Source organism: Periplaneta americana, chromosome 2, assembly GCF_040183065.1.
Source record: "Periplaneta americana isolate PAMFEO1 chromosome 2, P.americana_PAMFEO1_priV1, whole genome shotgun sequence".
Taxonomy (NCBI): Eukaryota; Metazoa; Arthropoda; class Insecta; order Blattodea; family Blattidae; genus Periplaneta; species Periplaneta americana.
The window spans coordinates 21,233,455-21,305,543 of NC_091118.1; the positions used below are offsets into that span (position 1 = coordinate 21,233,455).

General features: G+C 35.7%; 3 protein-coding genes and 1 non-coding gene across 7 annotated transcripts in view; 1 reads left to right on the top strand and 3 right to left on the bottom strand.

Moving 5' to 3' along the window:
- LOC138716152 (hemolymph lipopolysaccharide-binding protein-like) overlaps window positions 1-3,707 on the bottom strand; it is a 22,896-nt gene extending 19,189 nt beyond the window's left edge. The window contains exons 1-2 of one of the 3 annotated variants that reach the window (XM_069848988.1): window positions 3,292-3,707; window positions 1,227-1,378 (exon numbers count right to left, since the gene is read on the bottom strand). In XM_069848988.1, the coding sequence (XP_069705089.1) occupies window positions 1,227-1,370 (144 nt within the window). In that variant the 5' untranslated portion in view covers window positions 1,371-1,378; window positions 3,292-3,707. Of the gene's footprint in view, window positions 1-1,226; window positions 1,379-3,160; window positions 3,260-3,291 lie in introns of those variants that run through there. The other 2 variants (XM_069848996.1, XM_069848980.1) reach the window with 2 other exon arrangements.
- A 9,144-nt stretch (window positions 3,708-12,851) lies between these two features.
- Window positions 12,852-25,877, bottom strand: LOC138716120 (hemolymph lipopolysaccharide-binding protein-like). Of its 2 annotated transcripts, none has more exons than XM_069848959.1 (5): window positions 25,771-25,877; window positions 18,580-18,731; window positions 18,352-18,487; window positions 14,946-15,206; window positions 12,852-13,304 (listed from the first exon to the last, which is right to left on the bottom strand). In XM_069848959.1, the coding sequence occupies exons 2-5, from the start codon at window positions 18,721-18,723 to the stop codon at window positions 13,147-13,149; spliced, it is 699 nt and encodes a 232-aa protein (XP_069705060.1). In that variant the 5' UTR covers window positions 18,724-18,731; window positions 25,771-25,877; the 3' UTR covers window positions 12,852-13,146. The 2 variants fall into 2 exon arrangements, with proteins under 2 accessions (XP_069705060.1, XP_069705058.1); XM_069848957.1 differs by having other exon boundaries at window positions 18,280-18,487.
- Window positions 25,878-34,432: 8,555 nt separating this feature from the next.
- TRNAS-GGA (transfer RNA serine (anticodon GGA)) lies at window positions 34,433-34,504 on the top strand. Its single transcript has one exon. It is a non-coding gene; the product is annotated as a tRNA-Ser (tRNA).
- Window positions 34,453-53,122, bottom strand: LOC138695357 (hemolymph lipopolysaccharide-binding protein-like). Its single transcript, XM_069819777.1, has 5 exons — window positions 53,092-53,122; window positions 51,133-51,287; window positions 49,823-49,931; window positions 41,468-41,728; window positions 34,453-37,287 (listed from the first exon to the last, which is right to left on the bottom strand). The coding sequence occupies exons 1-5, from the start codon at window positions 53,120-53,122 to the stop codon at window positions 37,130-37,132; spliced, it is 714 nt and encodes a 237-aa protein (XP_069675878.1). The 3' UTR covers window positions 34,453-37,129.
- Window positions 53,123-72,089: the final 18,967 nt, after the last annotated feature.

Genomic DNA, 72,089 nt, shown 5'->3' on the forward strand with positions numbered 1-72,089 from the left:
GAAAATTGAAGATTTGATTATATATTTTTTTTATAAAATTTGACTCTTCAATTTAGAATAGCCTACATTTGAAATTTTTGCATATTTCTATCTACTGTAATGTCAATTGTAGTCTAAATTGAATACTCAAACTTCGTAAATAGAATTAATCATAAAAATCGTCAATTTTGTTAATAATTTGTCCACGTCTGTATTTATTATGAGGTTTATAATTTGTTGTATCAATTTCTCTGGGAAATTTTGAGACAAACATAAATAACAAAAAGTATATGAAGACTCACCTAGTTAATACTGCTTCATCCATGGTTTTAAACATGTGAGTGCATTCACATGCTCCGAATTAGGGCCTACGTGTCGCTCTACATTTAGTAACAATGTTTCCTGCATCACTAAACAGGAAAAAAACTTTTTTTCTGTCAAGCACTTCTCCACGATCGTTCGATTTAAATCCAAACGTTTCACAGACTTTACCTCTCAAATTCTCATATGACATAATGGAGTTTACATTTTTTACACACCACAGAAAACTGAATTTTTTTCTTCATCAAACTAAACATACAACCTTCATATACAAACTCAGTACAGAAACTGGAACTGCAAAACTACAGCGGTCGAAACAGAAGACTGGCCCCTATTGTAATCGAATTACCAGATTTTAGAAAGAGAAGAAGGTAGTTACGCTCTCACTTGCATACAGTGCAGACATGGCTATTTTAAAAGGGATGAGGGAGACGAATCCCAGAAAAGTATACATTTCATATGCTAGGAAGATGAGCTGAAACAAGGTGATATTTTTCTTAGAAAACCAAAAAAAAACTTAAATAAAACTTAATAAGGGTTTCGCATTGTGTTGCAACTTTCAATAGAGGTAGACTAGGTCACTGTCCTCATATCTCCATCTCTTTCTGAAGCATTTGTGCAAAGATTTTCCCTACTCTACCTGGTTTATAGTTAGAAAATAACAGTACTCTTGTGGTTTTAAGTAAGCAATTTCCGAGAGAGAAATATTGTCGGAATTTTTAGTATGAGTTTGTATTAACAAAATAATAATTAATATCAACTACAACCGATTAATTTTAATCGACTCGATTGTTCGATTAAATATTTTTGATTGATTAATCTTACAACAGAAGTTGATCGATTAATCGATTAAATCCCACAACACTAATTAATTAGTAGGGGTAGTAAGAGTGAAGGACATCACTGGATCACTCTCCACATGTTACCTGGGCAACCAGATGTCCTGTCTCGTTCAGTCGGCTCTTGATGGAGAGCTTGAGGTCCACGGCTCTGGAGGGGTCGCACTCTGAGGCACTTCCCCCCACAGCATACATCACCACAGACAGAAGGAGGTACCACAGGCACGCCATGCCTTTGCCTAGATTGAAGAAACAGATATTCACTCTACGGGCCACCACCTAACTTGACCACGTGGTGTGGGTCATTCGTTGTTTGTGGTAGTGCTAAGCATCGTGAGTTCTCCACTGGACTTGCGGTAACTCGTGGGATCGGTGTTGAGGAACCGCGGTGAGGCCTATGCGGAAAGGTAAATTAATAATGTAGGCTGTAGGGGAGTTCGGAGGCGGTTCATAAGGGGGGCCTTAGGGCATGCACACCAATCCATCTGGGTAGTACAATGGACCTACCCGAGCGGCCTGTGTGCTAGGACAGTCCCAGTCCGTGCCCTCCCCTGAAGGAAGACAACTCTCAAATCAGGGACGAGAGAATTTATAATTCCACCGTGTTTCAGAAGCGTAGGCCTACTTCTCAGGCATTTTATCTAGTAGTGTCTAGTAAAATAATCTTTATTAGGATATAAAGATTATGTTTTTCCATTATAGGCTACGTATAACGCATTAGAAGGAGTTCATTTGACTTTTTCTTATTACAAGTAGCATTCTATGGTCAAGAACAGCAAATTAAAGAAATAAATATTTCAATGTTTAAGCTAAAAATTAGTAAGAATTTTATAACAAACAAACGAATAAAATAAATAAATTAATAAAGTAACTAAGTAAATAAATAACAAAAGTAACTAAATAAATAAACAAATAAATAAAATAACTAAGTAAATAAATAACAAAAGTAACTACATAAATAAACAAATAAATAAAAACAAACAAAAAATAAATAAAATATATAAAGTAACTAAGTAAATGAATAACAAAAGTAAGTAACTGAATAAATAAATAAACGAAGAAATAAAAGACAAATAAAAAATAAATAAAATAAATAAAGTAACTAAGTAAATAAATAACAAAAGTAGGTAACTAAATAAATAAACAAATAAATAAAAAACAAATAAATATAAATTCAATAAATAAAGTAACTAAGTAAATAAATAACAAAAGTAAGCAACTAAATAAATAAAAACAAATAAAAAATAAATAAATAAAATAAATAAATAAAGTAAATAAATAAAGTAAATAAGTAAAGTAAATAAGTAAGTAAATAAAGAAACAAATAAATAAATAAACTAATAAATTAACAAATGGACAAATAAGAAATAAAGTGCATAACTACTGTAAGTAAACAAATAAATAAACAAATAAAATAAATAAAGTTAATAATTGCGTAAATAAGTAAACAAATAAATAAACAAATTAAATAATTAAAGAAATGAAATAAATACCTAAGAAAATAAGTAAACAAATAAATAAAGAAATAAATTAAATAAATATATAAAGTAAATAAACTAACTAAATAAACAAATAAATAAACAAATAAATAAACAAATAAAATAAATTAATAAATGAACAATGTAAATAACTAAGTAAATAAATAAATAAATAAATAAACAAACAACAAATGAATGAATGAATGAATGAATGAATACGTAAATAAGTAAATAAAATTGATAAATATATAACAGATAAATCAATAAATTTATATATAAATAGATACATAAATATACACTTCGCTGAAGTTTCCAACAGAAAAAAGTAGGAGAAACGATACGTGATAGTGGGAAACTGAACACAGTTTCGGATTCAACACACCAAAGAACAGTGAATTTAGAATGTAAACATTTTTTAAGTTTTTATAAACCTTATTTCGTAATTCTGTATAATGCAATGCCAAAGCAGGGGTTAACAAAAGCAGACTAAGAAATCTCATCTCACTGGATATTTTTCCACCGCATATTTCACAAGATACAAACTCAGTTTGTTTTTGTTGAGAATTTGTCAGGCGACTGAATTACTGCTAAGCCACAGAGACTGAAGCTCGTTATGTTGCCATCTACAACCTAAACTGATACTTAAGACTACCTTGCAAAGTAAGCTACCGTACTTGCCTAACAGTTGACGGTCCAGTCCGCGCAGCCAATCTGTTACGCGGTCTTAATTGCCGCATTTCAAATACGATTTCTTATCTGTAACAGGATACGACAATAATACAGTTCCTGGTGCAAGTATTCGTTAACGTCTAACAAGGAAGAAACCGTGAGAAACGTCTGTGATTGGAGTTAATTAACGAAATTTAGTGTAAGATATTTAAGATAACAAAGTGGAAACGACGAAGATGAGAGGAAAAAGGAAGAATTAGGCCTATAAGTACAAAGAAAACAAGAGAAACTGAACACACAGAGAAACGACGTAAAAAGTAATGTAAAAGCGAGATTGAGGAAGAAAGAATGTTAAGGCTAAGGACAGGAAGAAAGAAGTACGAGTATTATAATAATGTATTTATGCTCGACCATGCCGAAATGTAGTAATTATACACCTGGTAGTAGACCTTTAATGCATGTCATTAAAGTACACCTACTCATTAAAGGTCAGGTCTTTCAGCCAATGACGACTCAGGTTACAACTGTTCAGCCAATGACAGGTCAGCTTTCTACCGTTATAAAACCGCAAGTATAGATTATTCTCGGATATGCAATCGAAAGAGAATTAGCGAAAAGTCACGGAGGCTGGAAATCCAATACTGTCGCAGAAGGTTATGTTCTGTTACTATAATAATTAGCGTTAATTGTAAATAATATTCAAATAAATTCAATTTGTCATCTCGTTTTTCAATGTCTAATTTAATTTCAATGTTATCTCTGTAGGTTCTTATGGCCTAGCAAGGTCAATGTGAACATCTGTTCCTCGGAAAAAATCAATACTTTCGCGTCTGCCAACATCTCACAACATACGGGACATTGGTCAAGGTCAGATACAAAGCAAATTAATAATATCAAGTTAGAAATATGGTCGAGCATAAAAAGTCGTATGAAACTAGCCTATAATGGTAATTAAGAAGCTCGTATGAAAATTATGAAACTCGCTTGCGCTCGTTTCATAAATATCCATACTCGCTTCTTAATTACCTTCATTATAAGCTCGTTGCATAATATACTATTATTTAATGTGGCAGAGCTAAGGCCAGTAGGCCTTCTCTTCCGCCCAGCCAGACTCTAATTCTAATTGAATACAATTGGTTACATAGTTATTACATTAATATCTAGACCATAAAACAACATGAAAGTAAATAATGAAAGTTGGATAAGTAATGTTAGTGTGACAATTTATTTTATTGGGTTATTTTTCGACGCTATATCAACATCTTGGTTATTTAGCGTCTGAATGACATGAAGGTGATAATGCCGGTGAAATGAGTCCGGGGTCCAGCACCTAAAGTTACCCACCATTTGCTCGCATTGGGTTGAGGAAAAACCCCGGAAAAAACCTCAACCAGGTAACTTACCCCAACCGGGAATCGAACCCGGGCCACCTGGTTTCGCAGCCAGACGCGCTGACCGTTACTCCACAGGTGTGGACTAGTGTGACAATAATAAACATCGGTAAGAAATAGTTATAATAATAATAATAATAATAATAATAATAATAATAATAATAATAATAATAATAATAATAAGATAATTTAGATATTTATCTGTGATATGTCATATAACCATTAAACATTGAGAAACCTGAAACAGCTATTATTGTTAACAAGAATTGTTAGAAAAATATTTCGTTAGCCTATTCTTAAATTGGTTTGATGTCTGACAGTCCCTGACATTACTCGGTAGGGAATTCTAAAGTCAAGGAACAGCCACAATGAAAGAAGATGAATATGAGGATGTTCGGTGGGAGGGAATGGATAATATTGAGGAGTGTTGTGATCGTGTGTCTAGGTTATAATGGGTGGGTAAATTTTGAAAACGAGACGCAAGATAGACAGGAGTGGAGAAATGCAATATGTGAAAGAGAAGGGAAAGACGGTGGATTTTCGTACGATCTTCTAGACGGAGCCAGGACAACATTTCGAGGGATGGTGTTACGTGATCAGCCCGGCGAATGTTGCAGACGAAACGGACGCACATATTATGAACACGTTGTAGTCTCTGCGCCGAAGTAACGCTTAGGTCAGTAAGCAGAATATCACAGTAATCGAAGTGGGGCATCACGAGTGTTTGCACTAACATTTTTTTCATGGAAAAGGGTAGAAAATTCTTCAATCGTCTAAACGAGTGGATTAATGAGAATACTTTTTTGCAGGTTTCTGCAAATTGAATGTTCCAATTTAAACTTTTATCCATATAAATACCTAGATTCCTTACTGATTCACTGAACGGAATTTCGGTGCCGTATATTTTAATCGGGGACAAATTTGGTATGGTAATAGTGCTTAACAAACGTGAATGGCCAACAATGATTGACTGTGATTTTTCTGGATTTAGTTTAAGTCGGAATTTCCGTGTCCATGTCCAGATTGAGTCCAGATCGTCATTAATTTTAGGGCCTAGGAACAAGAAAGATAAAAGACAATGAAAATATAGATGGAAAATATAATAATAATAATAATAATAATAATAATAATAATAATAATAATAATAATAATAATAACGTTGCTGAGAATACCAAAGAAAAAGTTATTAGTGTCCAAACACAGATGTTATTATGCGCATTATGGAATAAAGAATGCGTCGTGTACTACAAATTGCTTGCTAGCAATGTAACCATAATTGCTGGCATTTGTTCCTAACAACTCAGACGCCTTGTGGCCGCAATTGAAGAAATACGACTGGGAAGACTGTATCAAGCTCTGCTGGATCACGTCCTCTCCGTTAACATGACGAAAGCAGCTATCCAGGAGCTTGATTGGAAGGTGATTACACATTCCCCGTATTTTTCTGATCTTGCGCTTTCAGATTTCCACGTTTTCCGTTCTCTAACCAACACTCTTCAAGGGAACTTCTTTGCTAACGAAGATACTTTACAAACTTGGCTTGAGGAATTCTTTAACTACATACAAGCAGATTTCTTCAGACGCGGAATTGAAAAACTACCTCAGCGTTGGCAAAGAGTTACAGATAATGTAGGAGAATATATTACTGATTAATTTCTGTGTTCTATTCATCTCAAATAAAAACTTTCGTCTCAGTGAAAAACCTCTACGAATTTTTGCATCTAGCCAATATGACCTCAACTTGTCCTTGCTTAGTTAATAAATGAAATTAGTAACAGGTGAGATGTTGGGTTCGGCTATATCCTCCGGACGTGGTAAGGGGACTATGTTATCAGACAATACAACGAGAACAGAAACCACAATATACAACGGAAACGTCTGGCTGGATCTGAAACTTATTAACTTCATTCGATAACAAAGTCAATACTGAAGAAGACCAAACATGCAGTGGTGACAGCAGTAGTAGCAGCAGCAGCAGTAGTAGATAGTAAGATGTGTAAAAGTAGTAATAGTAGTAGTAGTAGTTCGTCTAGTATTTCCTTGTTCTACTTCTATTCCCCTTGTTCTCCTTCTATTCCGCTTCTTGTATTCTCCTTGTTCTCCTTGTATTCCTTTGTTATCTTTGTCGTTCACTTGTTCTTCTTATCGTTCCCTTGGTCTCCTTGTATTCCCCTTGTTCTCCTTCTATTCCGCTTCTTGTATTCTCCTTGTTCTCCTTGTATTCCTTTGTTATCTTTGTCGTTCACTTGTTCTTCTTATCGTTCCCTTGGTCTCCTTGTATTCCCCTTGTTATCCTTTTATTCCGCTTCTTGTATTCTCCTTGTTCTCCTTGTATTCCTTTGTTATCTTTGTCGTTCACTTGTTCTTCTTATCGTTCCCTTGGTCTCCTTGTATTCCCCTTGTTCTCCTTTTATTCCGCTTCTTGTATTCTCCTTGTTCTCCTTGTATTCCTTTGTTATCTTTGTCGTTCACTTGTTCTTCTTATCGTTCCCTTGGTCTCCTTGTATTCCCCTTGTTCTCCTTTTATTCCGCTTCTTGTATTCTCCTTGTTATCCTTGTATTCCTTTGTTATCTTTGTCGTTCACTTGTTCTTCTTATCGTTCCCTTGGTCTCCTTGTATTCCCCTTGTTCTCCTTTTATTCCGCTTCTTGTATTCTCCTTGTTCTCCTTGTATTCCTTTGTTATCTTTGTCGTTCACTTGTTCTTCTTATCGTTCCCTTGGTCTCCTTGTATTCCCCTTGTTCTCCTTTTATTCCGCTTCTTGTATTCTCCTAGTTCTCCTTGTATTCCTTTGTTATCTTTGTCGTTCACTTGTTCTTCTTATCGTTCCCTTGGTCTCCTTGTATTCCCCTTGTTCTCCTTTTATTCCGCTTCTTGTATTCTCCTTGTTCTCCTTGTATTCCTCTATTATCTTTGTCGTTCACTTGTTCTTCTTATCGTTCCCTTGGTCTCCTTGTATTCCCCTTGTTCTCCTTTTATTCCGCTTCTTGTATTCTCCTTGTTCTCCTTGTATTCCTTTATCTTTGTCGTTCACTTGTTCTTCTTATCGTTCCCTTGTTCTACTTGTATTCCCCTTGTTCTCCTTTTATTCCGCTTCTTGTATTCTCCTTGTATTCCTTTGTTATCTTTGTCGTTCACTTGTTCTTCTTATCGTTCCCTTGGTCTCCTTGTATTCCCCTTGTTCTCCTTGTCGTCTTCTTGCTCTGCTTATATTTCCCTTGTTCTCTTTATCGTCCATTAATTGTTCTCCTTGCATTCCCCTAGTCATCCTTGTATTCCCATTCTTCTTGTATTTCCCTTGTCGTCCTTGTATCTCCCTTGTTCTCCTTACGTTAGTCCAGTTATCCTTGCTGTCCACTTATTCTCCTTGTCGACCTCTTGAGTTCCTTATATTCCTCTTGTTCTCCTTCTCGTTCACCAATTTTTCTCCTTGTCGTCTCCTTTCATTCTCCTTGTTATTCTCGTTCACTAAGTTCTCCGTGTATTTCCCTAGTAATCCTTCTATTAGCCTTTTATCTTAGTTGTCTTGTATTTGTCCCGGTATTTCCCTTTTTCTACTATTAACTTCTTTTTCCCTGTCGTTCATTTATTCTCCTTGTATTCCCCTTGTTCTTCTTGTATTAGCCTTGTTCTACCTATCGTTAACTTGTCCTCTTTGTATTACCCTTATTTTCCTTGTATTTCCCTTGCTCTTCATGTCGTTCCCTTGATCTCCTTGTATTTCCCTTGTTCTTCTACTTGCCGACCAACTTTTCTCCTTTCATTCCCCTTGTTCTCCTTGTCGTCCCTTTGTTTTCCTTATATTTCCCTTGTTCTCTTTATCGTCCACTAATTGCTCTCCTTGTATTCCCCTTGTCATCCATGTGTTCCCCTTGTTCTTGTATTTCCCTTGTTCTCCTTTTATTAGGCCAGTTATTCTTGTTGTCCACTTGTTCTCCTTGTCCACCTCTCGATTTCCTTATATTCCTCTTGTTCTCCTTCTCGTTCACCAATTTTTCTCCTTGTCGTCTCCTTTTATTCTCCTTGTTCTCCTCGTTCACTAAGTTCTCCGTGTATTTCCCTAGTAATCCTTCTATTAGCCTTGTTCTCTTTGTCGTCTACTATTTGTCCCGATATTTCCCTTGTTCTTCTTGTATTAACCTCGTTCTCCCTATCGTTCACTTGTTCAAACGAATTGCGTATCACACTATAGCTGAAAATATCAGAATCTGGAAATGACACATGGCAATCACCTTTCACTTTTTCTCCCAGTACTGATATTTTATGAAACTTCTTACCCTACCCGTCTACCCACATCCCACTCTATTCTCAGCAACAAAAGAGGGATTTAAAGCACTATGAACTATGAACGTGGAGTTTTCCCTGCATATCTGGGGCAGAGCCTGTAACCTAGCCAGGGACCACCCGAATTCATAACAGAGAACCAAAGTACCGAACCTTTTCACGTATTGAATAATTTCTGGGAAAAATTGTTCCGGGACCGGGTATCTATCCCGGGAACCTTCGCTTAGCGCGCGAACGCTCTTCCGACTGAGCTACCCCAGGAACTATACACGACACCGTCACAATTTTTCCTTTGTATCCACACGACTCAAATGAGCTGACAAGACGACAGAACTCAACTGTGAGTGCACACAATACTGTGTGACTTAAATTGTGGTTTCCTGTTAACGTACCTCCAGTGTGCACCTCTCGCCATCTTTTTCCTGCATATCTGGCGCCGAGCCTGTAACCCAGCCAGGAACCACCCGAATTCATAACAGAGGACCAAAGTACCGAACCTTTTCATGTATTGATGACTTTCTTAATAGTTTTGCCGACACTCAGTCTGCACATTGAAATGGACGCGTACTGTACGTCGTACACCTATAATAGAACGAGCCAAATTGCATCTTTACTTGTTGAAAATCGGGCAAGTTTCTTCATTATTTTTTTATTTGTTTTTCCAAATGACGATATAAGAAATATTAGACTCCGTCTATTTTAAAATCCAACAGGCTTACTTTTTACACTTGGGTGTTTCGTCTCTTAAGAGCCGTTTCGTCCACACCTGTGGAGTAACGGTTAGAGCGTCTAGCCGCGAAACCGGGTGGCCGGGGTTCGATTCCCGGTCGGGGCAAGTTACCTGGTTGAGGTTTTTTCCGGGGTTTTCCCTCAGCCCAATATGAGCAAATGCTGGGTAACTTTCGGTGCTGGACCCCGGACTCATTTCACCGGCATTATCACCTTCATCTCATTCAGACGCTAAATAACCAAAGATGTTGATAAAGCGTCGTAAAATAACCTACTAAAAAAAAAGCCGTTTCAATTTCGCGGGTTTCATACACTCGTTTGAAAGCACTTCTTAACAAACAACGCACCGAGGTTTTGGTTCACTCTCACTGCCACACCAAGTAAATCCAAGTTCCAAATAACTCTTGTCACGGAAGTATTTTTTTAATAGCTACCACTAGGACTAGATATTTCTTTAATGGCACTATAATTAATATTTCTTCACACACAGCTTCGGAACTATTAGCACTGGCTAAATGAAGCGTATCTTCATGTTCCTTTCTTTTCAAAGATCCGGATCGAAGCCAGTTTTCCATTATTTACAACGGACACTATTTAACAGAGACATGGACAACTACTAGCGTGTACCACATAAGAAGGATTTCAAACAACTAACTGCTAACAGGCAAGCGATGAATCAACAATGCACAGAATTTGTTATACGTTACTTGTGATTCCCTACAAAAAATATAATTAGAAAAATATTATAATTAATTAATTCTGCTAAAAAAATAATATATGTTGTTGTTATTGTTTTCTAATGCCAGGCGTTTGACAATAAAGTCATTTGACCTCTTGCACTCCAATATTTTTCAAAGATATTATCATGGCCAGCCACTGAAGCACAGATTTTGAGGTGTTCCGAATCCATTTCTTGGTTTGAGTTGCACAATGGGCAGTTAGGGGACTGATATATTCCAATTCTATGCAGGTGTTTGGCCAAACAATCATGGCCTGTTGCCAATCTAAATGCAGCTACAGACGATTTGCGTGCTATTTTAAAATGTAAGTATACTAGTATTAAAATATGCTACAAAAATGATAAATTTGCTTTCGAAGGAAACAAAAGTAAGGTGGTCCGCGGAACTGTTCTGACTTAAAAAAGTGGTCCCCACTTCATAAAAGTTTGATAAACGCTGATGTAAGGGACTTCGATGTAGCAAGTCTCACTACAGCTCTTAACCTACAATCCGTGATACTTAACTCTTAATCTCAACTTCATTATTTCATTGTCAATATTATGGTTCAGGATCGAACTTTAGATCTGTAAAACAAATAGAAATAAATTAAAATATTATCACTTACCTTCACGTCCTCACTTAGGACGTTTCTTCACCAGCGATGTCTTTATATATTTTTTCGACATGGAACCCATCGTAATGCCGTTCTGAATTATATTTTCTGCACCTGAGTTGTATTTTTACAAATAAGACACTGTACATATCCCTATTTTGATTATGTAAAAAAGAATAATAGTTTCCCGTCGTTTTTAAACTCATTTCCAAGTGTCCGCTTTGAAGATACGTACTCACCCCCCGATCACTACGACACGAAATGCTGCTCATCCCTTCTCCGCTACCTTCAAGAGGGGAGGCAGTTCTGCCTGCGAGGGAACAAACGTGATTATTTTATTTGCCTCGCGGGTGAAACGCTCATACGAGAGGCCAGGCATGCCAGAAATCGACTCTAAGGCCCGATTGTATAAACCACTTAATCTTAGATCAGAGGTTAAATTGATCCTTGTTCTAGCTGAACTTGGAATTTTGTGTTGTATAAAGTCTAATCTGAGATTAATTTGTCTCAAACTAAAGTCAACTTTGACTGAAGAAATTTCTCCGATTTAGTTAGATGATCCAAGTTCAGTTATTTCTTTTCTGTTTGAAATATACGAGTGACAGATTGTGCAAATAAAATATCCATTATTATTAATATTAATAGATATGATAGGTACATTTATATATATTTCTTTCAATTTCTTGCCTTAATACACAAACAATCTTATATTTTATAAGACTCTATCGTGTACAGCAGTATCAAATAACATAACCTATAATTATATTATGTTTATAACAACCATTAATTATTAATGATTGTGATAGGTACATTCATTCAATTTGTCGTTTTATAAAGCTTTATTATGTTAATGTTATGTTTTGTTTAACGACGCTCGCAACTGCAGAGGTTACATCAGCGTCGCCGGATGTGCCGGAATTTTGTCCCGCAGGAGTTCTTTTACATGCCAGTAAATCTACTGACATGAGCCTGTCGCATTTAAGCACACTTAAATGCCATCGACTTAGCCCGGGATCGAACCCGCAACCTTGGGCACAGAAGGCCAGCGCTATACCAACTCGCCAACCAGGTCGACACTTTATTATGTTTAGCAGTATCAAACACCATAACATGATAACAATTTGGAGAACAGTCAACCTTCCTCTTATTGTCCGCCATTATTTACATTGCACAAATAAACCAGTGTCTCCAACAGTGTGTACGGAAAGTCGCCAAAAAGTAGTTGTAAAGTCGCTAGATTTCTCATTATCAACAAAGAAAGATTAAATTGTGTCACTATGGGGTGCTAAAAAGTTCGCTAAACCCCTATTTAAGCAATACAAAAGTTAAAAGAAATTGTTATTGAAAAAAAGTTAAAGTCGCTAGATTGGCAACACTGAACAAACTTGTACAACATGGTCGGCGCATCACATACTTCACCTGTTTATGCGATGTTGCCAAATCCTTTTCACGTGAACTTAGATTGCATTTGAACCAAGGTAATTTGATCGCAGAAAAGTTTTATACAATAGAAGAAGAATCTGAACTCGGTTCACTTTTCGATCTTCGATCAAAGTTGATCTTTAGTCAGGGAGTTTTATACAATTGGGCCTAAATGTGCAGTTTTGTGCGCGGATCGCCAGTTTGTGCAGACTGCATCATTCGAGCGTTGCTCTTTCCCTTTCTTAGCTGGAGGGGTGTACAATAATCTATTCTGCGCTTCTAGGGTTGGATTAAATACGCATTTGAACATTATAAACACACTTAGCAGAAGGAAAAAAAAACACGGTTATTATCAGTGTCTATACTTGACAGGAAACTTTAGGCTTACTCAGTTATACTTCACAAAGTAGTGGTTTGTAAAGCATAATTTATTAATATGATTTTTATATAGTATTTGAAGAAAAAAATATTGCAGTAATTTCGAAACAACAAAAACGAACAAGTATTTCATTTTACGTAGTAGGTACTAATAATTATTTCAAAGTAATAGACCCTACTCTTTCATTGTTCGTTGAGCATTATTATTTATTGGGACCATCGGTAAAAGTGATAAGAAAACTCATAGGGAATCATTTAACTTCCAAAAGCTCTTCTTTTCAGACATATCAATAGGTATAATCACAACGAACTTCAACGAAATCCTCACAATGTGTTCTCACAGAAGAATGCATATTCTTGTTCACAACTTGTGTCAACCAAGTTGCCGTTGTCCAAGTACACAGCCATGCAGTTCTCCCTAGTACCCCCATCAGGTTCGTTGCGTCCCCACTGGTAATACCCCGCCTTGTCGAAAGGCTCGTCTGGAAAAAATAATAAGTCCTCTGGTTATGAGTAGAAACCGGCAAAATACAGGGTGTTTCCGAGGTGGTGTTACAAACTTTCAGGGATGATGGCGAAAGGCACATGTATCAATTTGAGATAAGGAACCCTGGTCCGGAAATGAGCGGGTCGAAAGTTACAAGCAAAAATAGTTGTGTGGAAATGGAATAATTTTATTCCTCTGTACACCTTATTTATGTGTATTTATGTGTACATCTTACACAGTCTGTATTCATCTGACGTTGTTTACATTGTCTACTTACAGTATTCCATTCAGTGCGCTGTCTGAGGGGTGGGGACAGGAAACTACACTAAAGCAATGCAGATAGCGTAATGTGTAACGGACATTGTCGGTCCTGATATGCACGTCTGTAGACAGCAGTGTATGTGTACAAGTTACAGTGTCCAGTCGATCAGTCCTAGTGAAATGGAGGAGTACACGAGAGCGGAATAAGCAGACATGATTTTCGAATAAGGATGAGCCAATGGGAACAGTAGACAAGCTCACAGATTGTATCGGGCCAAGTATCCACGTAGGAGAAATCCAGCCCATACCATTTTACCACGACTGTTCCAAAGGTTAAGAGAAGGAAGGCACGTAGTGCCAAATTACAATTCCATTTCCACACAACTATTTTTGCTTGTAACTTTCGACTCAGTCATTTCCGGACTATGGTTCCTGATTTCAAATTGATACATGTGCCCTTCGCCATCATCTCTGAAAGATTGTAACACCACCTCGGAAACACCCTGTATAAAGAAAATTTTTCCAAAATATGAAATAAACATTTCAACGCTGAAATATCTTTGTTCCTAAACAATTTTGAGTAGGTTTACGTCATTATTAAGGAAGGGATTGTAGATTTTAAAGTGGAGAAGTTTAAAAAAAAATATACCTGTACCGATTCATACTGAGCTTTCAGGTATGTACAGGGCTCCTAAAAAAAAGACCTTTCCGGTTTCGAACACATGTAATTTACGTTCAAATGAATCTGAGATGATGCTCTTTAGCATAGTCAGTCCTCTTTAAGATACGACACGCGGTAGAACATCTACATCGTAGTCGTGGTACAACCACTGAAGATGGGGGAGCATAGCCCCCGAAACATGTATGGTTTCTAACCAGTTTTATTATTTTATTTATTTTATCAATAAATAGTGTTCAGGCAACTCTAACAATTATCTCCATTATTTTTAATCTTCACTTATGAACACTGTCGTATTTTCACCTTTTAAGTATTGAATCTGAGATGCATGAAAATAGTACCCATGGTAAGAGAAACTCAGTTCCTTACCTTAAAGATGGAATAATATTGCTCTAAATTTACAATGAAAATTATATTGTATTTGCAATTTTAAAAATGTGATCGTGCAAAAAATTTTGTACAATAAACATTCCGCTCTGCTAGTTTTTCAAACTTTTCCTCGATTTTGTAAAAAGCATTTCCCAACCTTGTAACGTAATATACTATTTCGTAATGTTTATGTTACACACGCACAATAAAATTAAACTGAACAAGCTAAACAAAACATAAAATATTATATGCGTGGTTCAAAGCGCCCTCAAACATCTCGTCGCATTACATTATAAAATGCCACACGTAATTCTCGACAAAACTTACCCAGTACGGTTTCCCAGTGCTTTTCAATCCTTGTATCACTGACACCGAGGAATATAAATCCTTTCCTCCAGTCATTCTGCAACTTCGGCAGTCTGTTCCACATCTCCTTCACGTACTGGAATTCGATTTGTGAATTGAGGATTCCCAGATGAGCGCCTTCTTTCTGACAAATGTATTTTGCTTCGAACCATTTTTTCGGTTGATTGTGTAGTTTATAATACCCCATCTTTGGTATGAGTTGATAGAAGGGTCCAGGAATTTCTGAAAATAATGAAAAGTAAATTTATCCCACATAGAGGTTTTGGAGAGTCTTGGAGAACAGAGACGTATTACACTCACCTTCCTTTCAGAAAATAAATGACATAGCGTCTACACTAATAGAAGTGGAAGGATTTTGTACGAAGGGACCTTTTACCGCTGTTGGCATGGCAATTCTTATACTATAACCAGCGAATAGGGATTATAAAGAATGGACACTTCGCGTCGGTACCTTTGATGTAGCCGGACTGATTTCAATGACCTTCAAGCCAGCTAAAGCGTGAGATTCTGCTTTCTACCTAGAGTTGGCGCTGACATCACACCAGCTAGCAGTCGACACAGTGGAAATATAACACATATAATTAATACACCTAGGTACATTATGTACTCAAATAAAATAAATTGGATCCATAAAACAATAAATCCGTCATTAACTGTAATGTCTAGACTCTAGAGTTCCTTTATAATGAGAGCTGAGACGTTGACCCCAACAACAATTAAAATATGTAATGATTTGGTAGCGCTGAAAAAGGAAAAACAAAACTCTTATGAGAAGTAACTCTTATACAAATATTAAACCAATTTGATACATAATTTTATAATGTATTATATTATTTTATAATATAATTTATTATATGTGAAATATAAAAAAATTATTATTACAACTAGTTCGTCACTGAGAAATAAGGAAAAGCTGTAACTTGAATTTATTTAAAGCAAAGCGTTACTGGATTATGCAATAAGGTAGGCGATGTTTGGATCCTGTGTCTCAACTCTATTCTCAATTATTATCGTAGCCTATGCTCGATTACACTAACCTCTAGAGCTTGAAAGCAGAACTAAACGCTGGCGCACAGAGAAACAAAACACTGGAAAATTCGCTCAGTGTCCATTCTTTATAATCACTATCCGCTGTTATAACCTTCAAGTATTTTGCACCTCCACTGCCGTAAGTATGCTGTTATTAGCTTGTTTTTAGGGAAGTAAATGGATTTTTACCGTGATAGTGTTGGTTGCTATTGACGACGGGACGTAAGTCACATTGCTTCTCTAGGGAAGTAAGCAATAAACAAAAGAATACTCTAAACTAGAAGTTCCTCCTAACAAATCTGATATTAAATAATGTAAAATAAAGAAATATATTTTTATTTACGTAATATGTAGGAGCGGAAAAACAATACTGTAATTCGTGAGTTACGCAGAATTTGCTAGTCTGGACTACTTTAATGGCAGCCCTCGCTATCAGTAGGGCGCAAACTAGTAAACACACTTACCTACCTCAACAGGTACACAAAAACTACTGCGCACGATGCATATTTTCACAACGCCGTTACAAGGTTAATATTTTAGCAAACTAGCAATATTGTTTAGCACAGCAAACATCTAATGTTCTCTTCCTTAGTCACACACACACAAAAAAAAAAGTATTTTGCTTGCCTTCTTCGATTCACCTTACTTCCCCTTGAAAGAGACATTCTTTCTTATTGAGCTGTCGCTGGTAACTACAGAAGTGAGAACATCGAAGCACGTTAACACCGGCAGGACTTGCCGGTACACGTGAACTGGAGGGTGGGGGCTAAGATGTCGCGTTCTACAAAGTTGTAATGTACCAAATTTGCCAACCGCTGCTGTAAAACATTCATTCATTTGTTCGTTCATTCATTCATGCATTCGTTCATTTGTTTGTTCATTTATTCATTCGTTCATTCTTTCATTCCATCGTTCATTTTTGTTCCTTCATTTATTCATTCACTTGTTCGTTCATTTTTTCATTCGTTCATTTCTTCGTTCGTTCATTCGTCCGTTCAATCTTTTATTCCCTCTTTCATTCGTTCGTTCAATCTTTTATTCCTTCTTTCATTCGTTCGCTCATTCTTTCATTCGTTTATTCAGTCATTCATTCGTTCGTTCATTCTTTTATTCGTTCATTCGTTCGCTCATTCTTTCATTCATTCATTCTTTCATTCGTTCGTTCAATCTTTTATTCCTTCTTTCATTCGTTCGCTCATTCTTTCATTCGTTTATTTAGTCATTCATTCGTTCGTTCATTCTTTCATTCATTCATTCATTCGTTCATTCATTCTTTCATTCGTTCGTTCAATCTTTTATTCCTTCTTTCATTCGTTCGCTCATTCTTTCATTCGTTTATTCATTCATTCATTCATTCATTCGTTCGTTCATACATTCGTTCGTTCATTCTTTCATTCCTTCGTTTATTCGTCCGTCCGTTCATTCTTTCATTCCTTCGTTCATTCATTCGTTCACTCATTCATTCGTTCATTCATTCATTTGTTTGCTCGCTCCTTCATTCATTCGTTCGTATATTCTTTCGTTCGACTGTCCGTTCATTCTTTTATTCCTTCGTTCATTCGTTCATTCTTTCATTCATTCGTCTGTACGCTCGTTCATTCATTCGTTTTTTTCGCTCGTTTATTTATTTATTCATTCATTCGTTCGTTTATTCATTTTTTGTTCATTCTTTCATTCATTCGTTTGTTTCTTCGTTCATTTATTCGTTTTTTCGCTCGTTTATTCATTCACTCGTTCGTTCGTTCCTTTGTTAATTAATTAATTAATTCATTCAGTCAGTCATTCGTCCGCTCATTCTTTCATTCGTTCGTTCATTAATTCATTCTTTCGTTAATTAGGTAATTAATTAATTCTGTCAGTCATTCGTTCGTTTATTCCTTTGTTCAATCGTTCATTCATTCGTTCCTTCGTTAATTCGTCCGTTCAGTGATTCATTCATTCTTTCGTTCATTCGTTCGCTCTTTTATTCATTCGTTGATTCATTCATCCAATAAACGAAACGAATATAAAATATTTATTTCGCTAATTGCGCCTAGAACAGTTCTTCCTTACAAACGTAATTACTTCAACAATTCCCCGGATCCATTCACTTATGAGGCACTTGCAGTTCTTTCACTGTGCTAATATTGGTATTATTAATTAGTTCTATTTATCCTGAGTAAATAATGATATTTCTTTTTTCCATATATTTATGTTGTTCGAGTGTCTCATTTGAATCCAGCAATTAGATTTCTTATAAAAACAAAAGCGTGTGGCATTGCCTCACCTTTCATCTTTTGTAATTCAATCCAATTCAAGATGAAAGACAACAGTAATAATAATTCATCACTTCGCCCACCTCGCTTCGGCAATTCTGAGTCGCCAGGTAAGGACTTTGGCCCGGATACAGAAGAACAAGACTTGTCATGGTCGAAGTTCACTTCCCAGTAGTTCTTCTTGTCCTCCAGCATCCCTGAACCGTCCTCTAACATGACCTGTGCGTGGAAGGAAGAAAAGCCACAGTTAACTGTTACAGCCTAGTGTAGTAACAGTGAAGGACGTCACTGGATCACTCTCCGCGCGTTACCTGGGCAACCAGATGTCCTGTCTGGTTCAGTCGGCTCTTGATGGAGAGCTTGAGGTCCACAGCTCTGGAGGGATCGCACTCTGAGGCACTTCCCCCCACAGCATACATCACCACAGACAGAAGGAGGTACCACAGGCACGCCATGCCTTTGCCTAGATTGAAGAAACAGATTTTACTTATCATTACACTCTCAGATCAGGGGCGTTGTAAGAGTTTCGAGGCCACTTATATTAGCATAATTGCACCATGTTTGCGATGTGTAGACCTACATTTCGTCCAGTAGTTGCTCATGAAAGAACCTTTATGCGGGATCTAATTATTGTGTTATTCTATTATACATAAGTATATCTCTTTAGACGGGGTTCATTAAAATTTTTAATCTGTGGAAGTATTTTAGGGTATAGTACAGCAAATATTTAGAAAAAAATATTTTCACAATTTCACATAAAATAATTAGTAAGCATGAAAATAAATAAATAAATAAATAAATAAATAAATAAATAAATAAATAAATAAATAAATAAATAAATAAATAAATAAATAAATGAATAAATAAATAAATAAATAAATAAATAAGTGGGCGGGTGGGTCGGTGGATGGATGGATAAATGAATGAAAATGAGTAAATAAATGAATATATAATGAATAAATGAATAGATAATAAATAAATGAATAGATAATGAATAAATGAATAGATAATAATAAATTAATAGATAATAAATAAATTAATAGATCCTGAATAAATTAATAGATAATGAGTAAATGAATAAATAATGAATAAATGAATAGATAATGAATAAATTAATAGCTAATGAATAAATGAATACGTAATTAATAAATTAATAGATAGATACGATGAAAGAGTAATGGAACGGAGAAAAATTCTCTCCGGCGCCGGGATTTGAACCCGGGTTTTCAGCTCTACGTGCTGATGCTTTATCCACTAAGCCACACCGGATACAACCCCGACGTCGAACAGAATTGTCTCTGATTGAGTTCCAACTCTTGAGTTCCCTCTAGTGGCCGCCCTCTGCACTACGTCATAGATGTCTATGAACATAGGACCGAAGTCCACACATGTGCTGAGGTGCACTCGTTATGAGTGACTAGTTGGCCGGGATCCGACGGAATAAGCGCCGTCTTAAATCACTTCGTGATTTACGCATATCATATATTATTTAAATGTACCGAAGTACATATGATATTTCCATGCAGATATTCTGCGTCATCATACGATGAAAGAGTAATGGAACGGAGAAAAATTCTCTCTCATCGTATGATGACGCAGAATATCTGCATGGAAATATCATATGTACTTCGGTACATTGAAATAATATATAATAGATAGATAATTAAATAAATAGATAACTGAGTAAATAAATACATAAAATAAATGAGTAACTAAATAAACAAATAAATGAACAGACAAATAAACAAACAAATAAATAAGTAAAAAAGCAAATAAATAATGAATAAATAGATAAATGGATACACGGATGGATGGATGGATGGGGTGAGGTGGGATGGGGGATGGATGGATAATTGGATAAACAGACATACAGATAGACAGACAGACAGTTAGATAGGTAGGTAGACGGACGGACCGACAGACAGACAGACAGACAGACAGACAGACAGACAGACAGACAGACAGACAGACAGATAGATAGATAGATAGATAGATAGATAGATAGATAGATAGATAGATAGATAGATAGATAGATAGATAGATAGATAGATAGATAGATAGATAGATAGATAGATAGATAGATAGATAAGTAAACAGATAACTTAATAAATAAATACATAAATAAATAAATAGATAAAATAAATGAATAACTAAAGAAACAAATAAGTAAATAAATAAAGAAGCAAGTAAATAAATAAATAAATAAATATTTGTATATTTTCCATTTATGTTTGTCACGAATAGCTGGATGCAAGACTACTTCTTTTTAAACATACCTTAATTTCAGTCATCCAGGGTCTACCAATTAATGTTTACAAATTATCCATAAGTCAATGGCATAAATGTTTCAAGTTAAAAATGTTCTAACAGAATAACTGACAGAATATTGGCTTGAATAGCTTTGATCTGTTGCACTTGGAAATAAAATTTTCTAATGCAACCAAATTAAATAATTCAAATGAAGCATCGTGGCATTAAATATCATTTTTTGTGAACTAAATTATGTATTTCTATCTTTTAATTCGGCCTTCCCTGTTACAGACCTTACATACATACCAATGCATGTAGGGAGGGGACTATTCTACGGATACACACACACTACATACCGACATATTTGTGGGCCTCCCCTAGCCTGGAGTTAGCAGAGACTAATAGGAAGCATCCATCCATGACGGCAATTTTGTGTTTTATTCACGTGTGAATATAATTTTAAAAAGTTACCAGAACTTGAGGTGTAACCACAGTTTAGCATAACTTTATGCACGATACAGACATCGATAAGATGATTATGTGGCTATACTGGAGCAATAATGGAATGCGAACGAAGGGCAAGCAGACGTAGGCGAAGAAATCTTATCCCACTGGATAATTTTCATTACATAGGCTATTTCACAGGATACGAACTCTGTTTCTCTTTGTTGCGAATTCGTCAGGATATAGAATTACTGCTATGCTACACAGCCTGAAGCTCATTATTTTATGCTGTAGTTCTCTTCCAACCTGAACTGATACGATGATGTAGAGTGGAACAGAGAAAAATTCTCTCCGGCACCGGGATTTGAACCCGGGTTTTCGGCTGTACGTGCTAACGCTCTATCGCAGTGATATCAAAGCAAGCGCATTTCTCTGACCTTGACGTCGTGCGCGGGCAGCAAGCGCTAAGTATGGAAAGAGGAAGGGTTGTGTATATGAATAAGCAACCTGTTGGATTAAGAAAACAGTGGTGCACAAACTTCAAACGGAACGTGAAATTTTATGTCGTTATTTTTATATGGCTTCTTTCTGTATTAACTATATTGTCTGTAAAATAAAAGTACTAACACTGATTTCTTAATATTGCACTTGTGTTTTAAATCTTAATAACATAATAGAGAGTTAAGAAGGAATATTCACTTAAATTCCATAATTATATAATATTATACTGTATTAAGTGGATGAAACACATCATTCATAAAGAAAGTGATATTCCAAAGAAAGAGACTGAGTATGACATGATAAGTTGGAATTTATATTGATGGTATCTTTAGCCTTACAAAAGTAATCAATAAACTAATCAAAACAATATTACAGTACAAGACAAAGTTACCTAGGTACTGTATCTGTTTTAAGTGTAACTAATATTACATAACAAAACTGTTATCGCATTATGCTTTTAAGGTGATATTGGTGAGCATCTTCCTATCATCAGAATATTAAATTATTTTCTCGAAATCTGCTGAAACTATAGAGCTGACATTTTTACAACACATGGGCACGTATCTTTTGCTTATGATGTAACAGTAGTTGCTTTGTTAATTCATTTCCTTACAAACAATTTCCATGCGAATATTTTCAAAATTTTCAATACACTATCTTCAGTAATACGTATGTACGGTATATTAGATTTACGAAAACATTCTGTAAGGCTACTAAATAAATAGGCCTATACCTGAAAATTTCATTTTTCTATACGGAAAGTTGAGAAAATATTTCTTTTGAATAAAAAAATCAAACTTGTGAAAAATGAGCATTAAAATTAAAACTTACATTCTTATAACGCACTTATACTTCTCAGGAAATCTAAAAATTAACATGGATACAGTTTTAATAAGTTGTCTTCCCTTTATCTATTGAATCAGTGCTGGCCATCCCTGAATATAGCTCGACCAAGCGGCATATACCACCTCTTTCGTCTGTCTCTTTCCTTTCCGCTGTAAAGCGCTCAGGCTCTCCTGGGCTCTAAAGCGCGCGCTTGCTCCTGTGGGCATCAATTGACATGCCTGCTCTAACCACTAAGCCACACCGGAGTCCCATCCCGATGTCGGATCGAATCCTCCCAGTTTAAGTTCCACGTCTTGGATTCCCGCTAGTGGCCTATCCTCATGCACTGCGTCATAGATGTATGGCAGGGAACCCAAGAGGTGGAATTTAAACTAATCAGAATTGAACTAAATCCATTTGGAGTATGTACGAAAATACATTCTAAAGAAGTAAAAAATAGCGAATAAAAATGCAAATCTGGCTTTCAGGTAAGGCTCCCTGTGAAGCAGATTTGAACAATTTCAAGAGAAAAATTGTTCCGGGGCCGGTATCGATCCCGGGACCCTTCGCTTAGCGCACGAATGCTCTACCGACTGAGCTACCCAGGAACTACACCCGACAAAAATTATTCAAGCCAATAAAAATGTTTTGGAAAATTTTCATGATTTTCATTGGAGTCTTCCCTTAAATTTTTTTATAACATTTGCAACCTCATCTTTATGCTAAGTGAACTTCTCGTCTATGAGTGCAAGAAATCTCATTGAACTTGAAAATAATATCACTGTGTGTATCGAATACAGAGACCAGATTTGAGAGTAACCATTTTAAATTGTCGCACTAATAAAATTAATGTTTCACTTTAGTGTAGGCCTATAACTAAGGAGCGGATTCCTATGTAATTAAGTATTATTTTTGCGTGTGATAAAAGACAATTAACAAAGTTAAAAATTCCGAACATGAAGTTTCAAGTTTAAAACCCGAATTTTATTTCACATAAAAACACATATTTTAACAAAAAAATATGTAAATATATATTTTCAGGAAATCTATTATAAACACATAAATCTTGGAGTTTTTTTTACTTAAATAATTTTTTACAAGAACTTTTAAACATTTTAAAACTAAATCAAGTATGTAACTCAGAAGTACGTTATCTTTTTAAGAATAATTGGTTGCTTCGTGTTTCTAAGCGCTGTGTGGTGTATCCGTGATCCATTTTCGTAATAGTATCGCCTCAAGTTCTGAGAACTGCTAGGCAGCATATCAGTGTTATTATTAGAGAATAAATTAACATGGACAAGGAGGAGAGATCTTGCAGCACATAATTAGGAATGTTTATTGTTGCTGAAGATGATTTCATTCAACGCTTTGTTTGTGAAACACAACAGATAAGAGCTCGGGTATGAACATTATTTAATTTAAACAAATCTCTCTCCTCTCGCTCATGTCCATCAAGTAAGGCAATACGTCTTGTTGTGATTCCCTGTTATCGGGATTCGTCAATCGATATCCTTCAAGATATACTGAAAGATGGTTGTTTAAAAAACGATTTGGCTTTCCTATTAGCAAATCTAAGCTTTTTGTGTGACACCATAAAAAAACTCGAAACATCCAAAAACCTGTTGTCTGAAACAGGGAGGTGCGTGCCGTGGAAATTAAACTAGACTCGCTACCAGGTTCAGAAGTACAAGTACTAAGGGACAAATTCCAGAATGTGTTTGGAAAAAACAGTGGATATAAAAAAATGTGTAAAGTTGCTCAAGTATTGGAGGGTGTGCCTGTAGGTGAAATTCACAGTGTATGTGTTTGTGACATTCCTCTCTTTAAATATGCACGTCTGACGTCTTGTGATGTGGAAAGATCGTTTCACAGTATAAGTCGTTGTTGAGAGATACTCGGCATTCATTTGTGATGGAGAATTTGGAGATGACCTTTGTTCAAGAAAATCGGTGTCTGGTAGAGGTCCAGGGTAGCTCAGTTGGGAGACCGTTGGTACGTTTCACCAAAGGTTCCGGGTTCGATAGCCGGCCCCGGAACAATTTTTCCGTCGAAATTATTCAAATCAACTTTACAGGGAGTTATACCTGAAAGCTTGATTTGCATAATACACGTCACTGTTCGTTAACAGAAAACCACAATTTAAGTCACACAGAGTTAGTGTGCACTCAATGTTGGTTGCTTGACGGTTGTCAGCCCACTTTGAGGTCTGTGGATATAGAGGGAAAAATTGGATCGGTGTCTGGTAGAGTTCCCGGGTAGCTCAGTTGGGAGAGCGTTGGTACGTTTAACCATAGGTTCCGGGTTCGATAGCCGGCCCCGGAACAATTTTTCCCTCGAAATTATTCAAATCAACTTTACAGGGAGTTATACCTGAAAGCTTGATTTGCATAATACACGTCACTGTTCGTTAACAGAAAACCACAATTTAAGTCACACAGAGTTAGTGTGCACTCATTGTTGGTTGCTTGACGGTTGTCATCCCACTTTGAGGTCTGTGGATATAGAGGGGAAAAATTGGATCGGTTTCTGGTAGAGTTCCCGGGTAGCTCAGTTGGGAGAGCGTTGGTACGTTTAACCAAAGGTCCCAGGTTCGATACCCGGCCCCCGAACAATTTTTCCCTCGAAATTATTCGAAATTATTCATGACCTTTGTTGTTCACTACAATTCTCGGACAACTAATAGCACTCAAGTGTGATTGGTGAGTACCTAGTAACTTTTTTTTCCAAGGGAAGTAAGGTATTTTTGTCATATTTTAAAAATATATATTTTTTTATTTTAGCGAATATTTTCGTACTTTTTAGCACATAAAAATAAATATATTTAAATTTTTAGCATATAAAAATCCGCTCACTACCTACAGAGGTGTGAAAATTATTAGAATAATCTTAATTTTAAAGGTTTTTTAATAGTTCCTTCACAAATATTCATTGAATTGATGAATATTGGTATATAATATTACTATACTGATGTAGGATATATTTACTACTAACAATGCCGTAAAGCATTGTTGTACATTGGTATTTTTCTTATTTTACAATTGTTATGGGAATTCAGAAATTATTATATTATGTTGGCGGAATTGAAAACATCAAAAATTAATTAGGAAATGCTATAAAAAATTGTTCTTTGCGTTTACATTGTTGTGAAGGTTCAAATGAACGTATACATCTGTTTTGTGCATATAATTTTTTATGTTTCCAATTCCGCCAACATAATATAATAATTTCTGAATTCCCATCAATTCAATTAATATTTGTGAAGGAACTATTAAAAAACCTTTAAAATTAAGATTATTCTAATAATTTTCACACCTCTGTATAACTACTGAAACTTTTTATTTCTATGTTAAATGTCGTTTATGTTTTTGAACATATAGTAAATGTACGTTAATAAAGCGCTTTTTGTTTCATTTTGAAAGTCATCTCGCGACCCCCCGTTTGGGAACCACTGCTTCAGACTATAAAGTAAGCTACGAACTTGCCTGAGAGTTGAGAATGCAGAAGAGAAGAGATCCCCGGTCCACTCCCCGCTGTCGGTCTGTGACATCCTGATATTTGCTGCACTATAAGTACGACTGCTTATCTGTAACAGGATGTGACAAATACATATATTCCTATATTCCTAAGTCTAACAAGGAAGCAACCGTGAGAAACATCTGGGTCTGGAATCAATGTACGATATTTAGTCAAATATATTTTATGATAACAAAACAGAAAAGACGAAGCTGAGGAAAGAGGTTCTAGGCGTTTAAGTACAAATAAAATGAGAAAGATATAATGAACAGAAGAAACGGTGTAGAAAGTAATGTAGTAAGTACTTATTTACATTGCAAGTTGACAGTGGTACAAACAATAATATAAACAATGCACAATAAAATTAGATACGCAATACAAATATATACACAATATAATAAGAATACACAACACAATAAAATTATACACAATAATTACAATTAATAATACAAACGATTAGGGAAGCAAGTAAAGCGATAGGGTTAGAAGTAAATCCCGAAAAGACAAAGTATATGATTATGTCTCGTGACCAGAATATTGTACGAAATGGAACTATAAAAATTGGAGATTTATACTTCGAAGAGGTGGAAAAATTCAAATATCTTGGAGCAACACTAACAAATATAAATTACACTCGGGAGGAAATAAAACGCAGAATAAATATGGGAAATGCCTGTTATTATTCGGTTGAGAAGCTTTTGTCATCTAGTCTGCTTTCAAAAAAGCTGAAAGTTAGAATTTGTAAAATAGTTGTATTACCGGTTGTTCTGTACGGCTGTGAAACTTGGATTCTCACTTTGAGAGAGGAACAGAGATTAAGGGTGTTTGAAAATAAGGTTCTTAGGAAAATATTTGGGGCTAAGAGGGATGAAGTTACAGGAGAATGGAGAAAGTTACACAAAGCAGAGCTGCACGCATTGTATTCTTCACCTGACATAATTAGGACCATAAAATCCAGACGTTTGAGATGGGCAGGACATGTAGCACGCATGGGCGAATCCAGAAATGCATATAGAGTGTTAGTTGGGAGGCCGGAGGGAAAAAGACCTTTGGGGAGGCCGAGACGTAGATGGGAAGATAATATTAAAATGGATTTGAGAGAGGTGGGATATGATGATAGAGACTGGATTAATCTTGCTCAGGATAGGGACCAATGGCGGGCTTATGTGAGGGCGGCAATGAACCTACGGGTTCATTAAAAGCCAGTAAGTAAGTAAGTAAGTAAGTAAGTAAGTAAGTAAGTAAGTAAGTAAGTAAGTAGCCTAAGTAAGTAAGTAAGTATATCTCAGAACATAATTTTGGAGTATGGGACCTTATTGCAGCTACGTCCTCAATTTTAATACAGGGTGCCATTAAAAAAATAAAGTTTACTGTCACAGCTTGTATGCCAGAATAACTTTTTTCAAACACTCGTATCATATTGCATGGTTTATCTCTAAAAGCTTTTGTATCAAACTTAAAATTTAAGACGTTATTAGCAATATTTCATACTTATTGTTCACACTGTATAAATAAATATATTATTTTATTGCTACAAAAGTATACAAGGAAAAGTGTAGGCTTAAATATACAAGAATTCTAGCACAGCCCTGAAAGAGAGTGATCTCTTACTTAGATGGGGATTCAATAAATAATATAATTACATAAATTACAATAAATGACAATTAAAAAAATATTTTTTAATTTAAGACTGAGTTAACTAGATGAGAATAATTCACAATAATTAATCTGTTATAAATTCTAGAATAAATATCGCTACTATGATTGAAGACAGTGCTCGTTACACAATTGGCTTCGTAAGGAGTGGAGAGTATCATCTATCCAACAAAAGGTTTGATGACATGTTCGGAAGGGAAAAACCGAATAATTACTAAAAGTTCAAAACTCTTGCGCAAATATACGAGTAAGTGATCTGGCTGAAGCTGTAGTTGTAAACCATACTTGGGCATCGTGCCTCACTTGAGAATTAGTGCCTCACTGACCTTCACAGAGCTTATCGCTCTGCGTGACATCATCTTCACAGTCCCGTTCCTCCCTCACGTTGCTCCTAGGCGTGGGCAGGTTCTATATCAGTTACATAAGCAATATCAGTAGTGGGATAATGGCATTATCAAAGCAGTGTGTACGCGTTAGAAAACGATTATTTCATGAGGAATGGGAGGAAGAGTTTTTTTGCTGTTTAGAAGGAGAGAACATACGATGTATGTTATGCTCGAAAATCCTATTAGGCATTAATAAATTTAATATACAACGACATTACTCCTTATGTCATAAAGAACATGCTGAATTAGAAGGTAAGACAAATTAAATGTAATTTTTTCGAACTATTCCGAAGAAAATTTACGATCTTAACATTTGCATAGTATACTAAATACGACATTATACCTTAAACACGCTACATTAAAAGGTACGAGGAATTAAATGTTGTTTGTACGTATTATTTCCAAAAGAAATTTATTAAAAAAATATCAAATGTGCGTAGAAAACGAAATATGATTTTCTGAAATTATTTTAGGTCGAGAACGTGCAAATATATTAAGTAATCTTGATAAACGCCAGAATATTCAAGAAAATAAACGTAGACAACGTGATGGAATATTATTGGCTAGTTACGCAATTTCTCGCCTGTGATTTAAATCAATTCAGCTACGGAGAAACAGTAAAGAGGTTTATGATTAAAGCTGCCGAATTAATTTGCCAAATTGAATAGAAATTTTCGAGTCCCTCACGTTAACCAAGCGCTTTCCTAATAATTCGCCATTGACCGCCTTAGCGATTACGATAAGGTGACGCAGGTCACAAGAGTTTATATTTCCCATCCTACTCTGCAGTCTCCTCTCCTAGTAAACAAAGTATTTCAAATCGAGTACCTCACGTAACCGAAAATTGTGCCCATGTACGTTGTAAACTACGGTCAAAAGATATCAGTTGCGTGCGCAGTATATTATAACTAGGGAGCGGATTTTTATGTGCTAAAAAATTTAAATATATTTATTTTTTATGTGCTAAAAAGTACGAAAATATTTGCTAAAAATAAAAAAAAAAACATTTTTTTTTTAAATATGACAAAAATACCTTACTTAGCTTGAAAAAAAGAAGTTACTATTGTTCTCCAACCAGGAGATTAACCACGAGAGGAATGTGCTTACTATTGCGTCATGTATTGGAGCGAAATAGATACATAATATTACCGTTATAACGTCTGTTTAAAAACCATGCGCTCTCCTGCATTTGTTATTTCCTGTACGGAGAGATTAAAAGACCAGGAGATTAAGAGTGATCTAATTTTGTAACTAGGGTAGTATAAACATGTGTGTATCAATGTTATTGTCTGTGCTGTGACAGCGAGCCAATAGAGATAAGAGTACCCACGTGTGTGACCCTATGACATCTTATGACATCAACATTCATTCACAGCATTACTCCCTTTCGTCTCATCCGGCAGAGACTTTCTCGTGGTTGGAGCACAGTAGGTACTCACAAATCACTTGAGTATCAGTTGCTAGTAGGTTGTCCGAGAATTGCAGTGAACAATAAAGGTCATCTCCAAATTCTCCATCACAAATGCATGCCGATTATCTCTGAACAACGACTTATACTGTGAAAACGATCTTTCCACATCACAGGACGTCAGGCGTGCATATTTAAAGAGAGGAATGTCACAAACACATACACCATCAATTTCACCTACAGGCACATTCTCCAATACTTGAGCAACTTTACACATTTTTTTTATATCCACTGTTTTGCCGTGAATGCACATGTGAAGCAGCGGCAATGTGCTTGTTTCCAGATAAATGTTGGGTTACCTGAGAGCTCTGATCTGCACTTACTGATTTACCACATGGTTGGCAAAATAACACTTTTCCGTCGGTAGTAAAAACGTTTTTAAATTCATCTACATATTGCTGTAGACGCGATCTTAAACTCGATTTGATTTTAGGCATCTTAAGAGGCTAATATACACAAGTCTTAACGTAAAAAAAAATGTGATGCCACCACGTCTACACTATGCAGTTTATGCTTATGGTCCGATAACGGGGAATCACAACAAGATTTATTTCCTCACTTCATAGGCATGAACGAGAGGCGAGAGATTTGTTTAAATTAAATAATGTTTATACCCGAACTCTTATCCGTTGTGTTTCACAAACAAAGCGCCGAATGAAATCATCTTCAGCAACAATAAACATTCCTAATTATGTGTTTCAAGATCTCTTCTTCTTGTCCACGTTAATTTATTCTCTTATAATAACATTGATATGCTACCTAGCAGCTCTCAGAACTTGTGGCGATACTATTACAAAAATGGATCACGGATACAACACACAGCGCTTAGAAACACGAAGCAACCAAGAATTCTTAAAAAGATAACGTATTTCTGAGTGATATAATAGATTTAGTTTGAAAATATTTAAAAGTTCTTGTAAAAGAAGTATTTTAAGGAAAAAATCTCCAAGATTTATGTGTTTATAATAGATTTCCTAAAAATATGTATTTACATACTTTTTTGGTGAAAATATGTGTTTTTATGTGAAATAAAATTCGGGTTTTAAACTTGAAACTTGACATTCGGAATTTTTAACTTTGTTAATTATGTTTTATAACACGCAAGAAAAATATGTAATTACATAGGAATCCGCTCCTTATTTATAAATGGAACATGGAAAATTCAGGTGGCACAAATTTTGTTTCTGTGTCTGTATATACCACTGATGATGATGATGATGATGATGATGATGAAGAAGAGGACAAGGTCGAAAACTTCTTTACATAGCAGTGATGAAGAACTGATTCAAACGGAAACAGGTAACAACTGCGCAATGTCATAATTATTCTCTCCACCACAAATGCCACTTGACTGTTTGCAATAATTCTTACGCATAGGCTATCATCGGCTTGAAAGGTCGGTTCTGTACGGCACCCGTGGTGAGTCAGAAATGATAAACTTTTGTTATGATGTCAACATTTCCTTGTTTAGTTAACAAGCTAAATTTAATCATCCTAAAGAGTTCGAACGGAGTTGGGCTAGGCTCTCTGATGCGGATGTGGTAGTGTGTGACTGTTGTCGGTTAACACAAGGAAAGCACAAACCGATTACACGTTACAAAGGACACGTCTGTCTCGATCTCAAACACATGAAGTGAACGTTATTCTATAACACATCAGAAGCAGATCAAACATGTAGTAGTAGTAGTAGTAGTACCAGTAGTAGTAGTAGCAAAAGCAGTACCAGTAGCAGTAGTAGTAGTAGCAGTAGTAATAGCAGTAACAGTAGCAGTAGCAATAGTAGTAGCAGTAGCAGTACCAGTAGTAGCAGTAGTAGTAACAGTAGTAAGCAGTAGCAGTAGTAGTAGCAGTAGTAGCAGTACCAGTAGTAGTAGCAGTAGCAGCAGTAGTAGTAGCAGTACCAGTAGTAGTAGCAGTACCAGTAGTAGTAGCAGTAGAGTAGCAGCAGCAGTACCAGTAGTAGTACCAGTAGTAGCAGTAGTAGTAGTACCAGTAGTAGTAGCAGTAGCAGTAGTAGTACCAATAGTAGCAGTAGTAGTAGCAATAGTAGCAGTAGTAGTAGTAGCAGTAGTAGCAGTAGCAGTAGTAGCAGTAGTAGCACTATTAGTAGTACCAGTAGTAGTAGCAGTAGTAGCAGTAGTAGAAGTAGTAGTAGTAGCAGTAGTAGCAGTAGTAGTAGCACTATTAGTAGTACCAGTAGTAGTAGTAGTAGCAGTAGTAGCAGTAGTAGTAGTAGCAGTAGTAGCAGTAGTAGCAGTAGTAGCAGTAGCAGTAGTAGCAGTAGTAGCAGTAGCAGTAGTAGTAGTAGCAGTAGTAGTAGCAGTAGTAGCAGTAGTAGTAGTAGCAGTAGTAGTAGCAGTAGTACCAATAGTAGCAGTAGTAGTAGTACCAGTAGTAGCAGTAGTAGTAGCACTATTAGTAGTAGCAGTAGTAGTAGCAGTAGCAGTAGTAGTAGTAGTAGCAGTAGTAATAGTACCAGTAGTAGTAGTAGCGGTAGTAGTACCAGTAGTAGCAGTAGTAGTAGCAGTAGTAGTACCAGTAGTAATACCAGTAGTAGTAGTAGTAGCAGTAGTAGTAGCAGTAGCAGTAGTAGCAGTAGTAGTAGTAGTAGCAGTAGCAGTAGTAGTACCAATAGTAGCAGTAGTAGTAGTATCAGTAGTAGCAGTAGTAATAGCACTATTAGTAGTAGCAGTAGTAGTAGCAGTAGCAGTAGTAGTAGTAGCAGTAGTAGTAGCAGTAGTAATAGTACCAGTAGTAGTAGTAGTAGCAGTAGTAGTACCAGTAGTAGCAGTAGTAGTAGTACCAGTAGTAGTACCAGTAGTAGTAGTAGCAGTAGTAGTACCAGTAGTAGTAGCAGCAGTAGCAGTAATAGCAGTAGCAGCAGTAGTAGTAGCAGTAGTAGTAGTAGTAGTAGCAGCAGTAGTAGTAGTACCAGTAGTAGTAGTAGCAGTAGCAGTAGTAGCACCCGTAGTAGTACCAGTAGTAGTAGTAGCAGCAGTAGTAGTAGTAGTAGCAGTAGTAGTAGCAGTACCAGTAGTAGCAGTAGTAGTAGCAGCAGTAGTAGCAGTAGTAGTATAAGCTTAGTAATCGCAGCAGTACTGGTAGTAGTAGAAAGTAGTAGCAGGCGTAATAGTAACAGTAGTGATAATACTAATAATAATAATAACACTAATAATAATAGTACTAATAATAATACTACTAATAATAATACTAATAATAATAATGGTTACATCAGTTGCTTGTCTATATGGATGACGTGAATATTTTAGGAGAAAATCCACAAACTATTAGGGAAAACACGGGAATTTTACTTGAAGTAAGTAAAAAGATAGGTTTGGAAGTAAAAATTATTAAATTATGGTTTATTTAACGACGCTCGCAACTGCAGAGGAATTTTGTCTCACAGGAGTTCTTTTACATGCCAGTAAATCTACTGACATGAGCCTGTCGCATTTAAACATACTTAAATGCCATCGACCTGGGCCGGGATCGAACACGAAACTTCGAGCATAGAAGGCCAGCGCTATACCGACTACGCCACCCAGGCCGACTAATTTGGAAGTAAATCCCGAAAAGACAAAGTATATGATTATGTCTTGTGACCAGAACACAGTACGAAATGGAAATATAAAAATTGGAAATTTAACCTTTAAAAGGTGGAAAAATTAAAATATTTTGGAGCAACAGTAACAAATATAAATGACATTCATGAGGAAATTAAACGCAGAATAAATATGGGAAATGGCTGTTATTATTCGGTTGAGAAGCTTTTATCATCTAGTCTGCTGTCAAAAAATCTGAAATTTAGAATTTATAAAACAGTTATATTACCGGTTGTTCTGTATGGTTGTGAAACTTGGACTCTCACTTTGAGTGAGGAACAGAGGTCAAAAAGTTTTTCTCCACTTTCATACATGTTTTTTTTTAACGCTAGGCTGTAGTCCAGTGTTTGTTCGCATTTTAACATGTTAGGTAAGCACTGATTACACTCGGTTTCTGGAATCTGTAGAGTAAGTCGACGTATCTGGGTGGAGCCGATGACAAGCGAATGGGAGGAGCCTGTCAGTGCGGGAGTCTGTTGCGGCGGTCTGCATCGGCTCACGGCCGCTAAGGAGTAAGGTGCATGTGGCAGAAGGTGATAAGTAGGGGTGGCATTTTAGACGCTCGTCTTCAAGCAATACTTTCACCCAGAGCTGTCACTGGACTGGCCCCCTCCATTCACCACTTGCGCAAAGGACTTATTTCGTCTCCTATACTCTACAGCAGGCCTGCACAAGATTTGCGCTCTCCGAGCCGGCTCACAGCTCATGAGCGGAATGCAGATATTAGCTGCGCTCTGTATAAGGGTGGACTGGAAGAAGGGGTGATCTCGTGCAAAATATACACAAAAGAAAGTACTATTACGAGTGTTTATGAAATGAATTCCCCTTTCAGTGTTTGCAAAACTATCTTGGACTATTATTAATTAATAAAGAAATATTTATTTTATTTTACAGAAATAATAGAAATTCTATAGCTACTTAAATGTACAATATCATTTTGTTACATTTTTATTTATCAGTACATCAAAACGAGGTTTTATGCTGTTAGCCTACTGATCGTGATGAAACATCAGTTACAGATGTTCGATGTCTGCCTTAATTAAAGTTGATTATAGAAAACAGTTGCTCACAAATATAAATGTTGAGCCAAACATAGCAATCATTTTCACAGCCAGCCTGTGTAGTCGTGGATATTATTGCTAATGTTTAGTCTTGTAAAACTCATATATATTATTATTTTAATGTACCGAAGTACATATGATAATTCCATGCAGATATTCTGCGTCATCATACGATGTAAGAGTAAAGGAACGGAGAAAAATTCTCTCCGGCGCCGGGATTTGAACCCGGGTTTTCAGCTCTACGTGCTGATGCTTTATCCACTAAGCCACATCGGATACCACCCCGGCGTCGGACAGAATCGTCTCAGATTAAGCTCCAACGAGTGCACCTCAGCACATGTGTGGACTTCGGTCCTACGTTCATAGACATCTATGACGTAGTGCAGAGGGCGGCCACTAGAGGGAACCCAAGAGTTGGAGCTTAATCTGAGACGATTCTGTCCGACGCCGCGGTGGTATCCGGTGTGGCTTAGTGGATAAAGCATCAGCACGGAGAGCTGAAAACCCGGGTTCAAATCCCGGCGCCGGAGAGAATTTTTCTCCGTTCCATTACTCTTACATCTTGTAAAACTCAACCTGGCTAGTAGTATTATTCAAACGATCTTTAACCCTTAGGTCACACTGAAGATCAATAAGTTCGAGCTGTAAATCCATACTGTATTGTAGCAGTAGGTAAGCAACGTGAAACAGTTACTGAGAATAGGCCTACACACTGCACTCCACTAGATAACTGAGTGGTCGTTTCCCTCTCCTCTACCTATAGGAAGTCTATGTCATTCTGACGTATCTTCCTCTCCGTTTCGGCGAGCGGTAAACACTGCTCTCCCGCTGTTGAGCGCTGTTTGTGCAGGTATGCTCTACAGATTCCAGAAATGAAGTATATGCTCAGTGCTATGGGAAGGAGAGGACGGAGCTTCTATGCACTGTTGTGTTCCTTAAGCAGGTATAGTTGGTTGACAATAAAATTTATGCAACTGTGAATAATACCATCAGTAAATATTTGACGTACGAAAATAATTCCGTAAACGAGTATGTACACTTTATACAAAAAATATATTGTTGTTTAGTCAACTATCCGAAGACAGGTCTGAACCTCACAAGTGATACCAAGAAGACACCATTTATGAGGCAACTAGGCCAGGAGATAATGGGGTAGGTTGGCCAGTTCCTTTCCCCCTCCATTGCATACATCGCCGACTAGCTACATATTACACTAATCAGACTTCAGATGCATCCAAACAACTGTTCTTCCTCTGAAACATATCGTCAAGTGAGATAATAGATGTAGTCTAAATATCAGCCAGAACCTCAATCAGAGGATTACAAAAAATGTAGTTTATTAAAATAAGATGAAATTGCAAGAAAAGTACTCAACTGAGTCAAACTTACAATAAAACTTGAAACAAAAAGAAACTCAATAGAAAAATATAAATTACACAAAAACGAAAATTATATGTCATTTTCAGCGATTATCTTGAAAAACATTACAATGATATTCCGTTTATATGACGTCATTCCATTTTCGACCAATGAAATGTAATGAAATTTTGAATTCCAACCAATCACAGTCATACATCGCGATAATTTTTGCAGCTCGATTTATCACTACCAATTTATCGAATGGTCATTCTTTTGTTTACTCAGTGTCGCCAACTGTTTCACCGTAAGTCGATGAACATGAATCCACTGTACCAAATAAAGTGCGAAATCCTACTTCCACATCTACATCTTCATCTTCTAATTCCATGTCCATTGTGTCTAAAGAAAATGACACTTCTTCATAACAATTGTTCATTTAATTAATGTATTAATCAGGTTATTTGTAATTATATTATAAAATGTTTAAATTAAATTATGATTCCAACTGATAATGAAAATGTATTTCTGTTACAATAAAAAAGAGAAAAGCGCAGTACATGTAATAAACTTTGTTAAACATATATTCCACTTTTCTCAATTGGCGTTATTGAATAACATTCAATTTCTTTATTGCAGTAATCGATATTCATCTATTTCAACTTCATAATGTCTGTATAGGCCTAAGGTAAGTATTCATAAATATATAATTATTAACTTTTTGTGAGCAAATTTTAGGGATATGTGAAGTGTAGAGAAACTTATGTATATAGTTAGAAAAACAGTTTTTCATCATGCGTGATGCTGAAAAAATACTTTTCCTATTAACAAACCAAGCGATGTTTCCTAACATCACAATAATTTGTCTTAATATCCATATCATGAAAAAGTAAAAAAAAAAAAAAAAAAAAAAATATTAAAATAACTAGAGAAAATATCTGAGAGTTTGTACCTTAATTAATTTTGGTACTGCCACGAATATTTTTAGATATCTTACTGCAAGTTCAAAACGATGATTTTTAGCAAAATATTATAAAAATTTCATTCCTATGACACAAAACAAAGAAATGATTTTAACATAATAAGTTGTAGACTTGCTAAATCGCAAAAAAAAAGGTCAAATGTCATTAAAGGTTGCAAATAAATGTCGATCACACATTTTTAATTTAAGCAGAGCTGCTCTCAAATTTTACACCGCTAGTTGGTTAAATCCTTTTTATAACCTTGACGAATTTTTTGATTGTACAATCTCTCTGTAATTGTTCCATTTTAACTGACCTTGTCTATACGTATTGTTTTTAGACATGTAATTTAAACTATTACAACAGGCCTGGACATTATTAACTCGATTGAGTCACTCCAGACCACCCCTTAACTCTCCACTCTACCTTCCCCGGCTGAGACAGTAATGTTTTGGTGCAGTACGAGCAGACAGGAAGGTCAGTGACGGATTATATGAGGCGGGCATCGTAGCTTTTACTAACTTTCGGCTCTCGCTGGTCTCCTAAAATCCACCACTGATGGACAGAGCCTTACTGTGCGTCTGTTTATAAGGCGGTATAAGCAAAGAGGACATGGCGGGGGTTTCCCCGACCCCTTCACTTCCCCTCTCATGCCCAGGGCTGAATTAAAATATCTCAGCGACAAGCAGATGGAAGGCAACATCTGGAAATCATCAATGCTTGATTTTCACTTTCCTGTAGTGAATCTGTTACTAATTGATGCCTGCATTTCAAATACGACCGAAATGAGGTATGCATATATTTGACTTCACCGCCCTCTAGTAGGGGGTAGGTTATTTATAACTCGAGTTCGCAGCAGAATCCAAGCAAGCCGGGGCAGCTCCCATCATGAAACTTCCCTGTCGAGACCCTCAACAGGCCACAGTTCTCGCCTCTTCCGTTGCCCGGCTCACCTTCGTCCCACAGGTTGAAGCCCATTTCAGTCTGAGGTTCATCTGTGAAGAAGATACGGCATCAAATTATCTTACATGTATTTTATTATGTGGAGGTCCTAGTAATCAATTACTGGGTGCGCAATAAAATATACCTGTTTTTAGTGTTTTATATTTCGCAAAGTTGGTATAATACTTTTTTTTTTTCAGATAAATGTTATGCGATCTTTGGAGAATATTTGACAATAGTTTGATCTAAAACATCCTTTCTTTGAGATATCCCCTCAGATAAAAATTAGCAGCTGTTTGGTCTGGGGATCGAGCTAGCCAGTTATTATCGCTAAACCTAGAAATTAAGCGTCCAAGGAAATATTTCTCAGTAACAGTAGTGTGTTCCTGACAATAGGGGCTGTATATCTGCCTTCCAATAATAATAATAATAATAATAATAATAATAATAATAATAATAATAATAATAATAATAATAATAATAATAATAAATTTAGCTTCCCTTATGAAAAGGTTGCCAGATTTGACAAAGCGTATTACATATAATTTGGAAACACACCTAAAAGGTAAAATGATATACATTTGAAACGGTTAGGGAATCGAATATACAAAATGTCAGAAAAATTTACACCTAATTAGCGTTTGTGCTCATTTATAGTTAAGAAAGGGGGAAAAAAATCATCAGATAGGTTAGAACGATTTGAATGCCATATACCGCGAGAAAAGTAATAGTACGGATTTATTGGCATTGATATCTAAACCAATCAACAGCCATCGGTTAAGATAACTTGAAATTTCCATTATCACTCCCATACAAATGATTTCTCAATATCTGAACCGATCCTTTGAGGGCACTAATGGCTATTTCCTTCACAATGCTGTGTGTTAGCCCCAGGTTTTTACATTTGTTGGCAAAGAAGGAGGGTATGGTACCTCGTGCTCCCATCATCAGACCTATTACATCAATGTAGGACAGGCTATATTTATCTTTATAGAAAGGGATTGTTGGTTCATAGATGCGTTTCTTTTCACTGTCCACCTCATGCGGTTGATCTGCATGTGTCTCAAATCTGATGGTGAGATCGAGAATGTATGTCGAGTTGTTCTTAATGGCAATGATATCAATTCGCCGAACACTTCCTTGTGTGGCTAGTCCCTGCACCTCTTGATGGACTGTAAACCCTACTTCCTTCAGTGCCTCGGCCAGCATAGAACGGACAGCATGGTGACGGATGTTGCGAAGGGCCTCACTATAGGGGCAGAAGCCAAGGATATGGGGAAGAGTTTCAATCTCGCTGAGACAGCGCCTACAGCGGGTACCATCCCGACTTCTACCCGGTACAGCTCGGACCGGAGCGACATAGCCTACCATTTTAAGGGCGTCTATCCATTCCGAGAGGGTTAGACCTTTGTGATTTCTTATCCAGCTGTTTGCTGGCGGGAACTCTTTGTTAAGAATCACTCCTTTACCCTTTTGTTGCAATGTACACCAATTTTCAAATTATTTTTCTCTTAAAGCGTCTCTAACTTTTCGAGAATCCACAAAATTTTTAAGATTATTTAAAAAGAATTAGCAGGAGTTAATTTAGGGCTCTTTAAACATGTTTTACTCTCCTCAATAAGATCCCTAGTGGACCATTTCTGTGTACAGCGTCTCTGAATAATGTCTGTAACTTTCACCATTCACTGTAATAACTCTCTTATTTTAATCTTGAAAAAAGTAGGAACAAAAATGATGACTAGCAGAAACAGTACACTATAGATCACTTTATCACTTGTTTTGGCCGTCGTGTAGTGCCTAGACAACATTCAATTGTTGCTACTACCAATTCATTTTACATTTCTACCAAACTGTCAGAACCAACGAGCCATGAACAGATTCCGGGTAAGATTGTAACGAATCAAAAGATGACTAGAAATGTGGAATTTAAAAAAATAATAATCTGCCAATAAATTGCATTATTCAAACTACGTAAATCCTGTGTCATGTTGATATTTCTAAACCTTGTAGCCTAGTCACTTTAGAACAGCATGCTGGAATTAGTCACAACCAACTGCTGAACTCTGTGCGTTGATTTCTAAAACACAGACGAAATTGTCTTTAAAAACCGCGATCAACTGAATCCATGTTCGATTTTAAAACGAAGTTGAGACGCGGTTTTGTATATGGCAACGCAGCAGGCAATCGATCTTCATTCCTGATCAAGAGTCGACATTAGAAATAAATGAACATCGGGATTAATATCTTATTGAATTACGGTACAGTCTTTTGTTCTGAGATAAGTTTTTAATGAAAATATATGCGTTTAAAATACTAGTATTACTTAGTATTAGCACAGTCTAGTATATACAGTCACAAAGCTTGAGTTGTTGAGAGTACTAGGAACAAAAGACTGTGCCGGTACTATTTCGCATTGTCTGTGATGTGGCGATAGCAGCGATCCTAGTGGTTAGTAATTATTTATGGATACATATTCCCTATGTATTGAGCTTCGTGTCTGTATAGGCTATACTAGACTGTGGTATTAGTATGAAACTGATTTTAAGAGCCAAAAAAAATATATATATATATATATATATTAACCAACTAATTTGCGCACCTCGAGCGTTTATGTTATTGTTTATCCTTTGTTCATAACTACTACCAACGTTTAAATAGCTGAAAACCCGTTCCCAAGTAATTAATAGCTTAAATTAATAATTAAATGAATTAAAAGTAAATGCATTATGGTCCTATTTTCAAATAAAATATACCATTACATCGAAAGTCCCAGTAACATAAAATCTAAAATAATAATAATAATAATAATAATAATAATAATAATAATAATAATAATAATAATAATAATAATAATAAATAAACAGAATACGTTTACTTGATTTTCTTATTGTCCAACATAAATCTGAAGTATTAGGGAAACACTTATGTGAGTTTTAAAACTTCTACAATTTTAATCGAAAAATTTCTTAATTTTAAACTACATAAACATGTCTACAATGCTATCATCTGTACAAAATTTGGTATCATTAGGGCTAACAGTTTCGGAATTATATTTTTTAAATATATTTTATATTGACGTCACTAAAAACGCTCCTTGCGACAAAACTTTCAATTTTTTTTTGTTTATATTGGCTCAAAAGCTTAAAAATAGTCATGGGAATATAAATTAACTAGCTTTTTGAACTCGGTCTAAATAGTCACAATAAGTTTTTAAGCGGATTTTCTTAATTTTTCAGCATTATTTCACCATAGTGTCCATACAAACAAAATTTGCAAAACTGCTTTTTAAAATTTTTTTTTAATTTTAGTAGGTTATTTTACGACGCTTTATCCACATCTCTGGTTATTTAGCGTCTGAATGAGATGAAAGTGATAATGCCGGTGAAATGAGTCCGGGTCCAACACCGAAAGTTACCCAGCATTTGTTCATATTGGGTTGAGGGAAAACCCCGGAAAAAAACCTCAACCAGGTAACTTGCCCCGACCGGGAATCGAACCCAGGCCACCTGGTTTCGCGGCCAGACGCGCTAACCGTTACTCCACCGGTGTGGACTGCAACACTACTCTAAAGACTAAGAATTAAATCTTCTTATACGCATAAATGTATAATAGATATAAAATACGGACTGGAAGGTCCGGGGTTCGATCCCAGTTTGTGACAGGATTTTTTCTCGTTGCCAAACTTTCAGAACGGCCCCAAGGTTTACTCAGCCTCCTATAAAATTGAGTACCGGGTCTTTCCCGGGGGTAAATGGCGGTCAGAGCGTGGTGCCGACCACACTACCTCATTCTAGTGCCGAGGTCATGGAAAGCATGGGACTCTACCTCCATGCCCCCCCAAGTGCCTTCATGGCATGTTACGGGGATACCTTTACCTTAACCTTAAAGCAACAAGAAGCTGTACTAAAACTGCATTTCGTTGCATTGATTTGTTCGAAAACAGAAATCTTCGCTTGAAATTATTGTTGCTATCTAGTTCTAAAAGATTTTCCCTGCCTCTCAACACTAATCGGGGGATTTAATGCTCTTAGGAAATAAGATAATCATCCAGCTGATCTACTACTACATGAAGTCGCGGTTTTAAACGTACCCCAGCTGTGGTTTCGAGTCATGGCTCAAAAAATGAATGAGACCTCTTTTTATAAATCTAAATACAGTTTAAATCCATGGCCGTGCTCAAGATCTCGTTTTAGGAATCGATCCTGTACACACCACCGATTTGTTTCCACTCACCAAAAATGGTTACCCACTTCCCTTCCTCTTTGATATCGGTCATGCCTATGAAAACGAAATCGTCTCGTGCATCTCCGTGTATTTTCGGCAGTCTGTCCCGAAGATATCTGAACACCTCGACTTCATCCCGCGAATTTATAACCGCCAGATGAGCTCCCTCCTTCTGACAGGTCAGCTTCGCCTCGTTCCAAGTTTTTTGTTGATTGTGTAGCTTGTAGTAGCCCAGTCCTGGGAACAGTTCGTAGTGCGGTCTAGGGGGCTCTGAAAACGTACACAGACGCTCATTAAAAATGCGCATGGGATTTCCATTCATCCCAACGATATTGCCTTCAGCCTGTGTTATCTGACCTTAAAACGCAACACAAAACCTTTCCACGCTAGAGCCAGAGGAAAAGTAAAAACTTGCAAATTTTTTTAACTGGTTACTTTACGACGCTTTATCAACTACTGTACTTAGGCCGTGTCTCAAAGCTCAAGTCTATACTACACACCAGTGACTATAGTACAGGCAGAATCAATAGGCGGGTTTTTGGTTCGGTACGGATACAACTCACTCCACACTTTCTCTAGCGGTTTATGACCTGAACAAAGAGACCTTTCTGTCGCTCCGTTCGAATGTTAGTTATTGACAAGTGCTCGTCTGTGATACTGGAGCCTAATTTTACATTTAAATTAGTAATATTTTTTTTTAGATATTGTAACCTAAATTTTTAGGAGCTTCAGTGTTAGTTATAATTAGGTAAAATACATTACGTTTGGGAATAAATTATTATCAGGATCATAAAATGAAATATTATTTAATAACTTGTCAATAATACATTAACTTGAGTAGATATAACTGTGACTGGCGACTATTTTATCGACATTTTTTTCAGTGAATATATGCTATTTCAACACTTCTTGTATTGAATTGTTCATGGACTTCAATAATACAGATGCATAAACAAGACTGAATGAAACTCACCACATAGAATCAGAATAGTGCTGATTGCCCAATTTATAAAATGATTTTTTGTGTCATACTTATTATGTTATTTATTTTATTAAGCTAAGCCATTCGTAAATGTGCTTTCATTACGGAACTCGTTCATGTTATAATAGTATACCTACATATTCCACAATCAGTAAACATACATTAATATTTTGTACTTTAATTTTATCGTGATTTATAAAGTTGGTAAGTATACTGTATAAACATTATTTAGTATTTACTATTTCAACACAACATTCTAAAAATACATAAATACAAAATATTTGTGTAATGGCTTAGCTTGCGAAATGTTATAATGATAATATTGAATAAAGAACGTAGGCCCTATTTGTAATTATTGAAAATCACGTTATTATTTTATTTATTTTCTAAGTTTTCCCGTAGTGAAAAAGTATCAATGGAGGAGAAAGTTATTTGGGACAGGACCATGCACCAAGCAGGTTCTGAGGGGTGTAGGAGTCGGGGTAGTCAAGTAGGGGTTCGCCAGACTGGCCGATTTCTTCTGCCCCTAGTATAGCAACTAGCTGACTATTAAATTATCCATTAAAAAGCTTTGGAAATGTATGCTTGAAACATGGCCTTCTTCAAAAGACTATTTTACTGAAAACCATGACATCACGGTGCAGCAATTAATTAAGAAGTCAGTGTCCTAAAGTAAGTTCCATTACGAGCTATGTGGAAAAGATAAGGGGTTAATATATTACAATAATGTTTGTGCGAGATCGTGCGTATTTGCTTGCTTTCCCTACAAAACCAATACGCGGTAAGTGTGAAATACCACATTCAGTATTCCTAACGTAACACACATAACAATTTCCCTCTTCTTACCGCTTAAGCGCCATATTCATTTTACTGCTTTAGGCTTTTAACATATTATTTTTAGAGACGTTTAACAGAGTAATAATTATAAATTGGAAACTTACCACTGCAATTTCACCTAAATTGCACTGTTAATTACTGTTTTTAAATATTTGCAAAAATTAAGTAAACTCTACAACTCCACTAAAGTTACTGCTTTTGTAATGCAAGTAACATTAAGGAAGCCGTGAAAAAATCGACAAGATTCCAGATGCCGATATTATTACTGCAATATGTTATATAAATAATATTATTAAAATACTAAAATGAAAAATAAATCATTAGGCCTACATAACCTTAACGTTTGTTTTAAGTTCGCATTTATAGACTGGGGGGGAAAAAAAAAGACAGACGTATATCACCGCCTGCTGGAATATAGTAAACACAGAAAACATTTTATAGCAACAATGTTGAAGATAGATATTTTAGTTTTTAAAAGTTGCCGTCATTGAACAGAAACCAAGATGGAGATTTCATTGCAACTAATTAGAAATTCCTCTTTCAGGTATGTAATAAACGATCTTCGCACAAAATAATGTACGATACACGAGCGGTATGTTTGTTTTCATGTTCTCTGAAATTAAAAAAGCTCAACTACGTTTCGCTTTTTCAATCTTTTCCTCGAACATGAAAACATCAACATACCGCTCTTGTAACGCATATTACTATTGTGTGAGATCTTGCGTATTTGCTTGGTTTCCGCACAAAACCAATCCGCGGTAAGTCTAAAATTCCACATTCAGTACTCCCAACCTAACACACATAACAATTTCCCTCTTCTTACCGCTTAAGTGACATATTGATTTTACTGCTTTAGGCTTTTAACATATTATTTTTAGAGACGTTCAATATAGTAATAATTATAAATTGGAAACTTACCACTGCGATTTCACCTAAATTGTACTGTTAATTATTGTTTTTAAGTATTTGAAAAAATTAAGTAAACTCTACAACTCCACTAAAGTTACTGCATTCGTGATGCAAGTAACATTAAGGAAGCCGTGAAAAAATCAACAAGATTCCAGACTCATCATAGACTGGGGGAAAAAAAGACAGACGTATATCACGGCCTGCTGGAGTATAGTAAACACAGAAAACATTTTAAAGCAACAATGTTGAAGATAGTTATTTTTGTTTTGCAAATTTGCCGTCATTGAACAGAAACCAAGATGGAGATTTCATTGCAACTAATTAGAAATTCCTCTTTCAGGTATGTAATAAACGATCTTCGCACAAAATAATGTACGATACACGAGCGGTATGTTTTCTTTCAATTCTCGGAAATTAAAAAAAGCTCAACTACGTTTCCCTTTTTTAAACTTTTCCTCGAACATGAAAACTTCAACATACCGCTCTTGTAACGTATATTACTATTAAAACATTATGCAGAAGGTACTAACAATGTCAGTGTTCAAAGTTAACGTGTTATTCTACATTATATTTACATTATTTTACTTCTAAAGCATTTTCATATTTCATAACCCCAATTGCTGATGAGGTATCCATGTTTGTTTAGTGAACAAGTCAACAATCAATAATCAATCAAGCATTTTCGTTTACTAGTTACTGCAGACTTAATTGCTATGCACTATGTAGCTTTGGATCATAACTTCTGACGTCACATCCGGCTATTTAGTCAACAATCTAGTTCACTTCAGTTGAAAATGTAGGTTTAAGACACGGTCTAAGGTTATCTAGCGTCTGAATGACACGAAGGTGATAATGCCAGCGAAATGAGTCCAGGGTCTAGCGTCGAAAGTTAACCAGCAATTGTTCGTAATGGATTAAGGGAAAACCCCGAAAAAACCTCAACCAGGTAACTTGTCTCAACCAGGATTTGAACCTAGGCCCGGTCAATCAAATAGTGTAAGTTCTTACAGTCAATTACTTAACAATATTACATACATTGAACCTTTATGTTATTACATGAAAAGTTATGACAAACGTTTCCGCCAATAATTTGGCATCTTCAGGTCACATTAAAAGAACATAGTAACATAAAATGAACACTTAAGATATTCCAGTTAAACACATTCGTTAAAAATTAAAACTGGTATAATAGGCAATCTGAGCAATACGCCATTTAAATACATGTAGCAGAAAGATGATACCATGAAATCGTGGGATAGGCTGATAACATTGTATTAACTGATAAGTGTACACAACGAAGAAAAAAGACATAATAATCTTCAAGTTTATGTGGGTGCAGTTCCCAAAAATGATGAAAATATGCTACAGTATATAGGTCGCTCGTGCTGCTGTTTATGGACGTATGGGAACTGCACCCACATAAACTTGAAGATTGTTATGTCTTCTTTCTTCGTTGTGTACACTTATCAGTTAATACAATGTTATCAGCCTATCCCACAATTTCATGGTATCATCTTCCTGCTACATGTATTTAAATGGCGTATTGCTCAGATTGCCTATTATACCAGTTTTAATTTTTAACGAATGTGTTTAACTGGAATATCTTATGTGTTCATTTTATGTTACTATGTTCTTTTAATATGACCTGAAGATGATAAATTATTGGTGAAAACGTTTGTCATAACTTTCAATTCATGTAATAATACAGGATGTTTAAAAAATACGGGGCAAAATTTCAGGTATGTATTTCCCACATGTAGACAATCAAAATAGTTCATTACAACATGTGTCCGGAAATGCTTCATTTCCGAGTTATGACCTTCACAACACTGAAATTCACCGGAACGTTTTTCTTTCCGCAGGTCGTTGTCATTACAGAAGATGTTCAAAATGTCCACCTCCTGCTTGAATACAGACCTCACATCGATGTCTCATTGACGTGCGAACACGATCCCAAACTCCAGGAGTATTGCGTATGTCCTCAGAACATGCCACAATTCGATTCCGAAGGGATTCCAAATCAGGCACCGGAGACGAAAAAACCAATGATTTTAAATGGCCCCACAAGTAGAAATCGAGAGGGTTCAGATCAGGTGAGCGTGGAGGCCAAGCAATTGGGCCCCCTCTACCTATCCATCGATCAGGAAACCTTCGATCCAAGTACCGGCGAGCCGTACGACTGAAGTGTGCAGGAGCGCCATCATGCAAAAAGTGAATGTGTTGACGATTGATAAGTGGAGTGTCTTCTAAAACATGAGGTATGGTTCCGGTGAATTTCAATGTTGTGAAGGCCATAACTCGGAAATAAAACATTTCCGGGCACATGTTGTAATGAACTATTTTGATTGTCTACATGTGGGAAATACATACCTGAAATTATGCCCCGTATTTTTTAAACATCCTGTATAAAGGTTCAATGTATGTAATATTGTTAATTGACTGTAAGAACTTACACTATTTGATTGATACTATACTTATTGGACCCAACATGCCTTTAAAATTGCTAGGCCCGGTCGTTTCACGGTCAGGTGTGCTAACCATTACTCCACAGCAGTGGACTTGCAAAAATCAAACAGGAAATACTCTACAGAATATTTTGAGACAGAGAATTTTGGGTTTGCGAAGTCAGATTAAGGAAATATGAGTTTAAACATGCATATCACTATCGCTTACTGTTCTTCATATTATTTACATTTACTCACACTTATATTACTTACATTTTATTCAGTTTTATTATTTACATTCTTAAATTATTTTCATATAATTTATGTATCTGAGTTAACAACAGATTGATTAACTCTTCGAATGGTAGGCCTAAGTTATGAAAGTCTTTGTCGATGACTCATATCATGTTAAATAAATAAATAAATAAATAAATAAATAAATAAATAAATAAATAAATAAGTAAGTAATTCAGTAAGTAAATAAATAAATAAGTAAGTAAGTAAATAAATAAATAAATAAATAAGTAATTCAGTAAGTAAATAAATAAATAAGTAAGTAAATAAATAAATAATTAAATAATAAATAAATAAATAAATAAATAAATAAGTAAGTAATTCAGTAAGTAAATAAATAAATAAGTAAGTAAGTAAATAAATAAATAAATAAATAAATAAATAAATAAATAATTCAGTAAGTAAATAAATAAATAAGTAAGTAAGTAAATAAATAAATAATTAAATAATAAATAAATAAATAAATAAATAAGTAAGTAAGTAAATAAATAAATAATTAAATAATAAATAAATAAATAAATAAATAAGTAATTCAGTAAGTAAATAAATAAATAAGTAAGTAAATAAATAAATAATTAAATAATAAATAAATAAATAAATAAATAAGTAATTCAGTAAGTAAATAAATAAGTAAGTAATAAATAAATAAATAATTAAATAATAAATAAATAAATAAATAAATAATTCAGTAAGTAAATAAATAAATAAGTAAGTAAGTAAATAAATAAATAATTAAATAATAAATAAATAAATAAATAAATAAGTAAGTAATTCAGTAAGTAAATAAATAAATAAGTAAGTAAATAAATAAATAATTAAATAATAAATAAATAAATAAATAATGGTTTATTTAACAACGCTCGCAACTGCAGTTTATATCAGCGTCGCCGGTGTGCTGCAATTTTGTCCAGCAGGAGTTCTTTTACATGCTAGTAAATCTACTGACATGAGCCTGTCGCATTTAAACACACTTACATGCCATCGACCTGGGCCGGGATTGAACCCGAAACCTCGAGCACTGAAGGCCAGCGCTATACCGACTAAACTACCCAGGCAGACTCATATCATATTCTGTGATGTGTCAATGCAAATACGGTAGACAGAACCACCTCGTGGACGATAGGTTAACAAACAAAACATGTTGGATTGCCCATATGTAAATAATAAATGAAGACCTGAATTGACACACAACTTAAGTCCACTGTAATGGTGTCGCGGAACTATGAGGATCCGAGTGCGCGCAAGAAGCGGCATAAGTAGCAACGATTTTCAAGTGAATGTATTTCCTAAACGAGGAAAAAGCGAAACCAACGACTTAACACCACGTTTCTTAACGAACGAAAATTGGCTTAAATATGCATTTTCATTAAATTCAAGCAACACGACTTGAGACGGTTCCCTTGTTAGCACCTGTTGTGAGGTAGGCCTACAAAGTGCTATGTTGCCAACTGAAATTTGTAAATTATATGAAAATAATTTCAAAATGTAAATACCTATAAATCTAGAATATGCCATTAAGAAAGTTCAGGATAATAGAAAGGGTTTGGAATTGAACGGGTTACATCAGCTTCTTGTCTATGCGGATGACGTGAATATGTTAGGAGAAAATCCACAAACGATTAGGGAAAACGCGGAAATTCTACTTGAAGCAAGTAAAGCGATAGGGTTGGAAGTAAATCCCGAAAAGACTAAGTATATGATTATGTCTCGTGACGAGAACATTGTACGAAATGGAACTATTAAAATTGGAGATTTATCTTTCGAAGAGGTGGAAAAATTCAAATATCTTGGAGCAACAGTAACAAATATAAATGACACTCGGGAGGAAATTAAACGCAGAATAAATATGGGAAATGCCTGTTATTATTCGGTTGAGAAGCTTTTGTCATCTAGTCTTCTGTCAAAAAATCTGAAAGTTATAATTTATAAAACAGTTATATTACCGGTTGTTCTTTATTTTTGTGAAACTTGGACTCTCACTTTGAGAGAGGAACAGAGATTAAGGGTGTTTGAGAATAAGGTTCTTAGGAAAATATTTGGGGCTAAGAGGGATGAAGTTACAGGAGAATGGAGAAAGTTACACAACGCAGAGCTGCACGCATTGTATTCTTCACTTGACATAATTAGGAACATTAAATCCAGACGTTTGAGATGGGCAGGACATGTAGCACGTATGGGCGAATCCAGAAATGCGTATAGAGTGTTAGTTGGGAGGCCGGAGGGAAAAAGACCTTTAGGGAGGCCGAGACGTAGGTGGATTTGAGGGAGGTGGGATATGATGGTAGAGACTGGATTAATCTTGCTCAGGATAGGGACCAATGGCGGGCTTACGCGAGGGCGGCAATGAACCTCCGGGTTCCTTAAAAGACAGTAAGTAAGTAAGTAAGTAAATAAGTAAGTAAGTAAGTAAGTAAGTACCTATAAATACATGTAAATAATAAATATAAATAATAATTGTAAATAAATGTTAGCAAGTATAAATAAATGAAAATAATAAATGTAAGCCTATGTGATATGGAAAATAGTAAACGATATCCATAGACATGTTGAAGTTCATATTTTTTTAACGTGACTTCGCAGACCCCAAGCTTTCTATCCTTCGCAGATCCCATAATGTGAAGTATTCCCAATTTCTTGTTTAACTTTTGCACTAAGACTACAGGGGAGGACTTAGATGTGGGTATCATGGATAAGATAATAAATTACTTTCATTTTATTTGATTAAAATAAAATAAATAAGAGTCCAATTGAATGAAATAACAAACTGATTTGAATCTATTATTCAAAGTGGGGGAAAAAAGTCTGTGGTACGTTTGAGTTACGATTGCAAGTGATTCATAATTAATAAAATTCAGAGATAAAATTAATAAACCCTAATGCTGGGTCTTCCATACTGACCCTTGTGTTTCCCAGAGCACGTGCACCCGCACGCAGTGTCCTGGTTGATTTCTATCTTCCAAGATCGGGGCTTCTGTTCTGTCTGTTCAGGGTCAGTCTCTAACGCCACCTGCATTGCGATCAGAGCGGTTACGATACAAGTAATAACTGGAGTTCGATTTGAGGCACATTTCCTCTGAAGTTAAGCACACACAGAATAATACAGTGTTTACAAAGCAGCTGGCAAGGTAGTCCTTCCCCTCACACACATCATGTTAGATGGAGCGATATAGGTCAGGCAAAGGAAAAATTTAATGTTCGCCTGAAGGACAAACGTAAATATTACGTTGGTTGGATTACGTCGCATTATCGTCTCTAGGTTGTATAAACGTAATATTATTCTTAGGCCTACAAACAGTTATACAGGGCAATACTATTTACAATGGTATTTTGTAACAATTTTAACAAAATATGATGATGATGATGATGATAATAGTAGTAATAATAATAATAATAATAATAATAGTAATAATAATACTAAGCAAGTAAAGAGAGAGGTTTGGAAGTAAATCCCGAAAAGACGAAGTATATGATTATGTCTCGTGACGGGAATATTGTACGAAATGGAAATATAAAAATTGGAAATTTATCATTTGAAGAGGTGGAAAAATTCAAATACCTGGGAGCAACAGTAACAAATATAAATGATACTCTGGAGGAAATTAAACACAGAATAAATATGGGAAATGCCTGTTATTATTCGGTTGAGAAACTTTTATCATCCAGTCTGCTGTCAAAAAATCTGAAAGTTAGAATTTATAAAACAGTTATATTACCGGTTGTTCTTTATGGTTGTGAAACTTGGACTCTCACTTTGAGAGAGGAACATAGGTTAAGGGTGTTTGAGAATAAGGTGCTTAGGAAAATATTTGGGGCTAAGAGGGATGACATTACAGGAGAATGGAGAAAGTTACACAACGCAGAACTGCACGCATTGTATTCTTCACCTGACATAATTAGGAACATTAAATCCAGACGTTTGAGATGGGTAGGGCATGTAGCACGTATGGGCGAATCCAGAAATGTATATAGAGTGTTAGTTGGGAGGCCAGAGGGAAAAAGACGTTTGGGGAGGCCGAGACGCAGATGGGAGGATAATATTAACGTGGATTTGTGGGAGGTGGGATATAATGATAGAGACTGGATTAATCTTACTCAGGAAAGGGACCAATGGCGAGCTTATGTGGGGACGGCAATGAACCTCCGGGTTCCTTAAAAGCCAGTATGTAAGTTAATATAATATAAAAACTTTAACACTATTTCAATATTACCTGAGAAAGCAAATGTCCCGTATTATTGTGACGATTGGTAACAGACAATTTGATATTCGTATCCTGTAGATCGCAGTTGCATCTAGTTGCGGAGTTCAGGAAGCACCACCATATTAGAACTAGCACCGAGCGTTTGGGGGTCTGAATAGCGAAATCTGAAATAGACATTCTGAGTCAGGAGATACTGAATCATTTAAAAAATTTAATGTCCATATACATAGAGATTACTAGTGCGAATATGTAAGAAAAATTCTCAATCTCCGAAGTTAATTTTTAGACATGAAAAAATTCCATGTTTTTAGTTTAGTTAATACTTCCAGGCGATTTCTTTTCCCTACGAACGCCTGGCTAGTTACTCTGAGGTCAAAGCTTGTCTGTCGTCCAGGCTTACTATCAAGGTCTTTGTACTGCAACAGATATGTATTTAAACACAATCACCTTTTCACATTAATATATGCGATTAAATTTATTATTAATGTTGTACTGTAATACGTTCGAATTTCGAATAAGGACTAGGTACATGTTTTTCCTCAAAAGTATGTTATCTAAATTATCTATAGTAATCTCACTAAAGGTTTTGATTTATCTAGGAAATTAAAAAATCGAGTGGAATTTAGTTGAACATTACACGATTAGAAGAAAGTATATAAAGCTTAGAAGAAAGAAAGTACTATAATACAATAAAATATTAATTGACTTACAAAAATACTAAATTGTCTTGAAAATGTATTATTGTACCATATCATCATTACAAATATTCCGCTAGATGCAGTGGTATGTTATAATCAGCTGTTCTCTTATAACCAGTTGTGCCAACTATACAATCTTCATTGAACTCTATGGACGATTACTAATCAAGAAGGCTTTGTTGATTCAGTTTCAATTATTATTAAAACAGTTGCATTCCACTTCAATTACCAATATAGGCCTATATAACAATCTCTGATACGTGACTATCCATAATCTCATACAATAGAAGCTATAACATAACCTAAATAATATAAACACGATAAGTGATAGAAAAGTTTTAATTAAGGATGATGAAATAAACATGAATCATTTTAAAAGGTACAATTATTGAAAGTAGGCCTACAATGCTGGTAAACAAAGAAACAATTGCTAAGAAGGTGATAAAAACAAATGCTATGGAGGTAATAAAAACAAATGCTAGAAAGGTGATAAAACAAATGCTAGGGAGATGATAACAATTGTAGGATAAGCAGTCGTGATTGGTTGAAACACGTCGTTGCGTATCGTTTTATTGGTCAAAAGTAATATGACGTAATAAAAGTGTAATAGTCAAGATAAAAAAAAGTTTTACAAATGATATGGCAATCACTTTTAAACTATCACAAAAGAAATAAAATAAAGTCACATTTAAAAATTGTTATTGAAATAAATGAAATATACGAAATAAAATAATCTCAATTGAAAAGTTAATATTTTCTTAACAAGTGTAGAATTTTTTTTAGAAATGTTGTCACATTACGAAAGAAACAACATCACGTTGCAGTCCACGATCCTCGGTTCGAGGACGAAGGGATCGAGCTCCCTAGCGAGGTGAATGACCCTTTACTGACTTAGAAAGAGTCTTTATGTTGGAGTACATGTGATCAAAAGGAGTGCGTATAGCCTAAACTGACAGGCGTTTCATAGTACGATCAGCCGGTAAAATAGGTGCGTGACATTTATAGAAAAACTGTTAGAGAAAGGGAGAGAGTAAATAGGGCGTTGTTTTATATGCATTTTCTCCAATAAAATGTCAAAATATTTGCACGTATACTCCTAAAATTCTGTATATACAAGATGCTTCAGGAGAAATAGTAAATAATTTAGGGAGTGGTAGTAGGCCTATGGACTATTTTGAGTAAAATAATTCATATAAACATATGTTCAATTTTCAATGAAACGAAATAGGCTATATAGAAATAATAAAAACGCTAATTATTATGTACAAACCATTGTGGAGGATTGGAATATCTTTATCCATACCGTTATTTTTCGTTTTTGCTTAAAGATGAATTTTGTAGCCATTTTTACAATAGAGATGAAAACAAATTTATTGTAACCATGGAAATATCATGACCTAACTTATATTGAATAAATTAAAAGATGTCTCATGGTCCTGTGTATAATAACTAGAGGTCAGATTTCTGTGACGTCATATTTTCATCCCGGTCTCTTTTTACGAACATAAGTTAAATTATGGTTATTTATGATACCTGCTAGAGAATTAAGATTGATGTCTCGCGTGTCAAACTTTCCGCTCGTGAATAAAATACGTCTTGTTGTAAATTCCATAGTTGCATCGTGTAGATTTTTTTTTCTATTTTTAACTACAAAATTACATTTTCTTACGCATTTACCATAACAATTGTTACAAATCACGCCACTCTTGTAAATTCTTCAAGACTGTACATTAGGATGCATAATAATTAAACTGTAAAGAATCAAGTTCCTAAAGTCATATGATTTGTAACAATTTTTATTATAAGTGCGTAAGAATGGTGTAATTTTTAGTTAAAAATTGAAAAATAAAATCTGTACAAAGCAATTAACAATACATTTCTAGCTTCAGAACACTAGCCAATTAAAGAAATGATACTTCTGAATAGTTCATTCTCTATTTGTAATATTTTTTACCCGTAAAACTAAAGAAAGAGGGTATTCTACAAACAATTTAAAATTAGTATAACTTTGAAAATATTGAGATTAGGACAAATGTTTATATGACATTTTTTGCTCAGAATGTCTACGTAAATAAGCTCCGTAAAGGCCCATTCACAATGAAAATTAAACATAACCGTAACATAAACACAGAAGTTTGCGGCCAGGTTACCAAATGGGATCATTCACAATGATTCACATAAACATTGACATAAACATTGCCGTTAGACTTTAACATGAAAGTTTGAAAACTCCGAACTTTCATGCTTATGCTTACGTGATTTGCAAACAGAACACAATCGTGGAGCGCTGAAGTATTCGACAGAATATGAGGAAATGGCGTCGTTGTTATGTTTCCATGGTTACCAAGTATCTTTGCGGTTATGTTTATGTTCCCAACGTGAATGTTCTTGATTTTATCGCAACGTTTACGTTTTTAAGTTAACATTTACGTTATGTTTAATTTTCATTGTGAATGAGCCGTAAGTGACGGTAAAGCCTCGTGAATCTCCTATATGCCTAAAATGCACGTAGTAGGCCATTGACGATACAAAGGAGGAGAGTTCGGCCAGCATTATGGATCGGGACTCCTGCATTGCTCAGATGGTAAGAGCACTAAGCGCACCAAAACAATATTTAATTTATATATATTATTTTAATGTACCGAAGTACATATGCTATTTCCATGCAGATATTCTGCGTCATCATACGACGAAAGAGTAATGGAACGGAGGAAAATTGTCTCCGGTGCTGGGATTTGAACCCGGGTTTTCAGCTCTCCGTGCTGATGCTTTATCCACTAAGCCACACCGGACACCCACACCGGCGTCGGACAGAATCGTCTCAGTTTAAGCTCCAACTCTTGGGTGATTTACGAAGTGATTTACGCATATCATATGTATTATTTTAATGTACCGAAGTACATATGATACACTCAGGGACAAAAAAAAACCGGACACTTCTATATTTGCTTGTATTTTGTTGCCAATTATTTCAAAATGAAACAAAACCCATTTAAACAAAATAATGTTCCATTTACCACCTTATACGACAACATTTGAAAAAAATAAAAATCTCTGATGAGAAAATTTACAAAAAATTACAAAGGGAATATAACTATGGCATCGTTTGGTCTAACTGTTTTTTCATTTTTATGGTGCCTTAAACATTAAAAACTCTTTTTAGTAACGGGTATTACCCCCTCTGGCTTGAATAACTGCATCCTTACGTCTTGGCATGCTCTCAATTTGGTTAGCAATGTCTTCTTGAGGAATAAGTTCCCATTCTTCGCCAAGTGCTCGCCTCAACTCTTGTAACGATTCTGATCTCGGTCGTCTATTCTTAACACGCTGTCCCAGCATGTCCCACACGTGTTCAATTGGGTTCATGTCTGGACTCCTTGCTGGCCATGGAAGAACATGGATTCCCACTTCTTGGAGATAATCTCCGACCTCATGGGCAATATGCGGCCGTGCATTATCATGCATTAAAACAAAATTATCGCCTACAAATTGGCCAAATGGCACAACATGATCAGCCAAACATTCATTTATATACCTATCAGCTGTTAGTCTTCCATTTTCAACAAAAACCAACTCTGTACGAGCATCCGTACACACTCCTGCCCAAACCATCACTCCACCACCTCCATACGGCACATTTTCGGAAATGCAACACTGTGAAAATCGTTCTCCCCTCCTTCTCCAAACTCTTTCACGTCCATCAGGTGAGCACAGATTGAAACGGGACTCATCAGTGAACAGAACACAGCTCCACTGTCCATTTCTCCAATCCCTATGATCATTTGCAAAACGCACTCGTTCAACTCGATGCATCCTGAGAAGTCTGGGACCAGTTGCAGGTCTACTTGATATCAGTCCACTTGCTTTCAACCTCCTTCTAACTGTTTTGGCCGAAATTGGGCGTCCATGCATGTTAACAAATTGCTGGGCTACACTAGTAGCTGACAGGTTGCGCTCCCTAAGAACTCTTAACACCATATACCTGTCTTCATTTGGATTTGTAGCTCTTGGACGACCCGAACCTGGTCTTCTGGTATATTCTAGGGTCTCTCTATACCGTTTTATGGCATCATGGGTTGTACTTCTAGCCATATTCATAACATTTGCAATGTAACGTACACTGCGTCCATCATCGTAAAGGGCTACAGCTCGAGCCACATCTTCAGGTCGCATCTTGTTTTAAGACAAATGTTACAACCCCACTTAAACTCAGAAAATGTAAAAATAAAGAAATAACGAATGATAACGATAATGAAGCACAAAATGGTTGAGACAAAATTGTTATAGCTGAGACTCCGAAAGCAAAATTGGAATATTTGGTTGTAATGGCTTGTTTATAAAACAAAAAACAATCAACAATATATACACGTCTCCATAACAACAGATGGCTACCATAATATTGTATGAGAAGATAATATTTTGCAAAATACCAGCAAATATTAAAGTGTCCGGTTTTTTTTGTCCCTGAGTATATTTCCATGCAGATATTCTGCGTCATCATACGATGAAAGAGTAATGGAACGGAGAAAAATTCTCTCCGGCGCCGGGATTTGAACCTGGGTTTTCAGTTCTACGTGCTGATGCTTTATCCACTAAGACGGTTAGCACGTCTAGCCGCGAAACCAGGTGGCCCGGGTTCGATTCCCGGTCGGGGAAAGTTACCTGGTTGAGGTTTTTCCGGGGTTTTCCCTCAACCCAATATGAGCAAATGCTGGGTAACTTTCGGTGTTGGACCCAGGACTCATTTCACCGGCATTATCACCTTCATATGATTCAGATGCTAAATAACCAAAGCTGTTGATATAGCGTCGTAAAATAACCTACTAAAAATAAATCCACTAAGCCACACCGGATATCCACCCCGGTGTCGGACAGAATCGTCTCAGTTTAAGTTCCAATTCTTGGGTTCCCGGCCAACTAGTCACTCATAACGAGTGCACCTCAGCACATGTGTGGACTTCTGTCCTACGTTCATAGACATCTATGACGTAGTGCAGAGGGCGGCCACTAGAGGGAACCCAAGAGTTGGAACTTAAACTGAGACGATTCTGTCCGACGCCGGGGTGGGTATCCGGTGTGGCTTAGTGGATAAAGCATCAGCACGTAGAGCTGAAAACCCGGGTTCAAATCCCGGCGCCGGAGAGAATTTTTCTCCGTTCCATTACTATTTCATCGAATATTTAATTTAAAGTTCCAAATTTTATGTCATATTTTGCTATTTCCAGAGTTTTTAAGTCATAGAAATCTCGAGTCCTAATAAACATAAACAGAATCATTACCCGTGTAAGTGTTAACATTCTTTTAGAGATCCTGTGTAGCCTATTACTGTAACCACTGAGGATGGCTCCACATGACCAACGATGACCACTGTCTATGGGGACACAGGAGCGATCGCCCGGCTTAAAATTGCTGCGTGTACTTGAAGTTAGAATAGAGATGGTATGTTTTAACAACCTGCTGGTAGAATGCGTCATTCTGTGGGGTAAAGAGCTTGATTAAGAATGAAACTTCCTGCGAGCCACGAAGCGCTGCACGAAAACACAGTCGCTTCTAACTAGAATAGATGAAGTCTCACAACGCCCAAGCAGTTCGCATGACACAGTGACGTTGATTATCGGTAATTGGAGCAATTACAAGTCCCGTTCTACTCTCTTGGAAGCGTCGGCGGGTCGAAGGTTATTCCAATACGTCATCTCCGCCAGGTCTCGAGACAAGTAATAAACGGTGTCCTAAGAATGACACTTTTTTTTTTTGCTATGAGCTTCAAATACATAGAGTACAATAGCACTGAAATGACCAAGGTAACTCATATATTTTCCTCCACACTAGCTAGCCCGGGTTCGATTCCCGGCGGGATTAGAAATTTTTGTGTAAAATTTCTACTTCGGGACTAGGAGAGATGGCGGTGCACAATTTCTAACACTACTCCCTCTTACTTATCTGTCCGATTCCACAGTCTTTCTCAGTATCATAACTTAAATACTCGGTCACAATATGATAACACGCTAGAAATACCACTGCACACATCATCTCTTTATTCTTCATCTTTCACTGTTGCTACTTCTCGTCACTGGAATTCTCTGCCGCCTGAAGTCAAGGGCTGCCGAACTTTAATTTCCTTTAAATGTAAATTAGAAAAATATCTTATGATGAGTTGCCAGACCTAACGCGTTGCAAATATTTAATGGAATGTGTTCCACTGTATTTATTTTTATTTTTTTATTTTCTTTATTATTATTTTTTTTGTTTCTTATTTTTATTGTGTAATCATGTAAATCGTGTTTATTTATCACTTAACGCCAATATGTATCCCACTGTGTTGTTTTTTATTAATCTATTTTTGTGTACATTTTATTCAATTGTGGGTTTCTGGTTTAATTATGTAAATCCTACTTAATTGTAATCTAATAGTAATATGTATACTAATGTGTTTATTTTTATTTTTAGTGTGTACATTTTTTTATTGAATTATCGGCCTCTTTTTTATCTGATTCGTATTTGATTCTAACAACATTAATATGTATTTTAATATGTTTATTTTTATTTTATGAGGTAAATTTTATGTAACTACCTTTTTTGATCTCATTATGTACCTGAATTGTATCAATATATAATTACTTAATTCCGATCCAGTTTTATGTTCAACTGTGTAAGCAAGTTTTAATCCTGGTTGAGTGTAAGAGAAGGCCTTACGGCCTTAACTCTGCCAGGTTAAATAAAGCCATTATTATTATTATTATTATTATTATTATTATTAGATTATACACCGATATGCCTGGGTTAAATCCCAAATCTCTCCGTAGTGCATATGAAAAGATTGTTGATAGTGATTCGTCCGTCGGACGGGGACGTTAAGCCTGGTGGCCTCCTTGGTGCTATTCGATAGGAGTAGGTTACGTTCCGCCATCGGGTTTGTCCTAATCCCTTCATCTTTATCATCACTCATTCCATACACTACACTTAAACGAACATGTACACATACACTCACCCTAGTACACGACAACTCTTCACAGATACACATCATGTACAGTGTGACCCGCCGAAGTGGTGTACAACTAGAAAATGGGTCACAATTCTGCCATCTATCCGCAACATGCGGAACCTCAATCGCGCAAGTGAAGTGGGTGGGCATTGGATACACACACACATTACTGTGTCCGACCTTTGTCCCATTAAGATTACAGGATCATCCTCCGTATTATCCGGTTTTTTGCTTATTATTATTATTATTATTATTATTATTATTATTATTATTATTATTATTATTATGCACTGCCATTATCGCACTTGTCATCTTCTGATAAAACTTTTGCAATTTTGCATAATGAATTGAAGCCACGGTTTTTTTGTATTACTTTGTGATGTAGAAATTAAATTCATAATATGAAATATTTTAAATATGCGCCCTTGGTTTCAGCCGATGTTGAACGCAGTTTTTCCGCATACAAGGTTATACTATCCACTCCTGACTATCTTGCGTCTCGTTTTCAAAATTTATCCACCCATCATAACCTAGACACACGATCACAACACTCCTCAATATTATCCATTCCCTCCCACCGAACATCCTCATATTCATCTTCTTTCACGGTGGCTGTTCCTCGACTTTGGAATTCCCTACCGAGTAATGTCAGGGACTGTCGGACATCAAACCAATTTAAGAATAGGCTAACGAAATATTTTTCTAACAATTCTTGTTAACAGTAATAGCTGTTTCAGGTTTCTCAATGTTTAATGGTTATATATATATATATATATATATATATATATATATATATATATATATATATATATATATATATATCACAGATAAATATCTAAATTATCTCATTATTATTATTATTACTATTATTATTATTATTATTATTATTATTATTATTATTATTATTATTATAACTATTTCTTACCAATGTTTATTATTGTCACACTAACATTACTTATCCAACTTTCATTATTTACTTTCATATTGTTTTTTGGTCTAGATATTAATGTAATAACTATGTAGGCAATTGTATTCAATTAGAATTAGAGTCTGGCTGGGCGGAAGAGAAGGTCTATTGGCCTTAGCTCTCCCAGATTAAATAAATAAATAAATAAATAATTAATAATAATAATAATAATAATAATAATAATAATTATTATTATTATTATTATTATCCGACACTCGGCGGTCATTTTCGTTTGAAACTTTCAAAATGAATGTTGAAGTTTATTGCAGCGGCAACCGAAACCAGGCAAACAACATGCAAGAAAAGTAAGGTACGAAATTGATGCGATAAATAAATTAATGTAACAGTTAAATATAGAAAAAGCGAAATTGTACGCCATATAAGTTTTCGGCATTCTAAAACTGTACCTAATGCAGAACTCTAGATATTAAAAAAAAAAAAAAAAAAAAAAACATCTTTCAGACTTATGTCTTATCACATTTGTGACAATTTAAGTATGATTTCCAAAAATTATTCTCAATCTCACCAACATTTTAGATCTTTCCGATATTAACCCTTGTATACAATGATTTTATTGTCTTGATTTTATAATACGCAATAATCGTATAGAAAACACGGAACGTGCTTGCTTAGGCGTGTGTGAAATTCGCTTCCGCTGCCTGTACTTGAAACACCGACTACATTCTGTCCGGGGCATCGTATGTCCACCTCAAATTAATACAAATATTCCGATGTCACGGCCCTACAGATAATATACTACTTACAAGAACACAGTGTTTCGATGGTTGTATGCAAAACTCCTCCCAAATATGCGTAAATACAACTCACACGTGTTTTTCTTCAGTAGATACGTTTCAACCAGTAAAGTGCGTCGCTGTTCTGTGTATCTAACCGTGTTTATTTATTTATTTATTTATTTATTTATTTATTTATTGGGTTATTTTACGACGCTGTATCAACATCTAGGTTATTTAGCGTCTGAATGAAATGGAGGTGATAATGCCGGTGAAATGAGTCCGGGGTCCAGCACCGAAAATTACCCAGCATTTGCTCGTATTGGGTTGAGGAAAAACCCCGGAAAAAACCTCAACCAGGTAACTTGCCCCGACCGGGATTCGAACCTGGGCCACCTGGTTTCGCGGCCAGACGCGCTGACCGTTACTCCACATGTGGACCTAACCGTGTTTAAAAATACGTATTTCTCAATGGAGTTCAGATAGGCCTAGCTGGCAAAGAGCAAGTGTGGTGCTACAACTGATAAGGAAAACTCACGTATTGTGTCCTGGATCGATCCTTAAAGCAAACCTAAGTCGCCGTCATTCTTACCGAAAAACGAGACTGCTATGTGACTATCAGTGAACTGAGTTATTCCAACCTCATATGTACAGAGTGTCCCAGAAATTCATACATCGCTGTAACATCTGAGATACCTTACCTCAAGAAACGTCGCTCGCTCCTGTAGTTTGCTGGTGTAACTATCGGATGGCTGTTATATAGCGATACAAATTCAAATGAGAATTAAATTTACGTCACGCGAAAAGCTGATTATTCTAATTCTTGACAACTGTATCACATGAAACTAATACTATTTATCCTTCAAGATAGCTATGCATATTTTTTGCGTAACAAATTAAATATAAAAATGAGGCGCTACATGCCTAAGCTATACAGTGTGTCTCAGGAGGAATGTAAAATACTTCAGGATAATGTAGTTTGGGTTAACCTTCATCGATTTAATCCATACATGGGCATCGTGTCTCACTTGAGAATTTGTGCCTCACTGACCTTCACAGAGCTTATCGTTCTGAGTGACATCATCTTCACAGTCCCCGTTCCTCCCTCACGTAGCTCCTAGGCGTGGGCAGGTTCTACATCAGTTTCATAAGCAATATCAGTGGTGGCATAATGACATTATCAAATCAGTGTGTACACGTTAGAAAACGATTATTTCATGAGAAATTGGAGGAAGATTTTTTTTTTTTGCTGTTTATTAGGGGAGAACATACGATGTATGTTATGCTCGAAAATCCTATTAGGCATTAATAAATTTAATATACAACGACATTACTCCTTATGTTATAAAGAACATGCTGAATTAGAAGGTAAGACAAATTAAATGTTATTTTTCGTACTATTCCGAAGAAAACTTATGATCTTAACATTTGCATAGTATACTAAATACGACATTATAACTTAAACACGCTGCATTAAAAGGTACGAGGAATTAAATGTTGTTTGTACGTATTATTTCTAAAAGAAACTTATAAAAAAATATCAAATGTGCGTAGAAAACGAAATATGATTTTCTGAAATTATTTTAGGTCGAGAACGTGCAAATCTATTAAGTAATCTTGAGAAACACCAGAATATTCAAGAAAATAAACGTAGATAACGTGATGGAATATTATTGGCTAGTTACACAATTTCTCGCCTGTGATTTAAATCAATTCAATGATGGAGAAATAGTAAAGAAATTTATGATTGAAGCTGCCGAATTAATTTGACAAATTGAATAAAAGTTTTCGAGTCTCTCACGTTAACCAAGCGCTTTCCTAATAATTCGCCACTGACCGCCTTAGCGATTACGATAAGGTGACGCAGGTCACAGCAGTTTATATTTCCCATCCTACTCTGCAGTCTCCTCTCCTAGTAAACAAACTATTTCAAATCGAGTGCCTTACGTAACTGAAAATTGTGCCCATGTATGATTTAATCTGATACACCTATGTTCGAAGTCTAACAGTTGAGAAGAAATTAAGAGGAGAAGTACTGGAACGCCTTGCGGTTTCGTGTGCTATGCTTAACGTGTTACGCCAGATCTTTTGCACACGGCAGCATCTGAGCACCGCAACACACGCACAACTGAAAACACGTTTCGCTTGACATTTAATTCGTGTATTCGCATAGTGAATATAAAGACATGCTTTTTGCTTATGGATTTTGTGACAGCAATGCATTGGCTTCTGTTGAGGAATACAGACAACGTTTTCCCTATTGAAGGGTTCCATCTAATAGATGTAAATTTTCCCCTGTTTAATGGATGTTATCTGAAACTGGCCAGCTACCAAGTTTGTCATTGAGGTCGGAAAGAGAACCGGTACCGGTATCTCATATGAATTTACTCGTACAATTTATGGAATCCATAAGGAAAACCTTAGTAATTTGTCTTGTGTAATTAGGGTAGATGAGGGTAATTGTAAACAAATGCTGTGAGAAATACAAAACTGTCAATATAAAAATTTTAATTCGGAGGAATATTTAAATTAACATGTTGGCTAACCTACAAAGCAGTTTGGCGCCAAATAGGAGTACACTGCTTAGTTGTGAACGAATGTTTTGTAAGAGTCTACAAAAAAAAGTTGAGAAATAATTTTGCTTCACCTTCATTTTTGGCATTGTAAGTAAATGTACAGTGCTATTTTTAAGAATATGTTGTTTTTATGAGTAATGTATAGTAGTTAACATTTATTACAATGGTTTTGAGATCTCCCATAACCTCAGTTCATTAAATTATGACGTGTTTACGTTTGCCCCATAGTTTTAATTGCTTAGGGGTAATTGTAAACATGTTTTACTATGGTTACATTTCGTACTTTTCAGTAATCAAAGAGACCCCCACCCAGCTACACTGTGGAAGATTTAGAGAGGGTTGTCACAGATGTGAAAAATGGTGACTACAGTTATCGTGAAGCTCAGGAGAGGTACTGAGTTCCTATATCGTCATATATCATAGGTTAAAGGGACGAAAAGTACCAGTGACCAAAATTGGAGTTGGGAGGAGTACAGCTCTTTCTTCTGAAACAGAACAAAAAATGTTGAGTGTCTGATAGCCCGTGCGAAAATTGGTGTTTACAATTACCCCCTCTCAAATGGGTAAATGTAACAGGTGGGGTAAATGTAAACTAGCAATTAAAAGATGAAAAAAGTCAACCTTATTATTTTCAACCCATTTTCAGGGAAAAGAAAGATCTAAAAATAACACAATGTTTCTTCGTCATGCTTACCGTTACTGAGGGTTGTGTAATGTTGAAATATATTTGAAATCAATTAAAAGTGTTTACAATTACCCTGGTCTACCCTATTTTATTTTCTTACTGAGTTTGTACTTAATTGAACCGGAATATTGAGAAACCCCACATGTCTATAAAACTAAACTATTCAGGAGATACAAAAAACATCTCAGGTGCTAGATTTGTGCTCTTATTATTTTTTTTTCTGAACACTTAAGCTAAAATGAATGTTGATGGGAATATGTGGGGTTTCTCTTCATAATATCACAAGTATACATGTTTAGAATACGAAATCATATATAACTCAATTTCGTAAAAAAAAATTGGGCATGTGAGGTTTCTCAATACTGTGATTCAATTATGAAATAAACTTGTTCGAAGAACACAAGATGCAGCATTTTCAATAATGCATCATAACACAATGTTCTAAAACGTAGAAATACGTCTATAATATTGTCTTTCTCCATTTTACAGTTCGTCCATGAATAACTTCCCAACCGTTACATTTCGGACGTAGGTATATCAGATTAAATCGATATTAGATTAATCCAAATTACATTATCCTGAAGTATTTTGTATTCCTCCTGAAACACCTTATATACAGGGTGATTCAAAAGGTAAGGTCAACCGGTGAGGAGATGATTCAGGGCGACATTTATAGCAGAAAAGTCCTTCGCCAGTTTTATTTATTTTTAATCTGATGAGACGTTTTTGTTTACATTCTCCTCTGGCAGGTCTTTCGGAGTGCAGTTATATTCAACCCCACTGCGAAGCAATGACCTCCAGGAGCAAAGCTACTGTTTTCAGGGTTGCAACACGTTGCATTTCGTATTCTCAAAACTATTGGACGTATAAAAAAACTTATTTGACAAAACTTGTTCGCATTGATTTGATCTATTACCTCTGTGAATTAATGTATTAGGTTCCCTTCGAGCCTGTGTATATGGAATCCCTTGTATATAAGAATGTATTCTTTCACATTGTAGAGTTTATCGGATATGACGTACCTCCCGGATGAGCTTTTCCATGGCGAACGAAATCGAATGACATCATTGTAATTTCCTTCCACAAAACCTTATGCTTACCATATAATTATTTGTTGTGGAATGCAAGAAAGAGACGGTTTAATAAAATCAAAGGGAAGTATGAGGCATGGGTGCGAATTACTTTATGTTTTAAATTGCCACGAGGAGACTTTCCCTTGCAAAAAGAAAACAAAACTACAGTGCGTGCGGTAACAAAGTGCCTGACATTTAACATGTGCGCTGAGGACAGCATTACCACATTTCTTAATCTAAGCCAAGATTTCCCTCATATTTATTTCCTTAATTATTTTTTTTAATTTGTATTCTTCCCTTTTTTTAATGATTGAGAAGTTAAGGTATTACATAAAGTTTCTAACGTTATTTAATCAAATGTCTTAACATTATGTGGAATGCCCCTTGATCATAAGTATGTAATGCGTAACACTTACTCTTTCTGGGGGTGCTAGAGTGTTTTCATATAAAAGCAATATGTAATAATAATAATAATAATAATAATAATAATAATAATAATAATGATGATAATAATAATAATGATAATAATAATAACAATAATAATAATAATAATAATGGTTTATTTAACCTATTAGAATTAAGGCCATACGGTCTTCTCTAACACTCAACCAGGAGTAAAATTGCGTTACAAAAACACTACAAATTTACACACAAAACTGAATAAGATAATAATATAATATAAGCAACAAGCAACTTATGTAGATTTCAGACATAATATATAACATACAGAAAGAAAGGAAAAAGCATAATAGAATGTGAACAGCAGGCCAAAATAAATGGCACATATAAAGTATAAAAATATAAGACAATTATTGATAATAATAATAATAATAATAATAATAATAATAATAATAATAATAATAATAATAATAATAATAATAATAAATAGTTTAATAGTAATAAAATAGTGAAGTACAAAGCATACAATGAATACAATATTTTTACGTACACACAGTAAGGAAAATGATAATTATATATAGCTCAAATTATCACATTATAGATATACCATTATCGGGAAATATGAAAACAAAAAGATAAAATAAGTTAAATATCGCTAGAATTTATTAAAAAAATGTGAATACGCGGAAACGTGCACTAAACACTTGTCATAATAGTAAGTTAGTTTGACAACTCGTCATAAGATAATTTTCTAACTTGGATTTAAAAGATTTCAATGTTCGGCAGCCCTTGACTTCAGGCGGCAGAGACTTCCAGTGACGAGAGGTAGCAACAGTGAAAGATGAGGAATACAGAGATGATGTGTGAAGTGGAATTTCTAGCGTGTTATCGCGTTGTGATCGAGTATTAATGTTATGATAGCGAGAGAGAGTATGAAAACGGGTGAATAAATAAGAGGGGGATGAAGTGTGCATAATTCGATATAAGAGAAAGCAAGTGTAGATTTCTCCCCTCATGTAACCTAAGCCTCATAGTATAATTGTTTTGGAAATAAAGTATTATTATTTTTTATCCAATGCCACCAGGTTGTCATTTGACATTTCTGGTCTCTCCTGCAATGGCTTATTTGTAACCCACTTCTGAGGTTGTGGCGCCTGAAAGGCGGAGTTACGATGCCCCGATGATATTATGATAAGATGATTATGAAGTGGCAAGAGGGGTCTTAAATCTAAGCCTAACCTAATTTACAGACCATGGACGAACATTGGAACATTCCCCTTTTAAAGAACAATCCCTGTGTTCTAAACCGGGAATCGAACTCGGGACCTCATGAACTGTAGTCAGAAGCTCTGACCAGTAGCCCATGAGGCTGGTATTATTATTATTATTATTATATGAGGTTTTTATGTTAGTTATTGGGGTTTAAAAAGGGCGCGTCAGCTACTGTGGCTATTTGCACCCTTACCTAAAATTCTTTCAAAACAGAAACAATACCATAAGCTGGATGCACCAGTCATATTAAAAACGAGGTACCGTCATTTCCCATAACTATGGTCCTGGAACACAACTATGATCCACATACAACCATTCAAAGGACATTGTAGAAGTAACATAGACCGTTCGTAGATAGCTGCAGTGACTTAATTTCGAACTACAGAACAGTAAAAATACAGGTAAACGAGGTACTAAATTATGGAGTACAAAATTTGAATGGTTGTATCGTGAACCATAGTAGAGTTTCAGGACCATAGTTATGGGAAATGACGGTACACAGTTTTTTATGTTTGTCAAGAAAACTTTAGTGGGTTTCTAAGTGTTTTAATATTATGCTTGAATTTAAAATGGTCCATATTTACCAATATCGTACTAAAAACTGTATTTGTGATAGTGCTGTATATCTAGAAAATGTAACGTGATAGAAAGAAACTGAGTTTTTCACTGAATTTAGCACTCCAAAATTAGACAAAGCTACCCATTTGCACACCAGATACAGGAAAAAGTTTCAATTTTTCGACTAGTGACAATTGAAGAGGTGGATTCTAAAGTGTCCGAAGTCATTTTTTTAAGCTTTTAATTTGATTTATTCACGTTTTAATTTATCCTTTTCTAGCCTATATATAACTGTGTAAGTTTATTTAACAGACTCTCCTAAGTGTTGACTTAGATCCGTTAAAAAAAGCATATAGACATACTACTACAACACGGGAATTTTACTTGAAGGAAGTAAACAGATAGGTTTGGAAGTAAATCCCGAAAAGACAAAGTATATGATTATGTCTCGTGACGAGAATACTGTGCGAAATGGAAATATAAAAATTGGAAATTTATCCTTTGAAGAGGTGGAAAAATTCAAATATCTTGGAGCAACAGTAACAAGTATAAATGCCACTCGGGAGAAAATTAAACACAGAATAAATATGGGATATGCCTGTTATTATTCGGTTGAGGAGCTTTTGTCATCCAATCTGCAGTCAAAAAATCTGAAAGTTAGAATTTATAAAATAGTTATATTACCGGTTGTTCTTTATGGTCGTGAAACTTGGACTCTCACTTTGAGAAGGAACATAGGTTAAGGGTGTTTGAGAATAAGGCGCTTAGGAAAATATTTGGGACTAAAAGGGATGAAGTTACAAGAGAATGGAGAAAGTTACACAACACAGAACTGCACGCATTGTATTATTCACCTGACATAATTAGGAACATTAAATCCAGACGTTTGAGATGGGCAGGACATGTAGCACGTATGGGCGAATCCAGAAATGCATATAGAGTGTTAGTTGGGAGGCCGGAGGGAAAAAAACCTTTAGGGAGGCCGAGACGTAGATGGGAAGATAATATTAAAATGGATTTGAGGGAGGTGGGATATGAAGATAGAGATTGGATTGATCTTGCTCAGGATAGGGACCTATGGCGGGCTTATGTGAGGGCGGCAATGAACCTTCGGGTTCCTTAAAAGCCAGCAAGTACTACTACTACTACTACTACTACTACTACTAATAATAATAATAATAATAATAATAATAATAATAATAATAATAATAATAATAATAATAATTCGTGGCGCTACAGCCCGACCAACCGGCTGCTGGCCTCACGCCCACATACCGAAGCAGAGGTGAACGATCATCCAACCAGAATGGAGGTATCGTGTGGTTAGCACGATGATCCCCCCAGCCGCTATAGCTGGCTTTCGCAACCGGATTTCGCTACCTATCGTAGCTCCCCAAGTGCATCACGATGCTGGGTGGGCACCGGTCCCATACACTAGCCGAAATTTCATGAGAAAATTTCTTCCCCCATGAGGACTCGAACCAGCGCACATTCCGTAACAGGAGTCCCAGGCAGGATTCCTTAGACCACGACGCCACGGCGCGGGACATATAGATGTACTAGGAGCGTCAAATTTGTTTCATCAGTTTCTGCCATTTTTCTCATTACTAGTCATTTTGACTTAGGCTAGTCTGGAATCCACCTCTTCAGCTGTGAACGTAAATGCGATCTCGCTCGTGAACATTTCGTGATATCAACATCGTTTAGTTGTGATAAAGAGCTAATTTCGCACAGTGTCAGGGTGAAAGCAATGTGTTAGATTATTGCTATAATTAGTAAATTTAATCGCATTGTAATTTGTTTACAGAGTTGTCGCCAAATTATCGAGGCTGAAAGCTGCGATGTTAATGTATTGGCGATCAGCTGATAAACTCGTGGATCGGTCGGATTATCAGCTCAGAGCCGGATGAAGACCTCTGCGTCATCACGGTCAGGAAGAAAGACGGGTTCACACCAGTACGGATTTGCCGTACCGTATTTTCATTGGTTTGTGTTCAAGAAATACACCGGTGTTTAATTTTATGGGGCATATATCATTGTAAGTAATATGTATTTATTCACACTGCAATGGGTATATACCCGGTGGCAGTGGTAACTAATTACACTCAATAATGACAATAATAAACTTATTAATTAAAAATACAGTTAATAATACCATTAATTAATACAAATAATTAATACTAACAATAATTAATAATAATAATAATAATAATAATAATAATAATAATAATAATAATAATAATAATAATAGGGAATATCCTAAATTAAATGAAGCACGATCACGTAAAATAACATTTAAAATAAATCTAATTTGTATCTTAAATCTAAGTTCGAACTAAAACCCACGAGTATGATATGTTCATATCTGCACAAGTACCTTTCAACACTACACTCATTTCGCTGTCAACTCACTCACTGCACTGGAACTACGACACATTTCACTGATTCTATCCTGATTTCACTAACACTTCAAAATCATTTCACTGTTCAAATACTTTGCACTGCCACTATAAACTATAAAGCTTCCCTGACAGGAACACGTTTCACTTACACAACATACTTTACTGACACAACACACTTCACTGACACAACACACTTCACTGACACAACATAATTCTTCACTGATACAACACTTCAATAACAAAATATCATTTACATCCTTTACATACTGTGTATAATTACCGTCTATTAGTGAAGTCCTTAAGCCTATTTTTAAATAGGATATGATTTTGCTAAAAAAATAGAAGAAGCAGGAAGTACATATATTTTGGTAGGATAGCCTATAGCCTATGTTCAACTTCCAACACGTTCACTTAAGTCGCAAATATTGATCTATGACACCAAAGATTTCTGTATTGGATTTGTTGTTTTGTTCTCTGCGGTTTTAGCGTTGCTGGCGAACAAAAAACCAACAAGAACGCACTATAAAAGATTGAGTAGGCCTATCTATGCCCTAACTGATCAAAATATGTCTAGTTTTATGTTAAAATTCTTTTGCTCTTTCAGAAAAATCACAATATAATGGTATATACCTCAAAGTACGCCTCTGATTGAGGTTCTGGCTGATACGTACATCTATTATCAGGCAGTACATCTCACTTGACGATATGTGTCAGAGGAAGAACAATTAAACTCAAGATTTTCGTTCTGCTTCGTATTATAAACCTTAACTACCAGTTAATCTTGAGTTAACTCGAGTTTAACTTGATCGGTAGTCTTCTACCGTTTAAACTGCAATTCAAGGCTCAACAGTGCAAGATGGCGGGTTCCGCTATACACATGGATATGACAGATATTTTCCGAGAACTTATGAGTGACGATGAGGAAGTGATCAATATTACTGAACGACCACCGGGGCCAAGAATTTGAAATATAAGTGAACATGAGTTTGAAAACAGATTCAGACTTTCGAAGTAGATAAGCAATCCTAGCCTTCAAAATTAGGCTTTATAGTCGTTAACCTCGTTTAGAAAATAACAATCAAGGTTACATCATATACCGTCTATGCTTATCCTTTTAACAAATTTATTGGTTTTTCAATACTTTGTTACATTTATTTAATTATTGAACGTTTTCGGCTCTATTGAGCCATCATCAGAACCATTTATGCCCATACGCATGACAAAGGTACACATAAATGCAATACAAATAAATAACCCAAATAACATATGGTTCCATATAAGACATTAAACATATGACGACGGAACCATATGTTATTTGATGTTATTTATTTGTATTGCATATATGTGTACCTTTGTCATGCGTATGGGCATAAATGGTTCTGCAAATCTAGTCTTTCAGGTGAAGCTCCCTGTAAAGCAGATTTGAATAATTTCAAGGAAAAAAAATTGTTCCGGGGACGGGTATCGATCCCGGGACCTCTGGTTGAACGTACCAGCGCTCTACCACTGAGCTACCCGGGAACTCCACCCGATAACGTCTCAACTTTTCCCTTTATATCCACACAACTCGCGTGGGCTGACGAAACGCCAGAGACCCACAACGAGTGCACACAATCTCTGTGTGACTTGGAATTGTGGAATTGGAATTTTTCCCTTGAAATTATTCAAATCTGCTTTACAGGGAGCTTCACCTGAAAGACTAGATTTGCATAATATATACGTTACTGTGTAAGTTAACAGAAAACCACAATTCCAAGTCACACAGAGATTGTGTGCACTCGTTGTGGGTATCTGGCGTTTCGTCAGCCCACGCGAGTTGTGTGGATATAAAGGGAAAAGTTGAGACGTTGTCGGGTGGAGTTCCCGGGTAGCTCAGTGGTAGAGCGCTGGTACGTTCAACCAGAGGTCCCGGGATCGATACCCGGCCCCGGAACAATTTTTCCCTTGAAATCATTCATAAATGGTTCTGATGATGGCTCAATAGAGCCGAAAACGTTCAATAATTAAATAAATGTAACAAAGTATTGAAAAAACAATAAATTTGTTAAAATAATAAGCATAGACGGTATATGATGAAACCTTGATTGTTATTAAAATTAGCTTATCGGCCCCATCATGCCTTTTAAATTCGTTTAGAAAAACTGAAACTCGAATATAACAAAAAAAAAAAAAAAAAAAAAAAAAAAAAGAGGAAGTGCAAAAACATGTGTTTCAGGGTGTGTATTTAAAGATTATTTGGAATGGTAAACGATTTTCTTTTCATTTTTGGAAACATGTTGTTGAACCTCTGCATCAGTTACTAGCCTACGTAGTTGTGCTGCGCTATTTTTAGCATGATTGAAGATTACGGAGATGTCCGTAAATCTACTGTATGCCTATTGCGCATCGTACCGTGTGTGGCAGAAGTATCCTGAAGATTCACTATGAAATACTGGGACCTGTTTTATAAACACACTAATAATATTACCTAATATTACTAAACTCATAATAATAATAATAATAATAATAATAATAATAATAATAATAATAATAATAATAATAATAATAATAATAATAATTTTATTATTTGACTGACTTCAGTTCCAAAAACATTCTACACAACTTATAAAATGCGCACACT

Excerpts from the sequence above, each read along its gene's own strand:
- LOC138716120 (XM_069848957.1), bottom strand. The coding sequence starts at position 18,723 with ATGGCGTGCCTGTGGTACCTCCTTCTGTCTGTGGTGATGTATGCTGTG. Across the intron at positions 15,207-18,279 it reads TGAATTACAAAAGATGAAAG|AAATTCCTGGACCCTTCTAT; the intron begins GTGAGGCAATGC and ends CATTATTTTCAG. Across the intron at positions 13,305-14,945 it reads GCACTGGGAAACCGTACTGG|ACGAGCCTTTCGACAAGGCG; the intron begins GTAAGTTTTGTC and ends TATTTTTTCCAG.
- LOC138695357 (XM_069819777.1), bottom strand. The coding sequence starts at position 53,122 with ATGGATAAAGATATTCCAATCCTCCACAATG. Across the intron at positions 49,932-51,132 it reads CGGGACATTTGCTTTCTCAG|GTGGCGTTAGAGACTGACCC; the intron begins GTAATATTGAAA and ends ATCGCAATGCAG. Across the intron at positions 41,729-49,822 it reads GTGCTCTGGGAAACACAAGG|AGCCCCCTAGACCGCACTAC; the intron begins GTCAGTATGGAA and ends GTACGTTTTCAG.